Source organism: Prosopis cineraria, unplaced genomic scaffold (assembly GCF_029017545.1).
Source record: "Prosopis cineraria cultivar Desert tree isolate PC_DT_omini unplaced genomic scaffold, ASM2901754v1 PC8, whole genome shotgun sequence".
NCBI lineage: Eukaryota > Viridiplantae > Streptophyta > Magnoliopsida > Fabales > Fabaceae > Prosopis > Prosopis cineraria.
In genome coordinates, this window is record NW_026555339.1 from 2435612 (window position 1) to 2496559 (window position 60948).

Genomic DNA, 60948 nt, shown 5'->3' on the forward strand with positions numbered 1-60948 from the left:
ATGTTTAACAATTCATTTCAATTGATCAATATTTGATTGTATTAGACCTATCTGGTTGTCTGGCTGTTTTAAATTTGACTGGATTGTAGTTTTAATTAAATTGCAACCTAACATGGCTAGGGGTAAATGAAAGAAACAAACACATTTTTTTTACACAAATATCTACACTAGTTATGGTATATATATGAAATATCTATAATGGTTATGGACATAATCGATGTAGATATGATAAAAATTCATTACATATCTATACTGGTTATGAATATAACGGGTGTAGAGAATATATATATATATATCTACACCGGTTATATATATAACCGGTGTAGATAATAATTTTTAAACCAAAATACTAAAAGATTCTTAATTTTTTTTTTACATCGGGTGCAAAACTAATGTAGATATATGCAATATCTACATCGGTTATAAATAACTAGTGTAGATAATGATAGGTTATCTACACCAGTCTTATCTATACTGGTTGTATAACCGATGTAGATAATTAATCTTACCCGGTGTAGATGTTACTTTCTACAATAATGAAATAAACTCATTCATTTATTAATATCAAGTAGAGTATACATTTATAACTATTGATTTAAATTTAATGGTGTAGATGGTATAGGCACATAGTGCTTATATTAAATATAGTCACTAAATCCAAATATAGGAAAGGCAAGGCTAAGATGATGCTACCTTCATCGTAAAAAAAAAAAAAAGCGCACAATTTTTTTTGTGTTATTGGCTTTGATTTTTATTAATTTTACTTTACCTAACTTGAATATATTTTTAATGATAATTGTCCTTTTTTTTAAAATTTAACAATTAATTACATCATTTGAATTTTATAATGATTATAATTAAAATAAACATAATCCCCCAATATCATCTGATGTTATGCTTTTTAATTTTTTTCAAGTTTCACGTAAAATTAAAGAAAGGGATTTATCTAACTTCTCAAAAGAAATATATAAGATTTAAAATAAAATTACGGTAATGATTAATAATCTCAAAATAACTGGGATATTAACTGCTACTCCCTTTATTAAAAAATATAAAGTATTTTTTGAGGAGTTGAATGTTAAAAAATACAAAGCATTTTTAATTTTTTAAGGTGTAATCATTATTTTTTTTTTTAAAGTGTCCCTATTAATAATAACTTTATATTTATTATAGGGTATTTAATAAAAATAAATATAAAATATATGATTAGTTGAAAAGTAGATAATTATTTTATTAAGAGGTAAGATTCAATTAAAAATATTTTATTTTTTAAATGAAAGGAATAAATGTCAACCCTTATGCCTTCGATCAAATAAAAATCCCTCATGCCTTTTTTCAATTTATTTAATTATTTTTTAAAGGTTGAAGAATATTCACCACGTGCTCTGCAGGACCACACGTGCTCTGCAGGACCGCACATGCTGCATTGCAGTTACCCTGCCTTAACATTTAAAAGTACTCCCATGTATTTGCTCCCGTGTTTATATATAACAGTCTTTTTAGTTAATAAGGGAGAATTAAGAGATTTTAACGTGTTTGATTTTAAAAAAAAGAATTATAAATTTTTAATTAATTTTTTAATTTCTATCTTACATTTTCTAAAATTAGAATTTTATAAATCATATTTATATATTTTTTAATAAATTTATTAAAATCTCCCCTGCTCTCAGTCTTCCCATCTTACGTCGATCAAATACGAGTAATGAGTTTTTTACCAAAAAAAAAAAAAAAAGAGTAATGATCATGACTTCGCTGGTTATTGCGTTCCACCTGTCACGTGCATATGCAAGGAAACGAGGATGCATCATTTTTTTTTTTTAAAGAAAAAAGAGGAACCAAGGTAATTGGTCGTCTGTCGCGTTACCGTGATAGATACGCGTTTAGAAAAGCTAGAAAATGGATTAACACATGAAAGCATTCACATCATGATGAATCAGAATTTCTGCCAGTGTGGGCCAGAATTTAAACTCTGCTGAGATACAAACGCAAATTCTGGGATGAAGCAATCATGGAGAGAACACAGAAAACATTGAAGCGCTCCACGGCTGTGTTCCCGGTGAAAATGAAATGCCTGTTGTTTTGAGGGTAATTTAAGGGGAGTGAGTGCAAAAATTGAAAGGACTGTTTTATTTTATTATTTAAAAATTAATATTTTGAAAATAAAAATAAAAAATTTTTATTTTTTAAATAATAATTTTAGAATATTTAAAAGTTATTTTTGGTTTTTAAAAATAATATTTTATTATTTATTTTTTAAAATACAGTATTAAATAAATTATTTTTAAAAACAGGTTGTGAAACATATTAGAAGTTTTTTTTTGCTTTTTTTGGGCCAATGGTACAAAAAGTAAAGTCGAGGTACACATGTGAAGCTGGAAATGAGGTAAAAGCTTTGGTTGGTCCGACATTAAAATGGTCAAACGAAGCAGCAAGCACAGTGAAGGACTCTGTTTCGCCGTCGTTATTTCAACCTGTCATATCGTCTTTAAATGCACATCTAACCTCAAGGAATGCGATTCATCATTGCGCTGCAAGTGCCTCCTGGCACCCTCATATGCAACTTGGGGGGGGGGGCGGTGGGAAGCAGAGAACTCAGTCACGTGTCTCTCTGACAATAATGTGACTCCATGGTTACACAGTGGATAACGCAGTTTCTTCGAGTTTCATTATTGTAGGATACTGCCTATGCTGTGAGTACCTTGCCCATCTGCACTTCTTTTCGTGTTTCCTAACCTTCCTGCCTTCCCGAATTAACGTGGTTGTTCTGTGCAGAAATAATACGAAATTTTAAAATAATTTCGTGAATTACAAGGGAATAAGAGTGATTTTGCCTGTAGAATTATCAAGTGCACTTCTTCTATAAGATTTATTTGCCTCCATTCTCACGACATTCTTGGCTGGTCCCGTCAGGTTTGAGGAAGAGCTTCTCAAAATCACGTGCAACGTACATTCATAACAGGGACGAGTTTGTCTATACTTAACGATTCTCTAAATGAAAATTCATAATTTAGTCTGTTAGACATCAGTTGGCTCATTGCCATGGCCAGAGTCGACCCGAAGAAAAAAATGAAGCATCAATGAATTCGAATGAACTTACCATGAATTGCCAGCCACGAGGGACCATATATGGTAGCACTTGATTAAAATCAGATTTATCAGCAAGCAAATCATCTGGCTTTTCTTATAGATTACTTCAGTTTCAACGGATTCTTATTGAGATCAAAATGATTAGACATGATTCTTGTTAAAATATAAAAGTTAAGAAACGACATTCCGGATGAACTGGACAGTTCAGTGTTCATCCATGGTTTCGCCTCTTAAATTGAATAAATATGCTTTAATTGATGTACCCCTAAAACAAAGGCTACACTGACTTTAGGCTTTGGCTTAATAATCATTCAATCCAAATATAATAAATATACTTGCGAGAAAAGGCAAAGAACTTTGCGACATCATGGATCCATCCTTTTGACTTGTAAGAGATTATCAATAATGGGAATCTAATTCTTGTCAAAACAAGCACAGCTCAATTCAATGGCCTTTGACTCTCCTCGAACTGGGGAACAAATTCTATCACTAAAGAAAACATAACCCCCCTCCCCACGCCAACGGCCGGCCCAGGGCTATAACCTGTGCCATTACATAACACATTAAGGTCTTTGTTTGGTACGTAAAACTGAATGAGTGGGATTGAATTTAGAATTGAGTAATACTAAGTCTTTATGTTTAGTAGGTGGGAATGATAAATTTACTTTTAAGTTCAATCCCATCTAGGTGAGGATATCTAATACCACCTCAGCTGGTACTAGAAAAGTAATTCAAGAACTAAAATTTTTTAGATCAAATTATTCCTTCACACCATACCTCTCTCTCATCGGAGTCATCTCCCATCTCAACCTTTGCCATCGGCAATGACGTTGTGCCCCTTGCTAGCGATGCTATGCCCCTAGAATGAAAGACATAGAGAGATCTTCTTGCCATTGATGCCCACAATAATGGGTTTAAGTTCAAGAGATCTTCCTACCATCAGCAACGATAGTTCGAGTTTGAGTTTGGCTTTAATGGATTTGGGTCCGAGTATGCTAGATCTTGGTTCATCTTCTTCCCACCATCGACATCCACAATAAGTAATAGGTTTGAGTTCATCATTAATGGGTTCAAGTTCATCTTTTTTTCAAATTTAGGTTTGAATTACAAATTGATGGGTTTGACATCCATCATTGATGGGTTTGAGTTTTAGATTTTGGTTCAAGTCTTCCTTCATTGTGATTGTATTAGATTTGAGTTCAAGTTCATTCTCATCTTCATGTAGATTTGTTCATCTTCTTCCTCGTTCCCCTTCAATTATGTTTTTTTTTTTGGTCAATGATAAGGGCATTATATTATTTTGATACTTTCTGATGGATTATAAAATAAAATTAATACATGTTTTTCATTTAAATATTACTCCATAATAATATGCTTTTAAAATCTCAATTCTAACTCCAATCTCAAATCTAATTTCAATGTCAATTCTAATTCATCAAAATCTATCCCTACATATCAAACAAAGGCCTTGGTGTCCACCATAAGACGAGTAGGCTATGACATCGTCTTAGATCATGTTTGCTATTGGACCAACTGTTACATTCTCACACAACTAATTATCATTGATATCCACAAAATTCCGCTCATGCATCCCCTTCACCTAAAAAAGTAAACAGTTTTTGCTTTTAAGACCCCTAACGAAAGATTTCCACAAGGCATTTCATATTTCTATTCTAGGTAAGAGTGAGCATTCGGTCAATTTAATTTTAATTTCTCAATCGACTAATTCATATAAAAAAATTTAAATCAAATCAAACCAAATATATAATCAAACTGAAATAAAACCGAAATTAATTATAATGGTTTGATTCAATCAATTTATTCAGTTCATGAATTTTAATTTGAATCTATAAAGTCTAATTGTTCATATATTCTTTTATTCAATTTTTTTATTCCTTGATGTTGAGATGTTCAAGGCTAAAAAATAACAGTCTTATACCATAATTTACAAAAAAATTAATAAAACTTAATATTATTGCATTAAAAAGTAAATTATAAAAAAATTAGAACATTACATTAAAAAAAAAAAAACCTACTGCAAGCGGTAGAAAAATATTTTTTACTCACCTAAATAAAAATTTATTTACATTTTCATAAATATATATAATTTAATCGAATCGATTTATTTAATTTAAATCAAATCGAATAGATCAAATAAATTTTTTTAAAAAAAATAAATCAAATCAAAAAACCAAATAAATCATATCAAATAAATAAAATTTACTTTGATTCAATTTAATTTTTAATTTCAATTCAGTTTACTAGAGATTATTGTTTTCGACGTTGGGAACCAGACCATCTTTTGACCTGAAGTGTTGAAAAACGGACACAAGATCCAGTACCCGGTCAACCTAATCATAGAATGTCAGTTTTTTCTGGAATGATTCACGGCCACATTAATGTGAAATATTTACTTAGTATATAACATAACATGTTTACCAAGCCTATAATTGGAGGCCCACACTAATTATTACAAAATACGTTGAAAAGGTAGGCAGCTATAGAATTCGGAGAAATGCGATTGTTTTACAACCGAGCAACATATGAATTTGCCTGGGTGACATATCTAACCCATCGATACGGATTATGCGCTTTTGACTTCTTCGCTATTTGCAAGTACTTCACCTGTGGCACAACAAACGGGATCTTAAAATTACTCGAGGCCAAAAAAGTTGCAAATTAAGTAGAAAAAAATATGAGAAACAGCTGGCAATAACGGGTAATAAAGTTGATTATATGATATCCTTAAAATCACAAAGATCATGACCCAGTTTATCTACCTGTAGATAATAGGTTAATCTTTAATTGTATTGGAATTCTTGCCATAGTGGACTAGAAAACCAGATTCAACAAAAAATTCCATATAATAGACAGAAGCCGTTTTTCTTTTGGCCAATGATATAGACAGACACCATTTAAATGCTTAGATAAAGAGAACTCTTTTGTCACGACATCCCTAGCCAGATCTGGCTCATTGTTCAATCAGAACCATGAAAAATTTCAAGAACAAGGCATTCAATTTCAGCCAATTAACGTGAAGTGTATTTAAAACGCAGGTTCAAAAATTTTTCCTATATTTTTACCTGAAGCCTTGAAGCATTGTACATGGGTATAGTGAAGGACATGCTAATAGGCCCAGCTTCCTTCATATATTTCCTGTGCTCATACAAACAATAAATTATAGAAGCGGGAATATATTTTGTCAAACATCCAAAACAAGTTAAATTATTGTGCCAATACAACAAGTTAAATATTGTTTGTTGCAAGGCTTCGGTCATGTTTATGTTTCTGTGTGTGTTTGTCGTGTCGATTATGTCCGTGTAACTATTTTAATTTATTTGATCTTTTAATAAAGAAGAAGAAGAAATTTCACAGTAGCATGGGTACCATGTATTTCTGGTGAAAATGTCAGTTTTGCACGTAAAGTATGCTCAGTTCCACCACCACAACCTGCAGTGAATGGACCATTCAACACTATAAATCCACTCTTACAAAATATCTAATAGCCTCAATGATGCCAATGGAAACTTCAGTGGAGCTAAGACAATAATTGTGAAAACATAAAATCAAACATAATTCGAAATAGCACATACGTGAAAAAGTGAGGGTGGCACCTCTTTGAGGAAAAAATGGTAAAATCGGTTTGAGATTGGTTTGGGCATGTACAAAGAAGACAAGGGAGGCACCAGAGAAAATGGAACATATAACTTGGAGTCCGATTAAGAGAGGTAGAGAAGGCCTAAAGAACACTCTGGAAGTTTTGAACGTGATCTCTTAATTAATAATAGTTCTAAAAGCTTAATAAATGATAGAGCACAATGGCGTCTTGCAATCCATGTAGCCGACCCCACCTAGTGGGATAAAGGCTTTGTTGTTGTGTTGTATAAATCAATCATCTGGGAAATATAACAGATCATAAGTTAAGAAATACCTTTTTTATGCCCCACTCCAGTCTCTTGTTTGCTTCCTTAAAATCGGTTGTTCCAACAGCCCCAGGCTCCAACTCAAAGTTAACACTGAGAGTTTCAAGCAGGTAGGAAAAACCAGCAATTAGGATGGTAAGAAGACTTTCAAATGTACAATAAAGCACCCATTGCTTTGCTTTTGAGATGTGTACACCCATATCAGGAAATCCTAAAGTTCAATCATATTGTCTCAAAATCTGCTTCATCATCCTTATCCTGTTTATCTTTATCATCATGGTTCAGTGGGTCAAAGGTAATGTAAAAGGTACAACAAGGACATAAAACCCAAGAATGACCTTTACCTCAAACTAAAACTTAATGTGTATTAGGCTGTGTCAGCAAAATATGTGCCTCTGCAATGTAACTTATATGTATATGAACCAGGAAGATGGTTGAAATACCGAGTTGTAAATGTTGGTAGTGGCATCTCTATGAGAACTGTGTTAGCATTGATGCTTGGGGAGAACTCAGCTCGCACTTTGATTATCACTTCAGCCTATGAAAATACAGTAAACTTTTAGTTTGATAAACAAGAGATCAAGACCTAGAAAATCATAGGAGTTCAAATCACCTTAAGAGGTCCTGCTTCTTCAATCAATGCATTTATACGAAAGGGTGGCTTAAATGGTTGAGTCATTCTATAATTCATGACAGGAAATTCACCATCAGGTGGCACCTACAATGAAGCAATGATTTGTCAAGAGACTCATCGTACAAGCCTTTCAAATTGATATATCGATGGTGAATTGGTGATCAACCATGCATTACCAGGATCAAAGTTCGGTCAACATCAAAGTTATCAAGGTGTACAGATTCATGGAAGTTACAATCATCAAGGACAACAGCCCCTGAGCTTCTATAGTCTGTCAAAAGAGAAGACTGAATGACATCAGGAAAGAATGAAAAGATTTAGCAAAACTCAAAGGGGAAGCCATGTAATATTAAACAGTAAAGACCACGCTTCATAACAAGAGGAGTAAAAAAAAAAAAACCAAATAGCATTTCTGGGAAAACAAACTATACCACAAGTTGACCTACCGTTTTTTCCTATACTTAGGTCCTCATTGAGAGCAAGTCGAATCTCTGGGTTGCCAGTAAGATAACTCTTCATTTGGATGGTGCCATCTATTTCACTAGTAAGTATGAATCCCTGATTCCAGTGATAAATTCTTGTCAAAGTGAGTGATAAATTCTTGTCAAAGTGCTTCAAAAGTTTGAATTCATAGATGCCTATAAGAGAGAAACATACAGCAAGAGGGATTGAAAAATCTTCAGATAAAAATAACTTAAAAAACTCACACTGGAGTTGAATGTAACACTTATTTTCTCAATCACGTCAACAAAAATCTCATCCCTTTTCCTACCCCCAGGTTCATTTGCAACTACAGATTTCGTGATAGCTGTTCCTGGCATTCGTTTGGTCCCTTGCTGCAGATACAAGTGTTTTGAAAGGGAATGAGATCATAAATCCATCTTGACAACCAACAGCGTATGCCTATTGCATGTAACTGACTATAAAAGCGGTTACCATAAAAATGGATGCTGGACCAAGGGGAGGCAATCGTGCAGCATCAACCACAATTGGCTCATTGAAAACATACGACTTCAAAACCTCAGTTGATGTAGTTTGGACATATCCAAAATCCTGGTATGAATAAATTTCAGTAAACGTACATATTGATTAAAATGAAATGATGGAATCATAAACATGGCAAAATGACAAGCTTAAAAAAAAATTAAAGACAAAAGTAAAAACAGAATTCAAATGTTCGTAACTATTAATATAAGTCATACAATGCAGGGAATTTAGTTTCAATTTTGTTTTTAATCCATAAAAACCACCAAAGACATTGAGAAATTATCATAAGAAAATTTCACAAAAGATCATCATGAAGAGTTAAGAGGAGATTCTCAGACTAGGCAAATGAAAAGTGAAGAGCAGCTGTAGATGAGAAACTGAAAGAAAGGAATCACCGAAGATAATGACCAAAAGTAATGTATGAATCTTAGAATCATAAAGACAACGTGCAAATGATTTGTTCACCAAAGCCTAAACCACCTCAATTACAAAGTAAATGCATTGCTGGATGATACTTTTGGACAAGTACTCCAAATTCAGTGGAACCAAGGAAGAATACTAAATACTTACAATGACTTCATCCAATAATTCATATACGAGCACAAAGTTCTTCCGCAATGAATCTTCATTAAGAATTCCAAGGTAATCTTTGATGACACGAGCAATTCTTTGCAGAAGTTCCAAAGCAAGAGAAGGCGAGACATTGACTCTTGTTGTGGCAACAAATAATAGCCCAGAAACCTTCACATGAAAGTAGTTAACGCCATCTACATTCTATTAAAAAAAAAACAGCGTCAGATGAGACAACAGGACAAACTAATGATTAGGATGAAATTGAGGAAAAGTTGTCTAGAATCTATGTTTTTTTTTCCCTTCAATTTAATAAGAAAATGCAAAGAAATAACAGGGTAATCCATGACTAAAGGTGAAAGAAACTGATGAATTACTCAAGGCAAAGAGATATGTCTCAGAACTGTCAATCTCAGATATGATGTTCCTGGAAAATTCTGCCTAGGAATACAACCATAGTAACAACAACAAGCCTTATTCTACTAGGAATTTATAAAAATATTCTATGAATCAAAAAATTGAAAGGAAACAATTTCTTATCATGTAGAGAATACCGACAAATACAGGAGGAGCGTCTCCTTCATCATCCTCTTTCCAGAACTTCACTTTGCGGAAAAATGTCTCTGCGCTCCCTTTTTGTACGTCGCCACGATCTGCATTTAATTTTAAAAAAAAAAGAAGAAAAAATTGTGAATTGCCACAAGTCAGAACAAAATTGATTAATTCATCTCTCTCGGTTATTCACATCTAGTTTGTTTCGGGACCATCCTAGGCAGACGCAGATGGATTCGAGAGCTCATTTGCATTAATTTTCTTGTTTGTGGCCTGCGCTACGTTTATAGTGATTGCCGGCTTTCTTAGCATCTGCAAGGAGCACTATCCTTCTTAATATTTCTGCATTTCTTAGTGAGTGATAAGGCATGACTACTGCGATGTCAGGAGAGTGTAAATTATTTATGACTAACGCTGCCCACGAAAAAGAAAGAATTTGTGAACGATATATTTTTGGATAAATCGCCTACGGGGACTGGTTAAAATAGGAAGTTCAGCCACCATCATTCCTGAAAAGGAAAATTTGCTATACAATTGAATGAATATCAAACGAAAGGGTTTCCTTCTAGTATGAGGATGGTAATTGAAAGTAAAGAACCTATAAAGCCAGGCCGGAGGGCCCTCTAAAATGTCTAAGTGTCACATGTGAGATAAATAAAGTCCTATGGCATTCATGAACAAATAAAAGAATGAAACAAGTGTAAAGAAAAACCAAGAACAAATTCACGGACAACAGAGCACTTAACAGTGGCAGCTATATGGTCAATGGGGAAGCATGTTCTGCTACAGAAGCAATAACGCTTCGACTGCTCGGAAGTGAGAAGGAAGGAAACAGTTAGCCGAGCGATTACTTGGTCAAAACGAGAGACCCTCATATTAGGTCGAATTTTCCATGATTAATTACAATTTAATTTAATTCCTGCTTCCGTGACCCAAATGGGAAAAGAAGATGGAATCATGGAATTGATCAGAGTGAAGGAGCAGTACATAGATAAGATTAAAGGACAGAAACTCACAGTCACGAAAGACGATGTTATCGCCCCTCTGTGAAAGCACAAAGAACTGAGAGATCATGTTGACAGCCTTGACTCCCTCCGCTGGCTATCCCAATTCCGGATTTTGAGCTCGGAACTCGAGTCCGCGGGTTCGCAATCCTTTACCGTCTTCCTTCTTTTCGTGTTAGGTCAGAGTGGAAGACGGTGGGCCCAACAAGCAAACTCGGATTGCCACGTTTTGTTTTGCTGGCCTTGTTTTTTATTTGCGAACTGCCACGTTTTGCTCACGGAGGTATCTTCGCTCAACTGTTTGGTTCGAGAGGGAGATGAGGAGGAAATTTTAATATTATTTTATTTAATTTTGTTAGAGGTAAATTACCTCACAAATTCATATCGAGGTGGCATTTGATATTAATACTCACCGATATTTTTTCATTATGTGTTTATAAAGTATTACAATAATATTTTTTAATTTTAAAAATTTTAATTTTTGATATATACCGAATACTTTTAAATTACTAATCAATATTTAAAAAATAAAACTTTTTAAAAAATTAAAATTATTAAAACTTGCAATATTAAACTTTTTATTACTAATATCATTTTTTGCTTTACTTTTAAATTCAAAAATTATATTTTTCTTAAAAAATAATTTTGAATATAATAAAAGAAAAAATATTATATTTTTTAATTATAAAAATGTAAAAAATGTAATCTTATGATGGTTGAAAAGAAGAAATATTAATACTATACATATTAGTAAGGACTAGATGGTAAACAATTATATATAGATAAAATAAAACTATAATTAATGATTATATTTTACTTGGTATTATTATGAAGGATTATATATATTTTCTAATTTAAATACTTTCTAAATTAAAAGTATATTTTTAATATTTTTTATAAATATATATACACATATTGAAAATGTGTCGTATCTTATATTTTTAAAAATTAAAGTATCAACGTGTTTGAACATGTATTAGTATCCATGTAATTTAGGAGGGAAAGAATTTTTAATGATCTTTTATTTAATTTGAAAGGGAAAGGGAGTTAATAACTAACTTACTTTATATCACTATACATTAATTTAAAAATTTTTAAATTTTTTTATAGAAAATAATTTTACACGTCAATTTAAATTGTATAATTTTTTTAAAAATTTACTTTCATCCTATCATATTGTCAATATGTGAAAAAAATTAAATCAATAATTATATTTAATAATTTTTTATAAAAAAAATAAATAAATATATATATATAATAAAATATGATTAAATGTAACTTTTTAAAAAAATTCAACGAGGCTAGTTGACTTGGGAGTGAAATACAATCTAATATGAAGAAAAAATTTTATAATTATGAGTATACTTAACATATAAAAAATTAAATAAGGGAAAAATAATCAAAAAAATTAACTCTCTTTCAAAAAAAATCCTAATTTAAAAGGAAGCAATATAAGGGGAGAGGAGGGGTTATTTTAGCTCCCCTCCCCTCCAAAATTTCTTAACTAAATGAGAGGAGAGGAGCTCCTCCCCTTCTCTTTAAAAATTCTCAACCACACATACTTTAAATTTAAAAAGACATATAATGTAAAAAATATTTATTCTTATTGTTTTTTAAAATAAATTTTATAGAACATCAATTCCTAAAATAATAAAATAAAAATAATTTTAAAAAAGTCCATAATCTTTGATTCTCATTGTTTTAACTAATTTTACTTTTAGTAGCTATTATTTTTTTAATATTTTCAATCCTTATAAAAATTAAAAATTAAAAATATTGGGATTTAAAAAATAAACATTATCCAATTTTTTAAAAATCATAGAGACTAAAAATAAAAAAATTAAAAATAAAACCTAATAAAAATATAAGGACTAATAATTATATTTTTTCTTTAAATTTTATAAAATATTGATAAAATAAAATTTTGTTTTACAAAACCTTTAAACTAAATAAAAATTATTTATTTTTAAATATTAAATGAATGGGTACTATATTATTTTATAAGTAATTTGTTGGTTATTTTTCAATTTTGTGACATATTTTTTATTTTTTTATTTTATAAAAATAATTTATTATTATATTATTTTAAAAATTTATAATATTTTTTAGTATTTTATTTCTTTAAAATACTCTTTCTCATTTGCCACATAAGATTATTTTTAAAAACTACTTAAAAGTAACTTTTTAAAATAATTAAAAATATTTTTTAAATTTTAATTATTTTCAAAAAATTTAAAACATATAATAAAAACTCATAAAATAAATTAAAAAATAAATATTTTTTTTATAAAATAAGCTAAAATAAATATGTTAATAACTCCAACCAGAGGCACCAGCTTCTTTGCCCTTTCTTTTTCTTTGTTTTTGGAGGCCAAATCTCTTTTTTCTTTATTGATCTCTTATCGGCATGGTTTAGAAACCCAAATCGACCAGGTCAACTCGACAATCCAATCCCTTCTCCCCTCTGGGTTTATGATTAAATTGGTGTGAGACTGACACAGTTTAACTCGGTCAACCCAGTATAACTCAGCCAACCTGATAGTTTGACTGGATTAATTGGGTTAATTTTTTTTTTCAGGGTAAAACCCCAAAAGACATCATTTTGGGGGCTTTTTTTTTTCAAACCCTGCCTTGAAGAAATGAAATGACTATGATGAATATTAGTTTTAGACTTTTAGACTTTTTAATGATTAAAGGATTGTAATTGTAAGGAATTAAGGATTAATATTTAAAGTGTTATATTTTATTATTGTTGAACTTTTGAGTGGTTGAATTTGATTGACTTTTTTATAATTAATATCTTTTTATTTAAATTGTATTATTTTAATCATGACCGGTTTATGACCGATTCAACCCTCGGTTGAATCACTAATCTGTAATCCAGTATCGCGACTGGTTCAATGATCAATCCGATTTTATATACCTTGCTCATCGGTCATCTCAGGTTAGTTCCACAAATACATTTAAAACTTGTCATGTATGGCTCCGCCCAACTCCCAAGCAGGCAAGCCTGATATTTTGCTGATTAACGGACGTGGAAACTTGCGAGTGAAGTCCTGATTTCATAACTACTATGCCGTGTGTTATTTTTTTTTTTAATAAATCACTACGCTTGCGTTTTTTTTTTTTTAAGCGCCAGAAGGAAAGTTGGATGATAAATAAATCATAAGTACGGGTTCAGTGCAGGAAATGAAGAAATATGAAATTTAAAACGTCTCTCGAAAAGACTAACACGAAATAGACTTCATGGGCTTGTCCAGAGAAGTTGACAGTCTATACTAACAAATTCCCGAGGACACGCATCAGAGCAAGGCCCTCATCATTTATTGGGCTTCTATTAGGCCTAACTAAACCGTCTTAACTGTTTTTCTTGCTGGGCGTCCCTCTTCACTGCTTGTGGTTTGGCAAAGAGCAGGGTCGATCTTACTTTGCTGATGTTGTTCCCGCGTCAGTGCAAGATTGGCGTTATCCTCATAAATTTGTAGTTTTATTTATATATAGAAATTTGCTAAAGACTTTTTTAAAAAAAGATTTATGAACAGAATAAGAAGATATATGCTCTCTTTACATGAATGGATTGTGATTGACTTCAAATTCAATTAATAATGTCGAAGCACCTATTCTGCTGGTCAATATTCAATTGAATTTTTCTTATTTTCAATTTCATTGTAACAGAGATGCTTAAGTGTGTTTGGATTTTAATTGGCAAAAATTGATTTTGATCATTGAATACATTTGGATAATTTTTCTGAATTAATTATAAAGACGGGGAAAGTAAAAAATGTCCAAATGCTTCGAATTGATTCTCAAATAAAGAGAAAAATAGCTTTTTCCAAATAAAAATTCAAAAGGTAAATGAAATTTGAAAAAATTGAAGGTGTTTGTATAAAATTTTTAAAGTCATAACTTTGGACCAGAATTGAACCTAATAAAAGAAGATTATGAATTCTAATAAAAGACAGAGAGAGAAAGAAAGAAATTAAACTAATGAAAAAGCATGGAATCCTGTGCCTTTGAGAGTGCCAGTTATATTCCACTGCCGACTCCACATGACTGGTCTGTGAGTTTCCTTTCCTTCGTGTATCTATTTAAATAACTTATTTTTAAAAGAAAAAGTAAGCAAAAGAAACATAAAGTCGGGAGATATTTTCATCGAGCACAGGGTGAAGATCTCTTGGGGGGTTTTGCCAAGTCAAGAAACAACAAAAGTAGAGGTGACTTTGTCAGGGCGCGAAGCCTTCTCTTTATCTTCTCTCTGTCTTTTCAATCCTACTTCGTTTGCTTTATTGTATCTATCTCCCCTCCCCAGTCTCTCCTTTCGCCCATCTCATCACAATGTGAACACAAAGTCTGGTCTAATATGCCCCCCCTCAAACGAAAACTCTCTCTCCATATATGATTGAATGCATGTACCATAACCTGACGGCAAATTCGATCGCCGTGTGGTTTAACTTCAATGCTTGATGCTTACCTAGGGTTTCCAAGTTCACTGCTGCTGGCTGTTACTAGGAAGAAGATTGAAACGAACGTATCAATAATTTGCCTTCGGGATGAAGGCAGTAAAATTTTGAAGGACACTGACAACGAAATCTAGCGACAATGTAGGTAATAAGACGAAAGTTGAAATGACCTCACTAACTACATATGCGATTCCTTTCGAGTTGCCCGTTCGTACGGTAACCTTCAGTGGCTTTAACTGCTTTTATTCTCGTCCGGAAAACTATATAACTATACGTAAAAGAAACAAGATTAGTGCGTTTCCAAATGTGAGCGAAGACTGGAAGTCTTAAAGTTGATAAAGGAACCCACTGTAGCTGCACGTGGATTTGATTTCTAAAGTAATTTAAAGACGATCTGTTTCAATTCTTTGCGAAACTTTTGGTCGATCTGTATATACTTATTTTTAAGGTGGATTCAAATTCAATATATACCTCTTAATGTGAGACCGACGACATAAATTGACGTTAATGAATAAACTATATATATAATCGTGATTTATTCTGAAGTGGCTAGAATTAATTAGAAAGACCGGGAAATGAGACGGTGTTATAAGATACGTTAAAAATCATGCCAGACTGAAGAGTGGGAAAAGGAGGAGAATCTAAAATAGCATGTAGTGTATAGATTCTCTGAAAGACTGTACGAGGCTTCATTTCGATACCACTTTGTAGAAAGTGGAAAGAAATAGACTCGTCCCACGCAACAATGCACCACCAAATCCCTTTTCCAAGCTAGTAAGAAAGAAATTCAGTATACTGGGGGCATGAGATTTTTGTGTACCAGAAATATTGATGCACTTCGATAGCCTAATCATTATTTTTCTTTCGATTTGTCTCTGCAAGATTATTGTCATTGGTTTCTAGCTCCGTTATGGCTGTATAGATTGAATACTGTTTCGAGAGATACGAATGATGAGTAGATCTGTAGAAGCCATTTTCTTAATTCCTTCAATGATTTAATTACGAACAGTGCAATTATATCAAATTGAATATAACCTGCAACTACAGTGACAAACAGTAGGCTAGTATATTGGGGTCGATCAATGAGCACAACGTATGGGAGCAAATAATCTTCCAATAGGGGCAAGTAGTAAAGTTGAATGTAAATATACTTGTATATTGGCCAAAAAAAATATACATGTAATGTAGATAAATGAGCGCATCAGGAATATTCTTTAGGCTGCACCTTCATGAGATCCTATCCTCTTTCGCTCTTTCCTTTCTCTGTATCTAATTGCTCTGTAATTACTGTCTGCCAATCACCATATATAAGAAAAGCTCTTGATGCTTACACGTGATAACGTCTTAATTAGTAACAACGGAATTTAATTTGCATGAACTTCATAAACAAAACTTGCTTGAACGGTACAAAATGCTGCGTGCAAACGTCATTGTAATTTATGTCGATCACAGAATCGATTGTAAACTATACACTGTTATTCAACGTGAAGTCGTTAGAATATTCATTACATCACACCGTATATTACATAAATAATGATATAGCAGCTCATTACTGAATGTAAAAGTCCTTGAGAGGGACTATTTAAATATGTATTACCTTTTTTCTCGAGCAAATTAAAGCTGTCCTTTCAATTAACTGATGGATGCGAAAATGTTTAGGATGGTCCACTCGATAAGTTAACGTGGAACCGACAATTCCAGGGGTGCCTATAAGCATAGTACAAGATATAGAATCTCCACACGTATAAAGATGCAAATAGTGGCAGCATGTACGGAGAATCGAGATAAAGAATCAGCTTCTTGTTGAAGGTGTAAATTTGCTTTGGAAGCTGATGAGACACTTGTTTGTGCTTTGGAACGTGCAGATCATAGATCATGGTGACTCGATGGAACGTACAATATCCTGTTGAGGCTTAGGGCTCTGGCCTTGGTGCGTGTTTGATAGGCCTAGCTAGGTGACTCTTTAGCGATATGAAACCAGCTTTTTTCACATCAACTTGCTTTTGAATCTGCTGGTGCGCCTCACCCTGCAAGCTTCCTATATTGGAGGAAGCGAGAGAGGGACCACTTCGTTGCTCTTCCGCACGAGATGATGGCCAAAACTACCAACTTCTAGGAAACAATAACATGGCTTTACACTTTGTCGCCATTAACTGATGTCACCCTCCCCTTATTTACAGATCTACGGCTATGTTTGGTTTTTTCTAAGAGCATATCTGGTTAACGTTCAAATTAGCATTTAGTAGAAACAAAAAATTCTTCCGTTCCACAGACTAACTCGTGTGCTTGGCAAACTTATAAATTTTGTAAACTATATAAAAACCATAAATTATCCCAAAACTAGTAAAGCACCCATGTTTTGCATGGCCTTATACTAAAATTTTTATAAATAAGTATAAATCTTGTAAGAAATTTTTTTTTGAAAGAATAACTTGTAACATACTATCTCCAATACTCTATCTCGTCCTATACATAGCGGGACTATATAATTATTATTTTTAATGTTAAATATTAGAGTTAAATAAATGTAAAAACTAAATGAATACAGTGTTAATGGATACGATAGAAAGTGAATTAATAAAATTGTATAATTAATTAGATTAAATTGTCGAAGACTTCTCTATAAACAACATTAGAAGTTCTAATTGTGGTAATAGATCAATCATCCTCATCAAGAACTAATACTTTTAAAACCTCCATGCTTCAAACATGATAAATAACAACATATAACCTGCTATACATGAAAATAGGATGAACCAAGTGCAAATTGACATTACACAAACTTTAGCCCTAGCTCTTATTAAAGGTCATCATTACAAAGGCTGATATAATGAAAAACTACATCCTTTTTATAGCAAGTAGAAATCTAGAATTGGTTGGAGACATAAACAATGTGTGGTATATATACTTTTGTCTTTGTAGTTGACTCAAACATTTCTTGGGCCTTGTAATTTTCCTGAGATTAAACCACAAATTAACTCCAAAATATAGTTATCCGAGGTTTTAAAAGAAGAATTTCTTTAAATTAATTCAAAGGAATCTCAATTTGTCATTTTAAATCCCAATACACAAATTTAAGGACTCTAAATTAGAGTTTTAAAAACAAAGTGAAAGTTTGGAAACCAATTGGAACCCAAAAAGTGAGTTTTAAAACCCAAAAACTATTTCTGTGCAGAAAATGACACGTGCGTTGTAGCTTACGGCTCGTGTATCGCGGCGTGTCTTCTTTGTGCCATGCACCGTGATGTGAGGTGGCATGCGCCGCGACGCATTGCAAGAAATTTGACAAATTAGTGCTGTCATTTGATAGCACAAAGAGCAAACTTCCGACACGTCCCACATCTCCGTTCGATGTCTGATTGAAGTGTTTTGATGTCTACCCGGAGCTTTATCCTAACTCTAGCTAATGGCATCGGTTTCACACTCAAATTCATTTTCCATCAAAAATTGGACACTAAAACTCATTTTGATACATTTTCACAAAATTTTTTAAATGGGGTGTCCCAACTCAACCACTCGTGCTAATAACCTACACTAACCCTCTGATCACACTCAATAAACTCTTGCGAACTCATACAACATACCACATACAATTAAAAATACTTATTTCACAAAATCACTACTCAACTCCAATTTTTACAAAACATAGAGGGAGAGGAAAAGTTGCATAAAAGCAACCATTTCATTCATATTTCTTAAAAAAACATATGTTCATACTTGCACAAGTATTTTAGCCCTATCCTTGGGTTCACAACAAAAATTCACTAACCCAGAGTACAAAATACACTAGTTAAATACAAAATCATGCAAGTAATGCACCAATCATGACAATTAAGCCTAGTTAGCAAAGGCATTAACAAATACACATGTAAACAACTAAAGAGAGGCATAAAGAGGATTTACTCCACCAATCCTGAGCCTTAGTATGTTTTCCCGACTTTGATTCGATGAGCTAGTCTCTGAAAATATTGAGAATTGAGGGGTGAGTATAACCATTCAGTAACCAAGTTTCACTTAACCCTTACAGTTACATATTAATTGTAAATAGATGTAAATAGGCACATAACACATATATCATATAGTATTGGGCCATGGTTCGTAAAAATAACAACCATGTAACTGGGCTTGCCACAAAATACTATATCATGTCATTTTTAAAAACATAACTCAGAGTCACAAAAATAACAACTATACGCTCTTAACACGTGCCGGAGCACAAAACTAACAACCATGTGGCCGAACTTATATGCATGATCATATGCCAACCTCATATCCTCCTGTTAGCTCCGACATAAAATTGGTGGCTATCACGAGGCTACATCCTTCATGGACTAACCCAGCCTTCTACTTGTAAGGAACTATCGGGTCAGGGTTAACTCACTCACTTATATAATTCAGTTTTCCAATACTAACAACCATGGGGTGTCATACCCTTAATCTAGTCTCCTCATGAACCGATGAAAACTAGTTAGATTTGAGTCCCTCGTAAAATAAGTAGGACAGTCCCGAATCAACTATGGGATAAGGGCTACCTCTCATTTCTAACGGTCGATGCCAAGGTTAGTTCCTGATTCCAACGATCACTGCTAATACCACGTGAATTTTAACCAATTTACTTCTCTCCCTAGATAAACTCTCACCAATGATCATGCTATGCACATTTCACACAGAATATGTATTTTAACAATCATTTCTCAAACAATGAACTCACGTAATACATATGCTCATAATTAACTCATATTTCATCACAATTCTCCACTCCTATTCATAAATCACAATTAATTTCACAAAACATCAAGGGTGGTAGAAATTAAGGTTTTCTTTCAAAAGAAACCATTTCACAATCACGCACTTGCCAACATGCACCATCAAATTAACCATAAAAAACATTACACAACATAATTAACTACAACTATAAAAATTAAGTTTCTTTAGGTACCTCAAACCTTTGAGAGGTTAAAGATTTACCCCTCACTATATTAACTTTTCCAAGCTTCAACGAGTTTAAATGGTACTAAGACGAATCTCTCTACAACCGTATCACAAGGATATCATCATCATTTAGCTCTTCAAGCTTTATCAATATAAAACTTCTCATACACTATTTTAACCGACTTATAATCACTGCCCATTTATAGCCAATGGGATCATTAGATTTCATTAATACACATTACCATTAATAACACCTCAAACCATCATTAATGCATATTAACCTCTCCCAACTACCTTATAAATACCCATTTTTAGACATTAAATGCTCTCATTGACCAAACACTTCCAAAATCATTAATGTAGTGTTCTAATACATTAAATCACTCCCGTTAATCTCATTTTAATCAATGAAATTAGACTCATACTCTTATGGATCAAAAATCTATCTCCCAACTTAAACCCTAAGATAAATCATTACAAATGAGGGAGAAAAAGAAAGAAGAAGGCACGATGATCTTACCTTGGGTGTTTGGGAGCTTCAATCTACGAACAATTGGACCAAATGTTGCATCATAATAGAGCCAAAATGAGCTCTTCGTTTTCTTCCTCTTTTCCTTCTATTCTTTTCACGCAAAAACGAATCAGATATATTTAATTTTTAGCCGCACGCCACAACGCATGCTGCCCTCCGTCGTGGTGCATGGCACAGAGGAGCCCGTTACGTTTAAATTATGTCCATGCACCATTGTGAACCAACCACGCGCCACGGCATATGGCACAAAACATAACTCTTCACCTTTTCATCCTCTTTCCTTGCTCAGGTAGCCCACTATCGATCCGAACCCACTTTTAGGGCTGAAATCACATTAATTATGCCAAGTTAAGCTCCTCTAGCGATACACCTCATTAACTTACTAACTACCTTAATTAAGTTAATAAATTAAGGTTAAATTTTTTTAGATGTTATAGGCCTGAACAATATGTTTTCTAATTGTATAACTATGAGACGTGTACCATTACACAACCCTATAAACTTATCAATGTTTCACATTAAAATAATTGGGGCACTATCTTTCAGCCTTATTTCATAATTCAGGAGCCTAATATTATAATTAAATTTAGAAAATCTATAAAGTGTAAGTCATCAAGTGAATTCATGTCCTTGTCGTCTCTGACAACACTATCAAAACTCAAGTATACAACCTCCCATTCTTGGATCATAGACAACATGTACTTGTTTACTTCTTTAACCACAATCAACATAAAGGCTAAAACAGCGTTATATCTAAAACATGAAGAATTATGAAGAGGTTGGAGGATCGAATCTGGGGAGGCTCTCTTCGCGATCTCTATCACAGGAGAATAATCCCATATATTACTGTAGGGAAGCCTTGTCTCCTGATGCTCTCTTAGGAGGGGTCATCCTGTATGGGTCTAGGGGGAGGTGTGTTCAACACGGCGAAAGTCTAGGGGGAAAGGCCCTTGGTGAGCTGGGGCTGTTGCATATTAACTAATATTAGACAATTCATAATTAAATTTTTCAAAAAGATAAGAAAAAAAATTAAGATAGGGTATTATTTTAACATGCTAAATAGAGTTTTTGAAGGACAAATTCAAAAAATTTAAATGCATACTAACTAAGTAATTAGCATTCATTGCTTCTCTATCTATAATGTATGAGATATTAACAAAATTGAACCAAAAATAATGGATGGAACCTATATCAGGATGTAGCTTGACAATAGTAGAGAACATGAAGTTAATTTTGTAAGGATGATTTGTTGTCTGATACAATTCGAAGCACTGGGAAACCCTGAATTTTGAAATTTTATATATTTTAAAGGGATGCGTCTTAACTTCAAAATGTCTCACAAAAAGTTTTTAAGTGACTGCAAAAATTCGATCACCCTATAGCAACGTTGTCTTATAGCTAGGATAAGTATTATATATTGAACATAATTGATAAGATCCAAATTATAAAAAAAATACAAAAGATATAAACACTTACTCTGGCACTCTCAAAGATGAATTCAATATCGTTGGATTCTTTAGATGTATACTTCTACTTGTCAAATATCTGATGGCATGAACAGCATGGATCTCATATGCAGGAGCCATAGATAGTATGAAAAATGGTCAAGAGGAGAATGAACTTAATGTGATTAATTATAGGAGTAAGTCAAATGTGAAGGTGTGAAATGTACTCTTAACCTAACTTAATAATTTATAATTGAATAATGCTAATGTGGGAAGAAAAATTAAGAGGTATTTTTTTCAAAAATTGAGATGATAGATATTAAATATTCACTTTTATGTGTATAGATGTTTAAGGAATTTGAATCTCACCAAACTTAATATATGAATTTAACATATCAAACAACTTGGTTGCACAATCCAACTTATATAAATATGGGGAAAATTAATGTATGAATTTAACATAATGAGATCTAAATAATTAAATAGATTAATATCTATACTTTATTATATTTATAAATTTTGAAGTTCAAGAAGATAGATTTAAATAGTAAAACACATATTCTTTTTTCTAAATATTTAAACAAATATATATTAATTTAAATTTAAATCCCAACGTGTGTGTACTCAAAATTATGAACCTAGATTTTTGCTTAAATAATTTGGATCTTATTATGTTAATTTGCATATATTAATTTTTATCACGTTTATAATTTTTAAAATTCATGAGGATAGATTTAAATAGTAAAACACATATTATTTTTTAAAAAATATTTAAGTAGATATATATTAATTTAAATTTGAATCTCAATATATATTTCTATATATATACACACAAAATTATAAATCTTGATTTTCACCTTATATTTAGGTTAGATGGAATTATTAAATAGATAGATATTAAATTAAATTTAAATATAATCAGATTTGAATTTTAAATAGGTAAAAATAGATTTTTATATACATCTAAAAATTAATAATTCATCCCACATCTAATTGCAAACCTAAATAATATATTTTAAATTTCTCAAAAAAAAAATCATCCCGAACATAACCCTAAACTTGACTCTGAAGCACAAAATCATATGAAAGACATCTCGAAGTATAAATTATAGCAAACCTAAAAATGAACACGTGGTATTCTTTTATAACTTTAAACCATACTTTTATATATAATGATTAGTGTGTTCGCTAATTCTGACCCTGACGCTCATCCATAATGAATTCATCTTGAATTACCCTCTTCATAACTCTATCAAAAAGACTAGAGATCTATTATTGCAGGACTATATCATTACTTTTAATCATGTTTAGAGAATCTAAAAGCTATGTTAACCAACTTGCTCGTCGTGCTAATCATGAGACGTCCAATACAATGATTTCACGCGATCTATTTCTTAGATGCAAGACCTCTATGAGTTTTAATATAATCTAGTTTTTTTTGGCATGATACACCAGAGCAATCATTTGTGTTCCTAGGATTTTGATAATAAATATGATGTCAAGTATTGCATGTTATTCATGGCAATGCAACCAAAATAGAAGTGCAACAGCAACTATTGATTGCTTCTCATGTGACGTGATTTAGAATTTATGATTTCCTCTTGATGATGATTAGAATGTAGAATCTATTTTTGAAGAATAATCAGAGAAGGATGAAGATATTCGCTGTGTTTTACCAATCTTTGATGATAATTCAAACGATAAACAATATCCCCATTATCACTTATTACTTTGTGATAGAAATGAACAATACGTCATTCTCGAAGATTCTATATTGACATAAGAAGGTTTTCCTTGTAACCCAACTCCTTTTGATTTTATTTATAAGTCACTTCTAAACTATATTTCATATAGATAAAAAAAAACTTCTAAAACTCATTGACTTGCTCTAAAAATTTAATAACTTCTCAATTTTACCCCATTAGATATGCATGTTTTGACGTCATATTTTTTCTATCTAACATTCAATAAATGCCAAATAAGAAGTTGATAAGGTGACTTATAAACATAATAAAAAAAAAATTCTTTCTACCTTATAAATAAGACCCAAAAAAATATACATCTTTTGAACGTATATCTAACATAGATAATATTAAGAATTGCTAGAGAACAAACAAATTCTAAAGAGAGATTAATTAGAACTTCTATAATAAATGGAAAAATCAATAAAAAAAATCATTTTTAATTTATCATAACTAATGCGTTTCAACTTTCAAGAATAAATGCTATCCTTTTCTCTGATAGCGAAAACTATGTTGTGGTATCCATTTTATGAGAGCTGCTGAGCTACAGTTTAAGAGTGGGGAAAGAGATCACGTGAGGCTGATGTGAAACATCTATGCATCTAGCTACTGGTTTTCTTTGTCTTCTTTTTATCAAACACCACCTTTTACTTTGTATGCATGATAGTAATTGTGTGGTAATGGTGTAACCCTCTTTTTAACTTTCACACTGCAATTTGCAAAAGGCACGTTCTATGGTAGCCCGCAAGTTTATAGAGCAAGGGAGGCATGATCATGCTATATACATGCATTTCTCTAATCGTTACCCATTAAACATTATTTGTTCAGCAAGCATTTTTTTAAATTACGATGGCCAAATTAGCCTTATGACTTCTTAATATAAATACGCCACAAGTTAATTCGGATCAATTGATCGATGATATTCGGCTTTTCTTTTGATTCCTTGCAGAGTTGCAGTGGCCTGCTGAGTACATCTATTTATTAGCATGTGTATTTAACAGTTCTACAAGGAACATTTACAAGTGCCAGGTCTAGTTTTAACAACCAAGCAAGGAAAGTACACTTGGACCATGAAAATTTACGAGTTCTCGTTCCAGTACTCAATAATTGGACTTGGACATTCAATTTTGCAAGTTGCCCTGAGTATTAATTAACCTCACAAAGAACCAAGCTCAAAAAAACACGGGGAAAAAATCATAACCCACGACAAAATCCACCGAAAATACTATGGAACATGGAGAGAGGCATCGGGCATATACTCATTCAAGAAACAAGGACAAATCTCTACTGCTGATCAGCAAGCACCGATGAGGAAAAAGACGGAAGAATAGATTGCGTCTCACGTCTTTCGGCCAAAATAGGCTCGGATCTCATTTATTGGTCCAGGGGATAATGGGCGATTTCAAGTTTTTTCCAAAAAAAAGAAGAAGCAGAGAATGGCTGGGTCCTTTAAAATGATTTCATGAATTTATGGCTTTTCTTAATAATTACTACCCCGATCCTTAATATAAAATAAAGTTAACAAACTTTACACTTACTAAAAAATGTTAGTTATAAATTTGAAATTGTAAAAAAAAAAAAAACAATTATAACCTTTTAACTTTACCTTTTTATAATTAATTATTGTAATAATGATGTTTAGAAATTCAAATGACGGTAAATAAATAAGTAGTAAATTTGAAAAAAAAACATTAATTATTCTAACTTAACTTGAATGTAATTTTCCCCGTATGTAAGGTCAAATACCGTTCACTACTCCCTCGTATCGTAATTTAAAACTTATTAGGATGTCGCCAAACAAGTGCTATTGACTTCCCTTTTTTGATAGACCTTATACACTCTTAATAATTAACGACAACGATACATTAAAATTTTAAAGTTACAAATACTCCTTCTTGATCCTGTTTGTAAATTAAATCACTTCTAACATTCTTTATTAAAAATAAAAAAATTTAAATTTTATTAACTTTGTCTTAAAATTTAACAAGTTATCATCTTTGTCTTTAATAAATATTTTTAAATTTCATTGATGATATATTTAAAGTATTTAATAAAGACAAAAATATAAAGAGGAGCATTAGAAATTACCAAGTACCCTACATATACAATCATTTTTTTTCTTTTTTTCTCTATCCTATATATGGGGCTAGAGGAGTATTTAAAAAATAAAGAAATTAACTCCAAAATGGCAATTTTTTTTTCAACAGGACACGATTTTTTTTTTTAGGGGTAGAAGGGGGAGTTATAGACAATTAAAGCATACGTAACAACCAAAGGCCAGAGTATTTTATTAAGATTTCAATTAGGAGTGAACATAAGCTAAATTAAATTAGGCTTTAACTAGATAGGCCTAAGCCTATGTAATAAATTAAAGGCTTAAGTGCATATAAGGCTTTTTTTTATGGCTTAAGCCTGAATTTACTTAAAGCCTAATTTAATTTGAAAGTCTACTTAAAAGTAAAGCCTTTAAATATGCTTATATTTTAGTTTTAAACGTCTTAAATGTATTTTAGGATTATTATATTATATAATATATAACTTAATTTATCAATTACAATATATAAGAATTAAAAGGATTTACTAACTGCAATATAATATAACAATAAAATGACAACATTAAAATTAATATTTAAGTCAAATATGATTAAAAATATAACTAAAAGTAGTAAAAAATAAATTGATTAAAACTTATATGGTGAAATTGACGTGTTTATGACATAGTACATAATATATATAGGTTGGCCTGTTGGACTTATAGGTTAGGCTTTAAAAAAAATAAACCTAACCTATTTAATTAAATAAAATTAATTAAAAGTTTAAATTTATTTAATAAGTAAATTAGGTTAAGTTTAAAATAGACAAGCTCTCCGCACATGATTTATTCTCATCTCTAATTCCAACTGTGTGCACACAGAAATTTCATTTCCATCCAATCACTCCCTCATATCCGTGCTGGTCTTGAAAGCATCCGTACGTGCAATAGTAACAGTTGTCACTTGGTGCAAAATCCGGTTGCCATCAAATCCCCGCAGTAGATTCCGATATCTTTCGCTTTTTCCGTCCTCGAATGATCGTTTCCCCCCCTTATTTTCTGCTATTTGTTTCCTCTTTCCCCTCTTTTGCTATATATATCCGAACCTTCCATGTCTACCTCTACTTCCTCTTCTCTTCCCATCTCATGCCTCGCCTGCTTCTTCCTAGATCTTGAGGTTTTCCTGTCTTCTCCTCTAGAAGCTGGCCTTTGGCTGTTTGTTTAATTTCTCCCTTGGAAATCTTCCAAAAGAATAGTGTCAAATCCTGAATCTCTCTCTCTCTCTCTCTCTCTGCTTCTTGCTTTGATCCTCATTATCTGGTTTTGTAATGTTTGACATTCATGTCTCCAGTCATTAGTGAAATCCTCCGTTCGGGGATTATCGTAGACTCCTCCCTTAGGCGCATGAGCCACCTGGTTCAGTCTTTCTCCGTCGTCTTCCTCCACTGGTTCTATGTCTTCTCATGAACCGCTTACCGTTGCCATGTATTACCGTACTAAAGTATATATAACCTCATATTGTTAAGCTTTCAGAGTTATCTTTGTGTACTTTGTTTTGCAAGTTAAATTATCTCGCAGAATTGGAGAAGCAGCACGTACGTCGTCCGGTGTAATTAAGCAGTCGAAAACATGATGGGCTCGCGGAGCGGGAATTCGTTCTGGTCCTACACCAGATTCCAGAATTTAGGATCTGAAGAGGAGTTGCAGGTTGAGATGTTAGAAAGAAAGAGGAAGAGGATGGAAGCGAATAGGGAATCGGCGAGGCGATCCCGGATGCGAAAACAGAAGCACCTGAACGATGTGGCGGCACAAGTGGCGACGCTGCGAAAGGAAAACAGCGAGCTCGTCGCCAGCATAAACATGGCAACGCACCTGTTTCAGAATGTGGAGGCGGAGAATAGCATTCTGAGGGCGCAGATGGCTGAACTTACCCAGACGCTTCGATATCTGAATCATATCATCGACCTGGTCAGCACGAGAACAAGAAGCACAAGCGAGGCATTGAATTTCGCGTTGTGCCATAATCAACACATAATGGCTTGTGCAGACATGTTTCAGTGGTGAAAATATGTGCATCGTGGGGTTCAAGTGTGGCTGTGGGGTTTTGTTATGGGGCTTTATCTGTAATTTTTCTTCTTTTCAGGTCCTTCGTTGTTTATAATTAGCTAAAGGGTGCGAGGGATGGCAAGCAAGCACGACATCACAGTCACTGGTGTTTCAGAAGAAGAAAAGGGTTGTGAGTGCATAAATTTAAATATATATACACACGATGCGTCGCTGGCTGGATCACAAGTCATGAACTTTGCTAATCTCTATCTGGTCTATGTATATGTAAATATATATTGTCTTGGCCTTTTCAATGTAAATTACCTTCCCGGATGTGTGTCTGGATGTTTTCGTGAGGGAAAAGAACAACTGCTTTGATGGTTAATCTATTGTAACCCTTTTGTACTTCAAGGCCTTGGCTTGCCTTTTCTAAGGGAGAAAAATGTAAATTACTTGGCTTATTTAGTGTAATTTTCTCATGAAAAGAATATTAATATTACGCTACGAGAGCAAATTTTGACTTTTGTGACCTTTGAATAATGTGTGCATGTTTAATTAATTAATACACAAAAAATATCAAATATAAAACTAATAAAATATTTATTTCATCCGATCAAAAAAAAAATTTATTTCGAAATAGATAAGGAGAACTGATATTTATTCTTAGATGACGCTAAAGCAATAATAAACATGAATATATATAAAAAAAGTGGTTCGCATGTGAAAATGCACTTTTCTAAGCTCTATTATATTTTTGATGTGGCTCTAAGCTCTAATTTATGCCCCCTCCCTCAACACCTGCCCCATTCAAACGTAATTAATGTTTTCTTTTATTACTCGAAACTCCAGTATGTTGTATATATGTGCGTGTGTATACACGCACATAGAGTAAGTTAGAAAATATCAATAGTTATATAAGTTATTAAATTTGTTAGAAGGGAGACAATGACAAATCTTTAAATTTTTTCCCTCTTAACTTTGTTCACCTCTGAGAAGAATAAGATTTCATTCGTTACCAAGAATAGCACACACACAGATTTAGATTCTCTCTGTATCCTTTCTCAGTACTCAATCTCATCCATTTATTTAATTATTTAATTAATTTAATGATTTCATATTGTTAACTATGACAGTAAAATAAATAAATTATTTACTATTATCTCTTAAATGCTTTTAAAAAAATTATAATGCTTATTTATGATCATCATTAAATAAATAGTATATTTATTTTAATGTTATAATCAATAATATGTCACCAAATGAATAATTAAATGGATGTATATGATTGGTTGTTGAGAAATGTACTCTGAGAGAGAGAGAGAGAGAGAGAGAGAGAGAGAGAGAGAGAGAGAGAGAGAGAGAGAGAGAGAGAGAGAGAGAGAGAGAGAGAGAATCCTGATCCGTATACACACTACATTAAAAGTGATGTTTTCAGTGGTTTTTTTTTTTCACTGTAAAAAAATGACTTTGAGATTATTTAAAATAATTAGGTTTATCTTTTGTGTTGACTTGAAAGTCTTAAGCTTATGCATGGACGAAATTTTTTAGAACTTTGACTATTAAAGCTGAATAAAAGTTGCTTGAATATTACGTTCATGAATGGTTGATTCGTTCTCGAGGTGCCAGAATTCTTTTTTTTTTTTAATTCATTTCTCCGCACCTGATCTACATGATAAATATGGTATATATACTGATCGGACTGTGTTTCGCCTCAAATAAAGTTTTCTTAAACAATTCTAGTTATCATTACCATTGAGACAAGGGTAGGGCACAGGTGACCACGAAAAGCTAAAAGCTAACAAACACGGAATATAAAATAAGCACATAGCCTGAGACTTGGGAAAATAACAAAATCAAAGGGACAACCAATAATGGACCTTTGAATGAAATCAAATATGATGAAATCATGATTTGGATCTTTCTCCTTAATTCCATGTTGGGTGCGATAATCATTGGAACAACCTACAAAATATGATGGCTAGTTTTGCAATTATTTGTAAGATTATTGAGATGGGGTTCCTTCTTAAAAATGAGCGAGCATAAAGATGAGAAATTCAGGAATAATTACAATCATAACGGGTAGTTGATAAGGCATTAGAAAAAAAAAATATCATAGATTATCGATTAAATAGTAAAAAACAATTTAAGCTTTTGTGCATCAATTTGTCATTACTGAGGTACTGCAAAATTAGTTTTTTGAATTTGAATTTCTACGTAAAGCAAGAAAAAGCTCCCGTCCAAAACAGACAAAACACCGGGGCCCGCAGTTCCATTGGAGTCGAATGAAATGGGCCGGCCCATTTTTGTAGCATCGTCCTCCAGCATATCTCCCCCGGATCTAGAAGGTGAAATTAAAAAAATGAAAATAACAGAAGTTGTGTTTAATATGAGAAACATAATGAATCAAATTTTGAATCTTTATTAAAATATATGTTCACATTTAATATTCAACAGTAACTCTAACGTGATTGTCTTCGGTAAAATTGAATCAATGACACAGACATCAGTATTAATGCATAGTTTAGCAATCTATTTGAAATTAAATTAAAATTTAAATAATAGTTGGATTGATGAAATAGGCATAGTGGAATTCAAAGAAAATGTTGTATAAGTAGATTGCATTTACAATTTCACGTCTAATTAAAACTTGTCTTACACTTGACGCTGCTTCTTCATCTTAAAAAAAAAATCTGACAAATTTTGTAACTTCAACAGGGCATTCAAACGCAGGTAATTCCGACTCGCCTACTAAATTAATCAATTCTGCTGCATTTCTCCTTCCGTGCTGCTGTATTAATTTTTTTCCCCAGCTACATCTAACATAATTATTATATTTTTTATATAAACAATGAATTGTTAATATTCAATCAAAGAGTCAAATAATGAATAGAATACGAAGTAAAAAAGAAAAAAGATTGACGTTTCATGGTAGAGAAACTGATTATTGGATGGAAGAGAGACAAGTGAAGTCCAGGTCCAAATGATGATGGATAGATAGATAAGCCATGAGCTCATGGTGCGCACTCTACGTGGCGCAAAATATAGCAGCCATTACTCCTTCTCTCGCTCCTCGTTCTGTTTTTCAAGTCTTAGTGCCTTATCTACTTGTAAATTACTCTACAATGTTACTCCTCACTTTTTTCGCAATAAATAAATAAAATCTCAGAAAAATCTAAAAGAAAAGGAAAAAAAGGGCCGAGGACGACTGAAAATGAAAAACGAAGACCCGGAGGAGAAAAAGAGGAGCAGACAAGCCGAGAAGCAGAGGCGGACGTCACACTCATAAGGGGTGCACCATTTCCATGGACTCTTCTCATACATGAACTTCGCTTGACGGAGTCACAACGCTAACGATTTCTGCTCCAGCGACCTCTAAACGGACTCCACGTTATATGGCTACCGTCACTTTCTCCGCCTGTTAGCTCCTTCGCGCTGCGCATGACCACCGAGAATTCGAACCTCAAATCGACGACTTCGCGGCCTTTTCTTCCTCAACTTATTACTTTGAAATTTCACGATGTAAGATTGGCTCTGCTTTTCCATTTGTCAAGCATTTTCGATCTATTTCTGGTATTTCTGTGATTCACGTCCTTGCCGAGGACTGGGCGTCGGGATTTTTCCAAACCCTAAGCCGTTTTTTTTATGCAAAAGTACTGTTTCATTTTGGGAGTTGAGAGTCGATTTTGGCTGTTTTTGCTTCACAGACATGGGATTTGGGATATCAGTCTTTCTTGGGGTTCTTTTAATCACTGGAGTATTGGCTTTTGAGTACAGAGGCTCTCGTGTTTCCTTGTTTTTTTTCCTTTGGTGGGTTCTGAGTACCGGTTGTTGATGCTATTTCTCTTTTCCTCTTCTATTTGTTTGTTTGTTTGTTTTTTTTTTTTATTTGTGCGCGCGCGCCCCCAGTCATTGGTGGCTGTGAGTTTTGCTACTTGTGGAGGAATTTTGCTGCTTGTGGAGGAACATGTTTAATGGCCGTCATTATTTTGCCTTACTCTGCTGTGCCTTTCCATTGTTACTCATCAGCCTTATATCTTCTGCGTTTTAATTGGGCTGGGCGGGTTGTAAGTTCTTGTTTGAGACATGATTTATGCATGGCACCTGGTTGTGGCCGATCAATATTAATGAGTGATGCCAGAACGGTTGTGCCATGTTTCTGTTCTCTCATTTTCACGTGCTTTATGTCCATGATTGAGCTTGTTTCTCTTGGAGACTCTCTGTAGTTAAGACTTCAAGTTTTGTCCAAGCCCCTTTTGTTAAGAGCCCTGCATGATTTCCATGTTAGTGGGCACAACAGAGAAATACAGATGTTGCAGACTATGGTGCACGACTTCCATGTTAGTGCGACGTGTGAGAAATTTTAACGTGAGCAGAGGACACATGGATATTGAACAATGGAGGCTATAATTCTTTCAAGGAATGATATGAATTTTCAGGGAGAATATATAGTCTCAGGCATGTATCTTCATATGTCATGGTGTGTCTTTGTCTATATGCTCCTTGCATTTTGTTGTGAGTTTGCTTATTTGGAAGTTCTGTATTCTAAATGACATGAAATTGTAACACATTCGCTTAAAGAATGACATGTTTGCTCGTAGATACCCATACCCCACCGTGTCCTGATATATTGGAACCTATCAGTCAAACTACTCCTAAACAAACTGAATACAAGTTATTCAAGATAATGAAGACTGAAAATTTTAATTGCTAATGGATATTCAATGCAAATCAGAGTTTTTCCTTATATTATGATAGGCCTTGTGTGCCTCTCATTGCACTAAATGTTGTTAGTAGGTTCTGTGGGCAAAGCTTTGGTCTTTGGGTTGTGTTTATGTTTGACACATGTTATCATCAAATATAAAATGTCAAAGTAACCCACTCTTCTTGTTTCTTCTCAGGAGGAAATAGTTCTGCAATTTGCTAGTGGGAAATTGAGGAGGCTTTCAGATTTTTTTGTGTAATTTTTCTGGTACGTATTTACCCATGTTTCTCTGTCCAGCATTGAATTAATTTGTCCTTCCTGTCCAGAAGTTACTTGTGTTGATTTTTTTTTGTTTTTTGATAAAATAGTTACATTGAGTTTTGTCATGTCAGCTTTTATCATGGGATCAGCTTGTTGCGTGGCTGCAAAGGACCATACTCTTCCCAACAGATCTGGAGTTGAAAGTTTGCATAGGAATGATGTTTATTCACCATCATGGAGTTTCCGATGGGATAGACGGGGACGTGTTGCTGGTGAAACTCAGAATCAATTTTATCACTCATCTGATGGAGTCAGCAGAAACATTAGCATGGAGTTAAAAGGGTCTTTAAGTTCTGAAAGAGGCAATTTATCTGATGGGGGAAGCACAGTGGAGAATTCTGTTACTCCTATTTCTCAGAAGTCTCCAATCCATGAGACATCAGTTGCTAATCCAATGACTCCATCTTCAGGTAAATGTTACTATGTTAGTGTTATATTTCTTGTTACCTGCACAAGCCCATTGTATGAGGCGTCATAGTTAGCACGTACCGGTGGCCCTTGTTTTTGAAAGTTGAACTTTTAAAGTTGTCCTTACTTTTGGTCACTTCATTTTACAGAAAACTCAATAAAAGGGCTGTCTCCTTTTTGTGGACTTCTTAAATGGAGCAAGTATCTATGAAATTGAAGGCTATCTCAGCTGTTACCATTACACTATAGTTTATTGACTGGATCTAAAAACTGAACATGTTCTAGCTTATCTTTTAAGCTGGTATACTTTTTCCCTTTTCACTGTGGAGTATCTAACCTACATTTTCTGGATGGTTCATCTGAAGATTATTGCCTCATCATTTGTGCCATCTCATTTCTATAGACTAGTGCAATTTACAACCATGATGTTTTATAAGATCCCTTTATGTTGAAAAGTATATTTTAAATCTGGGTAAATTACTTTGACAATTATCATATTCTTAAATGTCTAGTTCACTTGCACAAGGTTTCCTTTTTCTATCTGATGGAGTCTAAATTGTATAGGAGCCTAAAAGAACACTTTTGGAAGTTGTTGAGCGCGATCTCTTAATTAATAATATTCCTAAAAGCTTGATAAATGATAGAGCACAATGGCGTCTTGCAATTCATGTAGCCGACCCCACCTAGTGGGATAAAGGCTTGTTGTTGTTGTTTGTTGTTGGAGTCTAAATTGTATAGGTGTTTTTGGTTTAGCTCTTCTCTCTGAAGCCAACTGTGGGGCTGTTTCTGTTCTACTCAACCTTAGCATTTGGACTTTCTTTTGCTATTTCACCCTTTAAATGATCAGGGGGCAGGGGCGGGAAAGTTAGTCTACGAGTGTCTAGGTCATCAGTGTGCCCCTCAGGGCTCTCTCACATGGATGTATGGTCATAGAGAAAGACAGGGACTGCCGAATTTGACAATCTATCTACAAGTTTTAAAAACTTTTTGGTCAAGCAATCTGTTGTTAGACGCTGCTCCATTCTTTAGCTTTATGTGTAGGATTTTCTGTTGATTCATAGGATATTTTTGTTTCACAGCAATCTTCTTGTAATATATAGTCAAACATACACTGCTTTGATCTCACTCTCCTAATACTATTTCTCATCTAGAATAAAGGTTTATCAATTAAGTTATCACTTAATTGCTTGAATGTTGCGGGAAACCTCTTGGCATTTCATCTATTCAGGCATTGATTTTTCTTTTTTCTTCCTGTGGGTCATTGCAGATCTGTCCATGGCTAGCAATTATTCTACAATGGTGAGTTTTTTATGCACTGAATTTGATTTGGGAGCTTTAGAGTTTATAATCCGTATTTTGAGCCTATTCCCATGGTACTGTGCTCTATCTGAAGTTCCTTATTTCATCTTTAGGTGAAGAATGTGGCATCATCTGAAGTTGCTGAATCTTCTGTACTAAACATCCCGTTTTCAATGCCTTTGGGTTTCTCAACACCACCAACAGATCCTTTGCCTAATCATAATTATCACCATCTTCCCAATTCTACACCATCAAGATGGACTCGTCAATCTCCAGGACACCCACTGTTGAGACAGATTTCTGATAGTAGGATCTTAGGATTGAAATCACCGGACAACTCAATTTCTGAGGGAAGACCATCTTTTGTGTTCTCTACTTGCAGCAATGACATAGCTGGATCCCAATGTGGATCATCTGATGGCTGGTCCATGCGAACCTTTTCTGAGCTCGTGGCCTCATCTCAGAGGGAAAGGTGGTCCTTTGATAGTGAGTACTTTGGTTCAGGTCGTCACAAGATAAGTGGATCTAGTAGTAGGTTCTCAGATTCTCCCTCAATGGATCTGCAGTCTTGTGGGGCTTGCTCAAAGCTATTGTCTGAGAGATCTGCATGGAGCAACCAGAAACTGATTGCCAGCAGCGACCTCTCAGCCGTTGCTGTACTGGTTTGTGGTCACGTATATCATGCCGACTGCTTAGAAACTATGACATCAGAGGCAGATAGGTATGATCCAGCTTGTCCTGTATGTGTGGTTGGGGAGAAGCACATGTCAAAGTTTTCAAGGAAAGTTCTTCGTGCTGAATCAGAGATGAGGGCTAAAAACAGCAGGATATCCAAGAACCGGGTAGTTGACAGCTATCTTGATGGTGGATGTGATGTTTTTGATAGGCGAAAAGACTCTGAATGGGGAGGGGAAACTCCGAAGATGGAGCCTAACTCCAGTGCACGGACCTCGTTGGGGAAGCCCTTTTTGAGGCGTCACTTTTCACTCGGTTCCAAGTGGACCCGATCCCTGTCGGAGAATGATTGTGTCAGGAAGAAGGGCTTCTGGGCAAGATATCGTAGAGATTGAATTTCGCTCTCTCCAAGTAATTATAGTAGAAACACCAGCAATTTAGAATGAATTAATATTTTCTGTGTCGTCTGGCCTTGCCAATAATTTTAGATTGTTTAAAACTATTTTTGGTGATACCTCAGAAATTCTTGCCTGGATGAATATATTGGCGTAACGGAGAGTCCCACGGGAAGTGGGACACTAAACAGACCAGCGGTTGGGGCACACGGAAGCAATATTCGTCTGTTTCGATGAAGACGCGCTTTGCTTTGCTTGTTCGTCCGTGGATACGGTGCTACGCAAACTCTAATTTGTCTATCTCCCTGATTCTAGTCAGTTATATGAACAATCATCTTAGTATTAATGAGTTTCAAAATATCTTAGAAGATGGTGCTTGTTCTTTGCTGTCTCTCTTACATATCGTATTTAGCTCAGAGGTAGACAGCCGTTCGTAAATTAACAGGATAAAGGGTTAAGGTAACAAAAAAAAAAAAAAAGAAAACAGATTGCTTCATGACTCAGGATGCTATTTGTGGAATTTGTATAACTGAATGTGAAGGCCTAAATCATATCATCAGATGTTTCGCTTTACTCGTACTTGCTGGTTTCCCATCACTCCAGAAAACTCTGCTTCTAACTTCTCAAATGGTTATCTGACTAAATGGCCGACCAACGATCTCTATCCGAGTTGCAGAAGCGTAGTTTGGAGGTAACTTTTGGTTTATTATATGATGGGAACTACGGCATATCATTTTATTCAAGGATTGGTTAATGAAGTTTTAGCTCCGGCACAACACGCGAAGGGCTAACGAATTAACCAACCTCTTGAATCATAGAGCAAACAACTAGTTCTCTAATCTTATTTTTCGCATAGATGCCTTGCCAGCCTGGTAATGCCTTTTTGTAGTTCATTTGAGTAATGAAATCACACTTTTGACTCAGAAGGAAAAAAATGAAATGAAAAAAGAAATTTGACTAGCGAATAGTAATTAAGATCTAGATTGTAAGCAAGGGGTGTCCATCTTGTCAAGTATGCTCTGCAATCCTGTTCTAAAATCAGGGTAAAGCAGGCGCACCCCCAGTTCGTCCTTCATTCGAGCATTAGACACTCGCTTCTCACCCCTCATGTCTGTCGGTTTTACATCTGACCACTCCACCTCCTGGGCTTCTTGTTTGATCAGATCCGGCCACTTTTTCTCCACCAATTTTCTTGCGTATTCGAACACTTGTTCCCGAGCAGCAGGGTCGTCATCAACAATGTTGTACACTTTCCTGAAAATGAGATGCCCAAGGCTGTAATCCACAAGTTTTGACTTTTGATATGTTTCTCAGTCATCTAAATAAAACTGTACCCCACGGAGGCTACGGTGGCGGTATTATTAGCAAGCAAAGCAACATAGAATCGCAAATAGAAATTACCCTAGGGAAAGTGCGTCAGCAGCAGCCATGATCGCCTGGCAAATATCCTCAACGTGAACTCTTGATGTATATTTTCGGTATTTCCTCATCTTTTGAGCTTCAGACAACGAGTCCTGCTTCATAATGGTCTCGATGGCACTGTGACAAATAGAACTCTATTTAAGTTCAAAGACATGAAAGCACAGGAAGATGGTATGATCTACTATATCAACAATTAAACGATCGTGTTTACCAAAAACATAAAGCAACACAACAGTCATCAAGTATCATGATTTTTGTATAATTCATAACTCGTTACCTTCTACCAGGGCCATAGACACCTCCCAGCCGAAATACATATGCTGAAATGCCGAGATAGTGAGCTAAACTTGACCAACCCTCTTCAGAGGCTAACCTTAATTTTGCCAACTCACTTGTCGGGTTAGGAGGATAGCTGCCAAAGAGGATGGACACACTCAGGGCCAACAAATAGAGTAATTTCAGATACTTGAAAGCACAGTGTTTTTTTTTTTTTGTTTTGGGCACTCTCTTACTCCTCATCCACCAATTCTCCGCCACAGTCTCCATAGACGCCTGCTAAACAAAATTACTGCATTATATCAAATCTCGCAACACAAACTTATGACTGTTGAAATGTTAAAGGCAGGTGTAATTCTGAGATTTTTAGCGAAATCAACTTGGTGGGAGGGAATACAACTATGTCGCCTGTCGGGAATGTCATCATAATCTTTAATATGGTAAAAACATAATGAGGAAAATAAGGAACTAACCATGTGTATGGTTATTTCCTATCGGCTTATTTCTATCAATTTCCCTTCACGGTTGAGGCTGATATCATGTAAATGACAACGCATCTGACTTAAGCACTGCTGTAAGATTATAGGATTTCCAGTAAACAACAAGAACTAGCCAGGACCATAGTTAATGCCAGTAAGAAGGATCATTCCATAAATTGAGCCAGCACAAAAGGCCTGTTCAAAAATTTGATCTTAAGGTTGCTTGCTCAGAGCAACATTAGTATTTCTAAGTGATTCATTTTAATGCAAATTTAAAAACCACAGAGCTACCTAATGCCACAAACGATTTCTTTTTTGAAGGAAAAATAAATTGCAAAGAGTTAAATTACTGAGCATGATCATGATCCATAATATTATGCAATTTATGTGCATGAAGAAACAGAAATGAGTCGACAAATTAATAAATTCAATGAAGACATACTAGTAGAAGACAAGTAACAGAGCCACTGAAGATTCCCATTGACAAATGAACTTCTTAAAAGCCGTTCATGTTGAAGCATCTGCAACTCAGTGTAATGAAAGTAAAAGTGATATTGAAAGATTACCAAGAAAACCATTTTGGAACACTGAAACAAATAAAGAATTATATACTAATATCATACTGGATCACCGAGGCCAACGATTGGAGGGATGGAAACAAGAAGGTGAGTGTAATGCTTGATATGATCTAGGATGCTAAGTCTGCAAAAACAACTGAGATATTCTCAGTATATTTGAGGGAAGGAAAAAAGAAAAGAAAAGAAAAGGAGAGATAACGATTATGTTAAAAAAAAAAAAAAACAAAGGACATCAACATGAACGGCTTATTCATCAATGAACCCTCCTAAAAAACTTAGATGACATCATTAATGGACAAAAAGTAGGTCCCAGATACCCCTCAATTTCGCTGCCTTAATCAATTATAATCCGCGAAATAGATTAAAACAAGACGAAATATAGCTTACGAACAAATTCTGAAGGCATCTGAGAAGCATAAGGCTATATACTCGTTGACTCACTCTGGCTCGAGTGCATCAAATTGGTAAATATGAAATCCCCTATCCTCAAGTTTCTTCTTCTTCATATGACTAGTGCAAGTTCCAGACACAACCCTATACAATAAGTAGTATTAACGGCAAAAAGAACTATGGCAGAGAAAGATTAAGATAAGCAAACAGATGAAGGCAAGAATTGGGAAAAGAATCACCATCCTTGGTTCTGGAGCTTGTATGAAAGCAATTGCCCAACAAAACCCATTCCTAGAATAAACATCCTCAGTTCAGATTGCGTTTCCGACACACTGCTGTGCATCGCTATTCTCGAGGAAGCAGGCAACGCTCGAGCCATCGACAAACAAGAAAATTTCGGAACACGTCCGGCTCTATATCGGAGACGGGGAGGAATCGCCGAACCTGGTATCCGATCCATTTCCATGCCAATTAGGACTCGGGGTCACCACTGTTCCCGATGTAGCACAATAACCAATTTCAACTCTAACTTGAAGGGAGGTTTAATAAAGCGATAAGATGCAAAAATATTCCAAAAATTTTTCTCCCGTGTTGCGCGGCACTCTTAATATTTTTGCGAGCATTTTTACCTGAATCTTTCAAAAAGAACATATTTTTATCCTGTCATTAAATATTAAAATATTGACGGTTGAAGTTCAGCTTGATTAAAAATTAAATAGCATATCTGTTTTCAATTTTTTTTTAAAAGCACGAGTATTTTAAACTTTTATTTAGATTTTATTTATTCTGAAGGTTTTTAAAAATAGAGCAATTTTGCCTTTCATTCTTCCTCCTCTTGCTCTTATTCTACCAAGAAGCTCCCACATTATCATAAATTGAAGTGTAAATTTGAAGTTAGAAAAAATAGATATCTAAGATTTGCGAACCTCATAAAAAGTTTTGCATTTGGCTTGACACTTTTATTTTCCAGAATTGGTCGCACAAGCCTACAACATTCTTGCTTTATCCATTAAAAGTAAATCCATTATTCTTAACTTCTCCTAAATTGCTTTCGCCCTCCCCTGACTTGCCACATACTCTCCATGTAACATTCAAGCTATTGTTTTTGTATTTGCTACCATGGTCAAGTTTGATGCTATAAATTTCTTAGAAGCATCAAAGTCAAAGTTAGAGTCCGAAAAATTGTCATAGTTAAGTGAGAGTGAAATTGTCAAATATAAAAGAAGAGAATTTTCACATAACTTAATTTATATAGATTGACTCACGAACAGTTGATTATTTTTAAATATAGGTATGGGTTTAGATAATTTGGAACTGCAGGGCAAAATTGCTCTTTTTTTAAAACTTTCGAAACAAGTAAGCTTCAAACATAAGTTTAAAATATCTAGTGCCCCTAAGGAAAAAATTTCAGGACAACTATGTCATTTAATCTTTGGTTAAACTAAACTTTAATAGTCAATGTTTTTTATATAAAATGAAGGGATAAAAATGCTCATTTTTTGAAAAGTTTAAAGCAAAAATGCTCTAAAAATAGTTTAGAGTGTGAAGCATTCTTGAAGAAAAAGTTAGACATTTTTACCTATTAATCCTTCAATAAAAGTAACAGAGCAGCTCTAATTGTAATGTTTTATTTTAATTTATTTTTCTTGTGAAGTTTTGATAAATCCGGCATATTACAATTGACAAGTGAATGTCGCCAGCGGGTAACAAGTAAATAAAAATTGATTTAAATTTAATCCCATAATAAATTATTTTTTTCAATCGTATCGATTCGCCTACTCTAATCTCTTGATGCTCAGGTTCGAGTTCATCATGCTAATCTTTTACTCCCTCCGATTTCATTTATAAAACACATTTTAAAAAATCTAACTAATTTCATTTATAAGTCATAACACAACTTTTTAAGTGAGATTTAAAAATTATTTTTGAAATTACCTCTTAAAAGGGGAAAGAAACAATATAACATTATTTTTTAAATTTATTATATAAAAACATATTTAAAATCTTTCATACTTTTATTTTTTTTTTACTTTTCTTTACATTGATATTAATAAGATTGATAAAAAAAATTTATAAAAAGAATCAGAAGAGCATTAGCTTAGCGGATTGAATATTCTGGGCGCTCCGCTTCCAGAAAGCCGAAAGCTAACTTCTGAGGTAATATTATTTTGATAATCCCTGGCAAAGGTAACTCAAGACCCAGGTCATCACCGTCAACGAGCAAGAAAAGAATCCTCTGCAGCCTCAGGAAAGTAATCGAATCGTATAACAAATCTATACAGCACACACTGAAAAATTTTCCAACATGTGGCACAAAGGCCATAAAAAGCATACAATCACCAGAACATTTTTTTTTTTGTGGAGTTTAATTCACAATTCAAGAGCTAAATATCGAAACCGGTCAATTGTGCCTCTTGGCCTTCCGCAAAATTTCCTTCAAAACCAAAGCAATCCTATGCGCCATATGCCGCTCCATGAACACCTCCTTCACTCTATCATAACCTTTCTTTCCCATGGTCAGCCTCCTCTCAACATGAGTTGCCAATTTTACGATGTTATTTGCAAGAGGCATCGCGCCTTCTTTTCCAACGGGATGCAGCAAACCGGTTGTCCCATTTACCACAATCTCCATCGTCCCCCCAGCAGCAGTGCCCTGGCATTTGTTTCCATTGAAGGAAAAAAAAAAAATTATATGATTAAGAAACCAGCACAAACACAAATGCATATAATCCCAACATGTGGTGATAACGTATAGAGTTAAGAGTCTGTAAAAAAGGTTGGCTGGTAATTGTTTTTACAGTAAGAAACAAAAAATATGCGATAACCTGTAACTATATTATTCACAACAACGTTAAAAGTAATGGGCATCAGCCATGAAAACTTGCCGCTTGTTGGTTAGTGTGCTGCACACTTAGCCCACAGATTGCAAGTTCGAATGGCAGACCCAAAAAAAAAAAAAAAAGGTAATGGGTATCACATCATAAACCAAAATCTAGTTATCATCTCATTTACAATTTGAAATTACCAATATCTGCAGAAAATAATGCAAAATTAAAATAGCATGGTCTCATATTGTGCAGTTAAGACGGTTTGTTTATGGAAGAAATATAGCACTATCTCCCTGCCATCTTCTGTATTCCTCCAACCCATGCTATGTTAAACTTTAAAAAAAATATAATTTTGAGTCCCTACATTTTGCTTGAACATTGTTATAAGTCCTTACACTTTTTTTTTTTTTTGGTGTTCTTATGTCCATTATCCTTTATAATGATTAACAACCATGTTCCTTGTGTCTATTCTCCCTTGAATTTACTTTCATCTCAATCCTTCCCTTACTCTCCATAAAAGATTTTGGCCAAATTGCATACAAATATAACCTTCAACATTTTCAGGAGTTCACCTCCCTGTACTGGAAGGCTTGACAAGCAAAAATGTCGGGATCTATAACAAAACTTGAGCAAAATACAATGATTCAAAGTTATAATGAAGAGCACATCAAACATTATATTTTGGAAAACATTTTTCTGACCAAGAAAAACCCATTTCTCCCAATATTCCCATTTCCAGTTTCTAAGTTTGGATGGAAGGAGCCCAACCAACATTATATTCTGGAAAGCATGTAAAACCCCCCCATTATATTCGCGGACAAAAGTTCATGAGATTCTGGTCAAACTGAAATCCCTTCTACATTCTGAATTGACTATGTTTTCAAGTCTAATTGTGTTGAAGTTTTGAGATTTGATTGGAATATATAGTGAAATTGTAGTAGGAGCTCTTTTCAAGAAAAAAAAAATGGGTTTTTTTTTTGGGGGGGTTGGGGTGGGATGAAAGTGCGGAAATGGGGAGATGTTCATTAATCCTCAAATGGCACCTAACATCCGTGGTAGATTGCACCAAACTGTGTGTAGAGGGGGTGCTACTTGTCAAGCTTTTCAGTACAAGGAGTAAACTGCTGAAAAACCTGTGTTGAAGGGTTATACTTGTATGCAACTTGGCCAAAACCTTTTATGGAGAGTAAGGGGAGGATTGAATGAAAGTAAATTCAAGGGAGGATTGACATAAGGACCATGGTAATTGATCATTATACAGGACAATGGATTTTTAAAATTACTAAGAAGGACTAAAGTTTTAAAAAAGAAATAAATGGATGAAAACGCCCTTATACAGTTGACATATTGCTTAGTTGCAAATACAGGAGGATGAGTTGCAAATTGCAAAAAGTTAGTTGCAAATATAGGAAGATAAGTTGCAAATGAGTTATAAATTTTGAAAGTCATTAAAGTCCTGGAAGCTCAATTACAAATGTTGTAAGTTCAGTTGTAAATAATGGAAGATTAGTTGCAAATCAGTTTTAAATTAAACTTCTAGGATTTCTAGAACTTCCTCAATTTACAAATAATTTGCAAATCATTTTCCCCATTTACAACGAACTTGCAACATTTGCAGCCAAACTTCCAGAATTTAGAAAGTTTCCACAATTTATAACTCATATGCAAGTGATCTTTCTACATTTGCAACTGGCTTCCACAATTTGCAACTCATTTTCAGCCATTTGCAAGTGAGCTCACCTCAATCACGTATGTGCATTTGCATCCATTCATTCTTCCTAAATTTAACTTAAGCAATGTATTCCTAAGTGACATTTTTCTCACATGCCTTTTACCAAACAAATCTACTCATTTCTAGCAAAGTGCTAAATTAATTCTGGTTTCATGATAAACGCACATTTTATAGTTAAATAGGTATTAATTTTGATTTATATTTGATTAAATTTATTAAGATTTCATATCTATTTAATTAATATTTATATATTTTCCTCTTAGCACTTAATTATAGGATAAGAAAGAATTTCGCTATAAAATCTATTCATATCATTCTTTCTTTATATTGTGGAGAAAAAGTATAAAACAAACAAAAAGAGAGAAGAAAAGAAAATAAGCTTTAATATTATATATATATATATATATATATTATAAAAGGGGAATAGGAGCTGCATCAGGAGAATTGAATAATTGAAGAGAAAATAAAATAAAACAAAGAAAAAATGCAGGTCAAGCAGCATTGGATCACACACACATATATACTCTCTCTAGTCCTATTTATAGGGCAGAAAGAGAAGATTTTATTTTTGATCTTATTTATAAATCACATCAATAAATTTTCATTATAAATTTTCCCTTTTATTCTCCACTGAATGTTGGAGAAAGAAAATGTATTGTTAAAGCATGTATATTTAATAAGGGGTAAAGTTAAAAACTTATTAAATTTTTAGATAAAGTTAATAAATTTTAAGGTTTTTCTTGATTCTAGTGAGACATGTTGAAAGTAACTTTTAAATAAGATTAGAGGAGTGTGTGTATGTGTGTGTGTGTATATGAGAGTCTCACATCAATTAGGAATCAAGGGAGGAGCTCTATAACATTTGTAGCCCATAAAAGCATCCTGAAGGCTGAGTGGGAGATAATTAAGGAGTTCTACATATTTTAATTATTTCTTTTCTACTTTTTAATTTTTTCTGTGATCATTTATCATGATTGGAGATTTTAAAACAGTGTTATTTATTAATTTTATTATGTGTTTCTAAATTACCTAATCGAGGTAGGGATGTAGTACAACCGGGGAGCCATTTTTCTTTTTCTTTTTTCTTTTTGTTTTGACTCTGCATTTATATTTGTGAATATATTTTGCTCTTTCTAATTATCTATATTTCTCTTGTTCTTTATATTGATTTCATGACTAGCCACCATTAAATCAAATTTATAGGTAATCTTGATGGATTGAGAGGTGAAGAGAGAACTTAAATCTAAAAAATAAACACAAATAACCAGACTAAGGATAGTTCTAAAAATTTATGGTGAGTTAAACTATAACTTCATAGTTTAATCAGTTGATTGGGTATCGTGGGGACGAATTCAACACAAATTAAAAAAGGACTAATAATTTGAGAGAATATTGGAATCCTTTATGAATAACTGTCACAATAATTGTTTAAAGAGTCAATTTAAAGGGTAAAAACTAGCAACCTTTAAGGTGAATCTTAAACCTCCAATGCTTCAAATGATTATGTTTTCCTCATCATTATTTCTCCCTTCTTCTTTTTTTCTTTTACTCTCATCAAATAATTGATTTTATCTATTTTTTTTGAACTACTAATTATTTGCATTAGTAAAAGCGCACCTTCTTTGTGGGTTTGACACTTGGAATATTTCGAATAATTTATTACTAAAATCCCACACACTTCCAAGTTTTCACTTAATAATTAGTATTTTGAATACATAATTATTTACTGGTGTCTCTAAGTACATTTACTAATTTTAAGCTAACCCTATTATAATTAGCACAAAACATCATCAAATTAAAAAAATTTCAAATTCATGTACCAAAGAAAGTGACATAAGATATAATGTGCATTATTATTATATTTATTTTAATCATGCAGCGAAGAATATGTAACAAAACCACCTAAAGATTTACTAAAAATATAATTTAAACTTTATATCTCACAATTCACAAAATATAGCATGACTCAAAATTAAATTTGAACATATATGTCACAAAATATACCATACTAATTACGTACCATGACCTAAAAAGGATCTTGAATTGAATGTGGCAAAAAAATAATAAATAAAGCAAAGTCTTTGGCACCAAACAAAACGGGTAACAAAGCAGATAGACAATTCCGACACTTTAGGCAGATGAAACCCTGCCAAAAGTAAGGAACTTAAGTACATACCAGTACAGGCAGGCGAAAGGCCATTGCTTCAATGGTTATCCTCCCAAAACATTCCCCCCTTCCCTGAAACGAAGAGAAAGCTCATGTTAAAATTTCAAGATTAAGATATCTAATTTTTTGGAAGCAAAATTGATTCCAAGACCATTATAATCACAGAAATCTGATTAGTGTTCTTCAGAATGCTTCATGGTGTTACACAAGGGGCATCAAACACTAATATCATCTCTTTTTTTTTTTTGGTGGGTCCTTTACTGCAGTTTGTATTAATACCTTATGGAAGCCAAAACAAATAAATTTGCAACCAAAATTCTCACTATGAGCAGAAAAATCATTTGGTCAAGAAGCAATTCCCATGTTGTGAAATGATAGAATGTAACACATTTTTTTGTTTCCTACTCAACTTAATAATGCATATTACTAGAAAATACCTGAGAATTCTGAACAAGAACATCAATAGCAGCCAGGTAAGGAGCCACCGTCAAGGTTTTGTTAATAAAGTGAACACGATCCTGAATCTTTTTCTCTACCACATATTTTCGCAGTTCTAGTTCTAATGTTGTATGTGCACCAAAATCACTCCCCACAACTACAGCATGCAGTGCTGGCACCTGTAGTTTCTTCTTCTGGATCAGTTTCAGACTTTCATAGAAGGAACGAAGAAATAGATCCTGCCCTTTACCGCGTGAAACACCTGTAATCATATCATGCCAATTATAAGCTTTTAGCAAAAGGAGACAATATAAATGGAAGGACTCAAGGCATGCACTAAATCTAATTAGAAACTGTAATCTATTACATAATAGAAATTGGTGCAATAGTATCACATCCTGTTTCCACAGCCCTAACTTCAACTCTCTCATTCCACAGTTAGGCTCATTTCATACATAGAATGGGATGAAAAATAACCTGGTGTCCCATTTTTTAAAAAAGTACTAAAGAATGATAGCAGCTGCCGCCTGTTGGTTAATGATTACAAGAGTACAATAGATATTGCCCAAAAATGGGTTCCTTGGTCATATCAAAGGAGTCCAATGCACCCTATGTGAATTGAATTTATGATTGTGTCTAGCTAATATTTTTCAGACCAGTAAAAAATAAGGCTGACAAACAAATACAAGTGATAACTGATAAGGTAAATTTAGAACAAGTTCTGCTAGAAAGAAGTCATTGAATTTATGTTAAACCTTGTTTCTGGCAGGCAAACAACAAATTTGAGTTTCTTTCTGCCATTTTGCTTCTCCTTCTTCCATTTAACAAAAGAAAGGACAAGCAAAAGATGTCAATCAAGCTATGAATTACATTACCATATCAATTGAGTATCAGTAGTAAATATCAAGTAGGAAAGCATACTATTTATGATGGCAAAAAGTATATCATCACTTCTCACTCCCAAAGATTCCCGGACATGCTCACGAAGAACCCTCTTTGCTACACCATCTTCAGCAACTTCCATCAGTTCCTTGCTATTTCCGAGATGCACAACATAAGCTTCAGGCATTTTGATCCTACAGAATGGGACCAGTGCAAGCAAAAAAATAAGATAGATAAAGAAAAGCACAACAATATAGACCACAACATCATTATTACACAAAACATGAAGGGAACTGAATTTAGAATCACGTTGTAAGATACTGGAAAGATACCCTAAACGCTCCCTAGTCCTATTCTTCCATAATTCTGCAGTTACGTGTGAATCAATCATGGCACCTGCAACAAAAGGGAGGTGCTTAACATATTCCACTTTGAAATAATGCCCTCGCATTTCATGAATCCACCATAAAACCTTTGGAAGAACATTGGGAACTTTTTCCTTTAAAACAGCATCCAGCCACTTCCCAGATACAGCAGTATTTAAAATGACCAGATTGGCTTTAAGAGCTGTATCTATAGCCTTTTCACCATCGGCAGGGAAGACCTATCAGAAGTCAAACACAACATAAAAGAGGGGCTTAGAAGGCCTTAACCACTGAGATATAGAATACCATTCATGTCGTTTCTCATTGGTGATTAAGCAAATATTCTAAAAAAGCAATGATTAAGCAAATATTTAAACCCAAGCAAAACCGTAGAGCAATGACAAGCGGAAGGACGAGGAAATAGTGGTCTTTTTTGTCTGTGGCCAAAAAGAAATAGTAATCTACAAAACAAAAAAAGAATGAGTTAAGATCACCTGCACTCCTCTGTCCAACATCTTATTCTCTAAACTGTAAATCACCTCGTCAGGTTCTGCAGGTTTCTGATAAGTGATCCAAACAACGTCAGAACCAACGCCCCTCAACAAAAATGCTAACTCCATTAACAATAGAGGCCCTCCTGCATTTTTTTTTTTTCAAAACGAGGAGAAGAATCCATATTAAGTAAATTGTATTTTTAGTACTGCCAAAATCGAACGTGAAGATGAGATTTCAGTAAGGACCTGAAAGAGAGAGCTCGTGCGAAACCATGAGAACAAGTTTAGACTTCATGAATTCCAAAGGACTTGGTGCCGAATTTCCGACTTGGACGGTAGTGTGAACGGGAGCCTTTCCTTGATCATCTTCTGATCCAAGCTGTTCAGTGCTATTGCCAGTGCTCCTGTTGCAGGAATCAGATGTGGCTCTCAAGAAGACCACCATCACCGTTGAAAGAGAAAACAATACCAATAGTAGCAATGGCCACTTGTTCTTCGGCATTGCCATCAAGGCGTTGGATTGCTTCACCATTATTCTACCACTTGAGCTTTTGAATCCCTAACTTCGCATTTCTAGGGTTCCCGGTTACAATCTGAATCCTCGATACTCAAATAGCATCTGCTCTGCCTCTTGAGTCTGAGTAATGAGAAACGAGAGATTACCGCGCCAGCTGAGGATAGATCGGTGAGAAACAGAAGGGTGGCTCAGGTCCTCAGGACTTCAGCCTTCAGTTTTTAGTTTTTCTTCGTTTTTTTTTTTTGTTGGATAAACTTTACTTTTTCTTTGTTGTTTGCCCCCTTTTTGGGCCGGTGTCAGGGCCTACGGCCACGGCCACGGCCACGGGGATACATATTCCTCTTTTTGGTAAACTGGGCTTCAAATTAACGCTAGTGCAACTACAAAAAACAAAACGTAAAACAGGCGCATCTAACTAACATTCTCCAAGGGCTAAAGTCTTTTAATGCATTATTTTATAGTGTATGGCCAGAAGAATATCAAGGTTATAAACTAAATTGTGAAATGTCCTTTAAAAATATAGAATTATAGATATAACAAATAGATTGTTTCCTCAAATCTCAATAACTTTTTTTCAAAATTTTCACATTATTTTTCCATATCTAATTTTTTTAATGAGTCGAGGGATGTGTCACAGAAAGGTACTAAAAAAAAAATACATAAACCAATGGATCCAACCAAAATGTAGAATATGTAAAACTGGCAAAGTTAAATTCAGACATACGTGAATACCTAATATCAATTCAACTTTTTTTAAAAAAAACTAGAAGGGCATACATCAATAACTTAAGATTAAAAATGAAATCAATCCACGACTTCTCACTTACAAAAAAACTTATGTGACACTAAGCTAACAAGCACAATTTAACTTCAACTTCTAATAATTAGTCCAAGTAAGGAGGCCTTAGCGATAATGGATGATGGAGGATAAGTTCAATTTAGAGGTGAGCAAATAATCCGTGACCTGCCAAACCTGCTCATACCTGGATTAAATGGGCAAGTTAAAACCTACCCGTTGAGAGAGAAAAATGGGCAGGCTAATTTTACAGACTAGCCTGTTTTAATACATACGAGTGGGACGGAGGCTGCCCTTCCCGGCCGTATAGCTCATATATATGCTAAAAAAAACTGTAATTCCCTTTCCTTTACACGCTGTGTTTCTTCACTTTGTCTTTTATCTCCCTTCTCATGTTGCGTTTCAGCCTAAAACCCTCATAACCTCATCTGCTCTCACTCGCCCAGCATCATTAGCGTCGCTCGAGCTCATCTGTCAAGTCTCTAGTCGTTATCATCTCTCCAGTCTCTTGAGTTTGTGCTTCTTCTCTCAGAGTCCATGCTTCTTTGGTTAGTCAGTGGTTTGTGGCCATCTCCAATGCTCTCCTCCTCTTGTCTCGTATTGTCTCCCTCTCATCAGTGCTTTCTATTCACCAACAGATATGAAGTTTTGAACCCTGAAGCCGCTCCCTCTTGAACCAGGTAAGTTTTGAACTCCAGCGTGATAGGGGATGCCTATTAATGATTATATATGCGGGAGAGGGAGAAAATACGGATGCCTGTAATAAGAACTCCCCTTTTTCAATTATGTTATTTATTTTCAAATATATCCCTTTTATTGTTGTATATTATGCGAATCTCCCTCCTTCTCTAGGTAAAATAACATATCCACACTTAACTAGTTCAACCCTCCAGGCCTCCACGTTGGATTCGTCCCTTCCTCCTCCTTTATTAATTATATATATAATTAAAGAAACAACAATATATAACACTGATTCTTGGTGCTTTTTTTTTTCTCTCTCTCAAGCAAGCAAGGTCTCTCTACTTCTGGGATTGCTTGTATGATTGTCTGCAACTTTAAATTCAACTTAATTTTCTCCATGATTCTCTCATTTGTAAACATTCCCAAAATTATTTGTAATGTTTGAGGTTGTTTCCTTTGATGATGACGTTTGAATTGTTATTTGGTAGAATTAGAAGTGTAGCATAATTTAAATTTGAAAAGCAAGTCCTCCTCCTCCTCTTTTTTCTTTAAAAAAGACTATCACAAAACAGGCTGAGCAACCCAAAACCCATATTAACCCACTCAGTCCATTTTTAAATGGCCTATGTACAGGTATGGGTTGGGCCAACTCATTTTGTGCAAAATGGGATGGGCTACGAGTAGTCTTTCAAGCCAGCCCATCTCGCCTATTGCACAGTCCTAGCTCAATTCATATAATTTAGCTAATACAAGGTGTGGGTGGTTTTAATTTTATAATTTTTTCAATGTTGAAGAAAAATTAGAAAATAACATAAGGTAAGAAAATAAATTATATATATAATCTCATTATTTATATTACTAGTTGGGAAAAAATCCAATTTGTATGGCTAGATGCAAATACATATTTACATTGTACTATTCAAAATAATAACATATGCAATAGTGGAAGGATTTGCAAGTACAACTTGTTTTTCTGACTTTTTCTATATTGATTCACTGATCAATGATAGCTCCTCTTTTCATTAAAAAAAAAATAGATATATTCCCCTTTTTCTCTAGAAGAATATATTTGTATAAACATTTTGGTAATTATAAATTTTAACAGCCGCTTCCATGACAAACGAGTCACATTTAAGTGGCACAGAACATGCAACCCCCCCTCCCCCGGGGGGGACCCTTCGTGTTTAGAGGCCACTTTGAAGCGGAAGATGGTTAGCAGAGACTAGTTAAGAGATAAATTCAGATGAAGACGTATAAATTTACATCCTTTCAAAGTTGAAAGGAGACATCCGCACGTTTCACCATTTCTCAGATGTTTTCACTTTCAAATGATTAAGCAAACATGATACAAGAAATGCATATCTACAACTTCGAGGGTCCGCCGAATGCAACTCCCAATCACCAAGGCCATTTACAGATTATAATATAAAGCAAATAGTATGGCTATTTTAAACACTTCAGCGTAATTATTTTGGAGAGTTAAGGTCGGGATGCACATAGTTGCCTCATAGGTGTAAGCAATCTTGCAAAACGGAGGGGCACATGTGCCCTGATAAATGTTCCTTGCGCTGTATATTCCTACATATTACAAGAAAGCAAAACAAAAAACGAAGAAAACCATTATATGGGGGAATGATCTGCAATCTTCAAATTCAAAAGAAAAGCCAAAGTTCACATTGACCATCAGTTGCCAATTGGGAACGGCGAGGGACGTTTACTTACAGATTTCTCAACCATTCCAACTTGATGTATTGTGCTAAGAAGGTCCCCTCTATCAAATGGGAGCAACGCTTCCACCCATACCATGGAATCCTGTTATAGAACAAAAACGTTTTCGCAGCACAAGTAATTAGTTCCAAAGAAATGCACCTCGAGATATCAACAAGTGAAAACTAACAAGGTGGGTTGTATGCAAATATAGACTTCAATTCGGCACCTTCAGTCTTTCTTGAACTGCATTGCAGAATTCAGGTAGGCCATCCCCGTTCAAAGCAGACATGCATACCACATCTTCTCTTTTCTCAGCTTCTTGCCTGATTTTCTGGGGATCACTGGCCTTATCCACCTGCAGTGCATTATATTCTGAAATCAGTTCAAAAGCATTCTGGTTAAATAATTTCCTGATGCTCTTAATCTAAATGATAGCATGAAAACTTAACATTAAAGATACCCTTTTAATCCCTTAATGAAAAATGAGTTAAAGAGTTATTTTTGCCCTTCAACTTTATCCAAAAGATCATTGGGCATCCTGAACATAATAACTATGGATCAATTCTGTCTTTCAACAATAGAATTGCAATAGAATTGCAATCCATGATACCCTTGATGTTATTTCCCCATTATGTGGGTCTCACATCTTTTTTTTTTTAATATTTTTTCTTATAAAATATTAAATAGTAGGTCCCATCGTTTTTTACATTTTCATAATATCAAAAATATTTCTCTCTCTCTCTCTCTCTACCTTCTCTTCTAGCAATCAATTGATGTCCCGTAATGCACATCCTCATCTTTCTCCTCCCTCTCTTCTCTGTCTCCCCCCCACTTCAATGTCAAAAACCAGAAGTAGTGGTGACATGACTGAGAGCTCTTATGGGTGCAGGAAGGGATAATCCTACTGCTGCAGGATGACCAAGTGCCAGGTCTTGAATTCTTGAGAGATTGGAAGTGGGAGGAGATTCCTCCATCAAAGAACAATACTATATTTGTGAACATGTGGGACCACGTGGAGGTGTTGAGCAATGGGATTTACAAGAGCGTGGCGCACAGAGTGATGGCCGACAAGAGCAGAAGCAAACTCTCCACTGCCACCTTCCACAACCCAATTAAGGAGGCCATGATTCCTCCCATCTCTCGTCTCAGCTTGTGTGTGTTCTTCCCTCCCGGCTCCTCCCTGGCGATGCCCTCACCATGCTTTGCCTTGCTCCACCAACCCTTGTCATCCGCTAAAGTTGATAAGCACGCTCTTTCTGAGTTTGTGGGCATACATGAGTTGGGGACCAAGAACTGGTTCAGTGAGGAGTGGGAGAGAAACCACCATAGCTGCCACAATACACTACTGGCAGAAGAACAACACCACTGTCGTCCTCCATAATGTTGGTCCACGATGAGCTAGGGGATGCTGGAGAAGATTCCATAAGTGAGAGATCTAGTTCATCCATACTCCAGGGGTTGCTCTGCCATCACATGTTGCAGAAGATGGTGAGCATGTGCGGAGAGAGGGAGCGAGAGACAGGAAGAGTGGGAAGAAGAGAGATAAGAGAGAAAGGGACGAAGGGGGAGAGAAAATGTGAATATTGTATAAAAAAATTATTAAGAGGGCAGAAAGTGAATACTGTATACTAAAAAAATAAACTATAAGACCCACTAATGCCCAACAAACAAGAATAAGACAGCAGGGTGACGGAAAAAGGAATTTTTAACATTGAGGGACAGATTTGACCTATAGTTGAGTTTAAATTGCTCAATAACCTTTCGAGCCAAGTTGAGGGGAAAAAATAACCCTTAACCCATGAAAAATCATGTTAGTCCCTCCTTTGAATTGATCTGTAAAGGATGTCCAATAACTTACTATTGACAACATAAGGTAACTTGGGTATAATAAATAAACATAATTACTATATAAGGTGGAACAGTATCTAGTCCTTCATACAAGTGAGTGTTCAACTCCCCTTTTACTTGCCACGCCATGTAAAGGATCTAATAATAGGTTCAGAATGTATTGTATTCATACAAGTGTGAGTGTTCAACTCCCCTTTTACTTGCCACGCCATGTAAAGGATCTAATAATAGGTTCAGAATGTATTGTACCTTGTTCCAGACTATCAATCTTGGAATTGAAGACACGTCTAGTTCTGACAGAACTTTGTCCACAGCTTCTATCTGTTGTTCTGACAGGGGATGACTGAACTTCAAAAAAATATTTGATGAGAGATAATAATGATGGTCAACATGATAAGTTCTATTAACATTCTTAATTAATGTATGAAAGTTCCTCCAAACAGTTCTCCTGATATATACCTGATATCAACCACATGCACCAAAAGGGATGACTCAGATATCTCCTCCAGTGTAGCTCTAAAGGCAGCAACCTACAGAAAAGGAAGAAAAATCAACAAAAGCTGTCCGGAATTACTTGATAGTGCGGAATTAGAAATTTATAACAAAAATCTTATTTTGTGATGAATCCTATAAACAATTAATGTAAAGTAGAAACAGCATGATTTCTATCAAACAACTTCAGCAAACGGAACTGTGGCAGATTATCTTATCTTGAAGGGCTTCTTACCAGTGTAGTAGGTAATTTCTGAATAAAACCAACAGTATCTGTGAGGAGAAACTCCTTCCCATTCTTCATCTGGATGAAATTGAATTAACAAAATATAACAAGTTAAAAGAGCTGTAATTTAAACAGCAGAAGACTTTTTTCTTGCATACTAGCTTCTTAAAACATATAAATGATGAATTTCAGCCATCCGATAGTCAAGGAAAGCTCAGCAACAGAGGAAGCTTACTCCTTTGTTTCGTCTCTCTAGGAACTTGTTACACAATCCCATGATAACCCCGCCTCTGTTATTAACCTAAGACTAAGGACACTCATCTGTGTAAGTAACAGCTCCTAAAGGCACTAAAACCACAGGAAGCTGGGGGGAGAAGTACTTATCCCAACCTCAGCTGTAGTTTCAAGGAGACAAAATGTATTTCCAAATAAAGGAGGGGAAAAAATTATCCAGTTATATTTTGACTGACCTGTACCCTCCTTGTAGTTGGATCAAGAGTTGCAAACAATTTATCCTCAGCCAGAACATCTGCTCCTGTTAATTGATTTAAAAGTGTACTCTTACCAGCATTGGTATACCCAACCTACAGTATCATTGAAGTATGTGTCAAACACCAAAACACTTAACCATGACAACGTATTTGAGCAGATATTATCGTGATGTACAAGATGCAAAGCCAAAAATCTTTAACATGAAATGGCTTTTATATAGAGGCAATAAATTACCAAGGATACCACAGGCACAGGCACTGAGATTCGTCTGTTACGGTACTGCTTCCGATGTTTCCTCACAGTTTCTAGCTCTTTCTTAAGGACACCAATCTGTCAAAGAAAAGGCACGGGTGGCTTATAACAGCCAGATTGATGCACAAAGCAAAATTGCAGATTTAAAAAAATCTAAATTAAGCAACCAAACTGTTACTGATCAGATGAGTAACTTGTGTTTATAGAACTCTAGAAAAATAAATAATGCACTAGTTCCTTAAAATGGACCAAATTTCTGTAGATAAGCAAATGACAATAGCAATGATCTGCTTACTTGATTACGCAAAATACGTTTGTCCACTTCTATTTGTTTTTCACCCATTCCCTTCACCTGTCCTCCAGCTTGACGCTCAAGGTGGGTCCACATTTTTGTCAATCGAGGTAACTGGTATTCCATTTGCGCCAATGCAACCTAGAAGGATTATATCATTGTCAGAGAAGCACTTTAAAATTTCCAGCTAAAAACAACTAAAAGCCAAAAAAAAAAAAAACTTAAACACGTCATTGCCTGTAAAGATGCTTCGTGAGTTGCAGCTCGCTGATTAAATATATCAAGGATGAGGGCAGTGCGGTCACAAACTCTCACATCTCCACCAAAAACCTTTTCCAAGTTGCGTAATTGCCTAGAATTGTTCAGGGGAGGAGGGAAGGTTAGTAGTTTTATGAAGCAAGAAGCTCCAAAGCAATCTTTCTTACATGCAATTAGATTATCCAAAAAGTTCTAAAAAGATAATGCATTTTGGTGCAGTTGACTGGCACAATCAGGGCCAAAAAGGAAAACATAAAAGAAGAGATGAAAAAAGAAAAAGAAACAATTATAAGATCATAAAAGTAATGATGCACAGAGGTTTATCCAAAAAAACTGAAAAAATAATGCTGTGCAGAACAATTGGAATCTATGAAATGAATAAAGGGATAGAATATGCAGGCTATAGTGTAGCTAAAGCATGCTGACCACCACCTTAATTTTCAATTGGAAATCCAACAACCTCCAAGTTACCAATGGCCATTCATGACGCAAACCAAGCTTTCAAACAAAATCTCCAGGGCAACATTGGTCCAAGTAGACAGAAAGATTTTGATTCCAAAAACCTCCAGTCAGATACTAACAAGAGTATTAATAATGTTGGATTTTTGCAACTCTGGCATGGTCATTTTGCATAGACAAGGCAACTTCAAAACATATGGAATAGTCAAGTGTTACAAACTACATGATTCTATGCACGAAGGTGCCTTCTGATGATGTGGATGTGAATACACACGCACCAAAATAAAATAGAAAACAAAAGAAAAGAAACACTTACCCAGCTGACAGTTCATCATCAAAGATTACAGTTTCAACATCCAATGCATGAATTGCGCTCTTAATCTCTGAAACCTTGCCAGATCCAATGTATGTTCTGGGGTTTGGCTTAGTGAGCCTGCATTTTAAGAACTGATAATATGTTTTTTTTTTTAATTAAGAAATGGAACCAGACAAATTTCATTTTTCATGCAGCATTTAGCACGCAGGCTTTAAGAAGAATCCTCTAAGTGAGTTAGATGATCACTGCAATGCTTTCCAACAATTTTATGCTCCTCACATAGCGCAAGCATTCCATCATTGGGATGTGGTGTCCTGGGTCAAGTCCCCCAGCAATGGCCAAAACAATAGCAAAAAAGATGGCTTGGAAGGATAAGAAAACAATTGCATATAAGGTAATGAATGCAAATTTGCACGTGAATTATTTCATGAAAATTAAAAGAAAAAAGAAAAATTAGCAATGAAATGCAGCGTAAAAGACAAGAGGCAGAAATTGGGGGGGAAACCCCCATGACAAGAGGCAGCGAAAGAATCTCTTAGTAGGTGAAACATAGTTCTCCACGGTCAGAATCTATAAGATCTCAACTTCAAATTTCCTAAGTAAAGAGTCAGAAAGATTATCTGAATGACCATAAACACTTGTAGTCCTTTGACATGAAAATTATCACCCAAGCATGTTTTATGTTTGCAAAGAGTGCTAACAAACCTATTCTACACGAGGTTATATATTGAATTTAAGCCAATGAACTGCAAAATTATGTTAACAAAATGAACTATAGCCAAATACCAAAAAGAAAATTGACCTATAACATAAATACTTACTTTTGGTAAGTAGAGCCAACAACCATTAATCCAGCCGTGTCAGCTAGCTGGGCCAGTTCCTTGATGGATTCTTCAATGCCAAAGGAATCCTGTGCGTCACCCTTGCACTGGACACCTACTAGGTAGGCTTTTTCTTCAAAAACCTGAAGCAGTAAATAAATAAAATTCAGACAGCGGCAGTTTAGCAAATAGGAAGCGATTGTAGTTTTTATAGCGAATATAGTTTTTACATTGCTGCTTCTTTTCGATTAACATCACTGCTTGCTATAGGACTAATGACTGCACCGAATTCTATCGCTATGATACACAAGAAACATGTTGCATTTCCAGTGCCACCTTTTGTGATTTTCCTTGCCTTTCTAAGAGACAAACTTGCATACTATTATCATTTAAATCAGTCCTCTTAGGGCAAGATAAGGAGCAACTGCACTCTGCATCCACTCAAGTGACAGCAGGCAATAATTTTGTCCAGTGAACTTCAAGGAGGTATTCGACGATTTTTACATTTGATATAATGACTTGTGAGTCTAATATTCCCTTCCTGGTGCATACTGGAGAAATTCACCCATTTATGGGGCTACAATACGAGAGAATCCATGTCATAATGACGACTCTAACAATTAAGCCAATTGCTGAAAACGCAGAGAGAAGCAATGTGAAAGTTTCCGAGGAATGCAAAGAAAAAAAAGTATCTAGTACATCGCGACGGATAAAAACAAATATCTCTCGGAGACCGAATCTTCAAGCGACAAAAATGGAAAAGGAAAACGAAAAATAAGGGATGACGGACCTCCCTTCCATTCCGGATCGTGAACCTATCATCAGAGCTATCCTGTTCTTCTTTCTTCTTCTTAGTTCTAGTCGACCAGCCGGAAGCTTTATCTTCTGGTGTTATGCCGGAATCTCCACTAACTATATCAGACGCTGCCGTTGCTACTTCTTTTTGCTCTTCTTGAACTCGTTCTGCGGTCTCAATCACTGGGTTTTGCAACGAAACGTCGTCGGAGGACGCTAGACCAAGCTCTTGTGATAGAGCAGAGATACTGAGTCCAGATGAAATGCAATTGGATTCCTTCCTAAAACGATTAGGGTTTCGGAGAGAAATGCACGGAACATATCGCTCGGGAATTACAGGCGATGGCCGAACAATCGAACCATAGAGACTGGTGTTCATCATTGACATAGAGACACTCCTTTCTACGCCTTCCCTTGATTTCCCTCAATCTTCACTTATCTCCTCGACGCCCAGCTGCCGAGTTACGGCTCAACTTAAAATATATATATATACACACACACACATATACATATACATATATATTAATGGATTTTTTTATTCGAATGTCGCAAACTTGGCATACCATTGGCCATTGCCAACACCCGTGAGTCGTGAGACGTGGCTCGCCCAAAGTGCCTCTCCGTAATATTTTTTTCCACTAAGACCAGAATAAAATAGGCCCAGGGTTATTTTTTTCTCACAATAGTTATTAATACTCTATACTTAAATATGAATCAAAATTATCCCACGATGTTAAAAATTTTCTCCCCCACTGCTTTATTATTTTCTCATCATTTGTTCACTGTTAGTAAACCTCATGTTCCATTTTTTAATATTTTTTATCATAAAATATTTTGAGTTTATGGTATAAAGTAAAGAGGCAAAAATAATTCTTAATCCAGTATTTTATAATAAAAAAATTAAATATAATGTGAGCTCCACTAATAATGAATAAACAATGAGAAAATGGCAAGGGAGGGAATCTTTAACTTTGATTGATAAAATTGACTTATGATTAAATTTAGGATAATCAATAATCTTTCAAATAAAGTTGAAGGATTAAAAATGACTTTTAACCTCAATAAAATATGCCTTCACTATTCTTCATATCCTTCTACTTCTACATTGATTAATTAAACCACCTATAGACAACATTAACATTGATAACTAGAGTGATCCCATGCATTGTGTCACATCTTGAAATTAATTTAAAGATGTAGATTAATTGATTAGTTGGGTTAATTAATAGTCAATTGTTGGGTTTGGATAGCCATTTAGGTCCACTGGATCCTTTAGAGGGGTAGAATTGGGGTTTACGGACTTTTAAGCCAAATTGAGCCTATAAATTAGGCTTAAGTAAAGCTATTTATTTTGGAATGTTTGCTACGGCGAGCATGACAAAAATTTAAAATCCATAGAACACAATTAGATTTTATTTCATAGGAGAATTTAAGAGTGAGGCCATGAGAAAATGCTTCGGCTTTGCTAGGGTTTCATGTTGGTGAGCTTTGAAAGTGTTTTGAAACTTCTACAATCTTGGATAAGCTTCATTTCTTCTTCTCCTACCTCCTTCTCACTTTATTTTCTTGGTTTACAGCCTCTAGGCAGTAAAGTCTAAATTCATAACTAAGCTACAGCTATCAAGGTAATTTAAATGGATTGTTTGTGGGTTATTTAATATTTCTAACATTGAGTGTGAGTAATTGAAAGCATTTAATGCACTAAAGAAAAGTTTATAGTTAACCATAATGTTAAAAAAATGAATTTAAACTAATGAGAGTTAATGAATGTGATTGTTAGGCTCAATAGGAGTTAAATAAACTAATTGAAGTTAGTTTTGAACTCAAACATGCTTAATCATACTCAGCGATGGATTATACCATAATTATGATTAAGAATTAATTAATGATGATTAATTATTAATGTTGTTTGTGAATGTAGTTGTAGACTGGTTATGCCTGAAGCGTACGTTTGAAATAATTCCCTTAAGAAATCTAAATTTAACTTTTAAAGTGATAGCCCAAGAATAAAGATAATCAAAAAATTTATAATTGTATATAATAGTGCTTACAATTGCATTTGAATTATTACGTGGCTTTGTGCCATTAAATGTTAGCATGGCTTTTGCCACGAGATAATGAATGCATGAGCGTTAAATGAACGTGTGTCCATAGAACTACTGCAATATCCCAATTTAACTTTAAAATAGTCAACTAGAGTTAATAAAAATAGGAAAAAAATTTAAAGTAGTTGAATTAATTAGGAGATGTTTATCGGGCTTAACTTAGGCTATAATTTAAGGTTAAAGTTATATATATATATATATATATAAGTACATAAGGGAAAAAAAAGAGATATTGATAAATAAAACATGCTCCTTCCATTAAAAAATATAAAATATTTTTAAAGAGTTAAATGTTAAAAAATATAAAATATTTTTAATCTTTTAAAGTATAATTATTTTTTTTTTTAAATATTTCTATTGATAATGACTTTACATTATTTGTATAATGTTTAATAAGAGTAAATATAAAAAAAATATAATTAATTTAAAAATAAATAATTACTTTATTAAAAGATAAAATTTAATTAAAAATATTTTATATTTTTAAATAAAGAAAGTACGTATATAATTGTAAACGGAATAAAAAAAGGGCGCCACAGGTTTCGGTAAGGGGGGGATTGATATTATATATATATATATATATATAATGATGAATAAGGGAAACCGGCAGGAAGCATTTAGTTTCAGTTGATGCATATAGTATATATACATGGATGTAAACGATGATGATAAAGCAAAAGGACGTGGACCCACATGATTATCCAACATAAAGGCTAAAACACATTCTGCCCCTTTCTTCTTTTACTTCGTCCTGTTCCTTCTGATTCGCTCTAGAGACGCAACGCGCGCGAGGAAGAGGCCAAGAGTGAGGGAGAGCTGGGAACCAAGTCCACAATAGGATATTTTGGGAACGATTTAAAGCTTTTTAAAGTTATTTTAGTGCTCTAAATTTTTCTTCTTAGCTTTCTATCCTCTTTAGCGGTGCGAAATACAAAATAAAAAGTTTGAAAGGGGACAAATTTATATTGAATAAATTTAAATATTGAGATTATTAGTGATATAATAAATATTTTAAAGTATTATTTTATTAATAGAATTTAAATTTGAGACTTACTCCTTCCGTTTAAAAATGTAAGGCATTTTTTACCGAA

General features: G+C 34.3%; 6 protein-coding genes across 15 annotated transcripts; 2 read left to right on the forward strand and 4 right to left on the reverse strand.

The window, feature by feature from the left end:
• Positions 1 to 5439: 5439 nt before the first annotated feature.
• Positions 5440 to 10960, reverse strand: LOC129317778 (AP-4 complex subunit mu-like). The gene is made up of 13 exons (XM_054962153.1): positions 10770 to 10960; positions 9760 to 9854; positions 9202 to 9405; positions 8581 to 8697; positions 8352 to 8480; positions 8091 to 8202; positions 7821 to 7915; positions 7624 to 7728; positions 7454 to 7548; positions 7015 to 7103; positions 6461 to 6531; positions 6171 to 6230; positions 5440 to 5712 (listed from the first exon to the last, which is right to left on the reverse strand). Exons 1-13 carry the CDS (start codon positions 10825 to 10827, stop codon positions 5614 to 5616), a joined length of 1329 nt encoding a protein of 442 aa, XP_054818128.1. The 5' UTR covers positions 10828 to 10960; the 3' UTR covers positions 5440 to 5613.
• A 16089-nt stretch (positions 10961 to 27049) lies between these two features.
• On the forward strand, positions 27050 to 28398 carry LOC129317012 (bZIP transcription factor 44-like). The gene has a single exon (XM_054961313.1). The coding sequence runs from the start codon at positions 27530 to 27532 to the stop codon at positions 27962 to 27964; it is 435 nt and encodes a 144-aa protein (XP_054817288.1). The 5' UTR covers positions 27050 to 27529; the 3' UTR covers positions 27965 to 28398.
• A 2690-nt stretch (positions 28399 to 31088) lies between these two features.
• Positions 31089 to 36114, forward strand: LOC129317108 (uncharacterized). 3 transcript variants are annotated; one of them, XM_054961458.1, is made up of 6 exons: positions 31089 to 31465; positions 32845 to 32915; positions 33041 to 33379; positions 34645 to 34676; positions 34790 to 35762; positions 35872 to 36114. In XM_054961458.1, the coding sequence occupies exons 3-5, from the start codon at positions 33049 to 33051 to the stop codon at positions 35744 to 35746; spliced, it is 1320 nt and encodes a 439-aa protein (XP_054817433.1). In that variant the 5' UTR covers positions 31089 to 31465; positions 32845 to 32915; positions 33041 to 33048; the 3' UTR covers positions 35747 to 35762; positions 35872 to 36114. The 3 variants fall into 3 exon arrangements, with proteins under 3 accessions (XP_054817433.1, XP_054817431.1, XP_054817432.1); XM_054961456.1 differs by adding an exon at positions 32232 to 32423 and having other exon boundaries at positions 31093 to 31465; positions 34790 to 36114; XM_054961457.1 differs by adding an exon at positions 32232 to 32401 and having other exon boundaries at positions 31093 to 31465; positions 34790 to 36114.
• Positions 36115 to 36574: 460 nt separating this feature from the next.
• Positions 36575 to 39432, reverse strand: LOC129317110 (uncharacterized). 4 transcript variants are annotated; one of them, XM_054961461.1, is made up of 8 exons: positions 39131 to 39432; positions 38943 to 39035; positions 38547 to 38625; positions 38366 to 38444; positions 37681 to 37723; positions 37446 to 37580; positions 37148 to 37285; positions 36575 to 37000 (listed from the first exon to the last, which is right to left on the reverse strand). In XM_054961461.1, the coding sequence occupies exons 1-8, from the start codon at positions 39355 to 39357 to the stop codon at positions 36718 to 36720; spliced, it is 1077 nt and encodes a 358-aa protein (XP_054817436.1). In that variant the 5' UTR covers positions 39358 to 39432; the 3' UTR covers positions 36575 to 36717. The 4 variants fall into 4 exon arrangements, with proteins under 4 accessions (XP_054817436.1, XP_054817435.1, XP_054817434.1 ...); XM_054961460.1 differs by having other exon boundaries at positions 37681 to 37720; positions 38547 to 38637; XM_054961459.1 differs by having other exon boundaries at positions 38547 to 38637.
• A 1712-nt stretch (positions 39433 to 41144) lies between these two features.
• Positions 41145 to 48521, reverse strand: LOC129318656 (uncharacterized). The gene is made up of 7 exons (XM_054963544.1): positions 48044 to 48521; positions 47798 to 47940; positions 47271 to 47542; positions 46978 to 47132; positions 46056 to 46318; positions 45628 to 45690; positions 41145 to 41544 (listed from the first exon to the last, which is right to left on the reverse strand). Exons 1-7 carry the CDS (start codon positions 48327 to 48329, stop codon positions 41293 to 41295), a joined length of 1434 nt encoding a protein of 477 aa, XP_054819519.1. The 5' UTR covers positions 48330 to 48521; the 3' UTR covers positions 41145 to 41292.
• A 2508-nt stretch (positions 48522 to 51029) lies between these two features.
• Positions 51030 to 58224, reverse strand: LOC129318250 (uncharacterized). Of its 5 annotated transcripts, XM_054962928.1 has the most exons (14): positions 57748 to 57887; positions 57188 to 57534; positions 56958 to 57100; positions 56137 to 56253; positions 55341 to 55455; positions 55107 to 55244; positions 54794 to 54889; positions 54538 to 54651; positions 54077 to 54145; positions 53809 to 53879; positions 53599 to 53692; positions 51728 to 51856; positions 51514 to 51603; positions 51030 to 51369 (listed from the first exon to the last, which is right to left on the reverse strand). In XM_054962928.1, exons 3-14 carry the CDS (start codon positions 56981 to 56983, stop codon positions 51271 to 51273), a joined length of 1158 nt encoding a protein of 385 aa, XP_054818903.1. In that variant the 5' UTR covers positions 56984 to 57100; positions 57188 to 57534; positions 57748 to 57887; the 3' UTR covers positions 51030 to 51270. The 5 variants fall into 5 exon arrangements, 3 of the variants coding, with proteins under 3 accessions (XP_054818903.1, XP_054818901.1, XP_054818904.1); XM_054962926.1 differs by lacking the exon at positions 57188 to 57534 and having other exon boundaries at positions 57748 to 58223; XM_054962929.1 differs by lacking the exon at positions 57748 to 57887 and having other exon boundaries at positions 57188 to 57543.
• Between the last annotated feature and the right edge of the window lie 2724 nt (positions 58225 to 60948).

What these genes read in the sequence shown, in the direction of transcription:
- LOC129317778 (XM_054962153.1), bottom strand. Translation starts at nt 10,827, where the DNA reads ATGATCTCTCAGTTCTTTGTGCTTTCACAGAGGGGCGATAACATCGTC. An exon ending in TTGACCGAACTTTGATCCTG is followed by an intron (nt 7,729 to 7,820) that starts GTAATGCATGGT and finishes GCTTCATTGTAG; the next exon opens with GTGCCACCTGATGGTGAATT. An exon ending in GTGGGGCATAAAAAAGGTAT is followed by an intron (nt 6,532 to 7,014) that starts TTCTTAACTTAT and finishes CTGCAGGTTGTG; the next exon opens with GTGGTGGAACTGAGCATACT.
- LOC129317012 (XM_054961313.1), top strand. Translation starts at nt 27,530, where the DNA reads ATGATGGGCTCGCGGAGCGGGAATTCGTTCTGGTCCTACACCAGATTC.
- LOC129317108 (XM_054961458.1), top strand. Translation starts at nt 33,049, where the DNA reads ATGGGATCAGCTTGTTGCGTGGCTGCAAAGGACCATACTCTTCCCAAC. An exon ending in TCCAATGACTCCATCTTCAG is followed by an intron (nt 33,380 to 34,644) that starts GTAAATGTTACT and finishes GGGTCATTGCAG; the next exon opens with ATCTGTCCATGGCTAGCAAT. An exon ending in CTAGCAATTATTCTACAATG is followed by an intron (nt 34,677 to 34,789) that starts GTGAGTTTTTTA and finishes TTTCATCTTTAG; the next exon opens with GTGAAGAATGTGGCATCATC.
- LOC129317110 (XM_054961459.1), bottom strand. Translation starts at nt 39,357, where the DNA reads ATGGAAATGGATCGGATACCAGGTTCGGCGATTCCTCCCCGTCTCCGA. An exon ending in TTTGATGCACTCGAGCCAGA is followed by an intron (nt 38,638 to 38,942) that starts GTGAGTCAACGA and finishes AGAATATCTCAG; the next exon opens with TTGTTTTTGCAGACTTAGCA. An exon ending in GGAGAATTGGTGGATGAGGA is followed by an intron (nt 37,581 to 37,680) that starts GTAAGAGAGTGC and finishes CCTCTTTGGCAG; the next exon opens with CTATCCTCCTAACCCGACAA.
- LOC129318656 (XM_054963544.1), bottom strand. Translation starts at nt 48,329, where the DNA reads ATGGTGAAGCAATCCAACGCCTTGATGGCAATGCCGAAGAACAAGTGG. An exon ending in GCACGAGCTCTCTCTTTCAG is followed by an intron (nt 47,941 to 48,043) that starts GTCCTTACTGAA and finishes AAAAAAATGCAG; the next exon opens with GAGGGCCTCTATTGTTAATG. An exon ending in CCTTTCGCCTGCCTGTACTG is followed by an intron (nt 41,545 to 45,627) that starts GTATGTACTTAA and finishes AACAAATGCCAG; the next exon opens with GGCACTGCTGCTGGGGGGAC.
- LOC129318250 (XM_054962926.1), bottom strand. Translation starts at nt 58,140, where the DNA reads ATGTCAATGATGAACACCAGTCTCTATGGTTCGATTGTTCGGCCATCG. An exon ending in AACGTATTTTGCGTAATCAA is followed by an intron (nt 54,890 to 55,106) that starts GTAAGCAGATCA and finishes TTTCTTTGACAG; the next exon opens with ATTGGTGTCCTTAAGAAAGA. An exon ending in CTGTGCCTGTGGTATCCTTG is followed by an intron (nt 54,652 to 54,793) that starts GTAATTTATTGC and finishes ATGATACTGTAG; the next exon opens with GTTGGGTATACCAATGCTGG.